This window comes from Mauremys mutica, chromosome 7 (genome assembly GCF_020497125.1).
Source record: "Mauremys mutica isolate MM-2020 ecotype Southern chromosome 7, ASM2049712v1, whole genome shotgun sequence".
Taxonomy (NCBI): Eukaryota; Metazoa; Chordata; order Testudines; family Geoemydidae; genus Mauremys; species Mauremys mutica.
Genome location: NC_059078.1, coordinates 57,202,471 through 57,273,518, shown reverse-complemented (window position 1 = coordinate 57,273,518; position 71,048 = coordinate 57,202,471). Strand labels below are relative to the sequence as shown.

The window sequence follows — 71,048 nt, the reverse complement described above, 5'->3', positions numbered from 1 at the left end:
TAAATCCATGGTACGCCCACATCTTGAATAATGTGTGCAGAAGTGGTCGCCCCATCTCAAAAAAGATATATTGGAATTGGAAATGGTTCAGAAGGGCAACAAAAATGATTAGGGGTATAGAACGGCTTCCGTATGAGGAGAGATTAATGAGACTGGGACTTTTCAGATTGGAAAAGAGATGACTAAGGGGGGATATGATAGAGGGCTATAAAATCTTGACTGGTGTGGAGAAAGTAAATATGGAAGTGTTTTTTACTCATTCTCATAACACAAGAACTAAGGGTCATCAAATGAAATTAATAGGCAGCAGGTTTAAAACAAACAAAAGGAAGTATTTCTTCACACAACTGACAATCCACCTGTGGAACTCTTTGCCAGAGGATGTTGTGAAGGCCAAGACTATAACAGGGTTCAAAAAAGAACTAGATAAGTTAATGGAGGATAGGTCCATCGATGGCTATTAGCCAGGATGGGTAGGGATGGTGTCCCTAGCCTGTGTTTGCCAGAAGCTGGCAATGAGTGACAGGGCATGGATCACTGGATGATTCCCTGTTCTGTTCCAGGGCCGCCCAGAGGATTCCGGGGCCCTGGGGTCTTTGGCGGCGGGGGGGCCCCACTTCGGCGGTAATTCGGAGGCAGGGGGTCCTTCCACTCCGGGACCCGCTGCCGAAGTGCCCCGAAGACCCACGGCGGGGGCCCCCCGCCGCCGAATTACCGCCAAAGCGGGACCCGCCGCCAAAGTGCAGCCGGGTCCTCAGCGGTAATTCGGCGGCGGGGGACCCCCGCAGTGAGTCTTCGGGGCACTTCGGCAGCGGGTCCTGGAACGGAAGGACTCCCCGCTGCTGAATTACCGCCGAAGACCCGGCTGCACTTTGGCGGCGGGTCCTGCTTCGGTGGTAATTCGGCGGTGGGGGGGGGGGGTCCTTCCGCCCCGGAGCGGAAGGACCCCCCGCCGGCGAAGACCGGGAGCAGAAGAAGCTCCGGGGGCCCAGGCTCCATGAGAGTTTTCCGTGGCCCCCGGAGTGAGCGAAGGACCCCACTCCAGGGCCCCCGAAAAACTCTTGTGGGGGCCGCTGCGGGCCCCGGGGCCTGGGGCAAATTGCCCCACTTGCCCCCCCCCGGGCGGCCCCGTTCTGTTCATTCCCTCTGGGGCACCCAGCATTGGCCACTGTCGGAAGATAGGATGCTGGGCTAGATGGACCTTTGGTCTGACCCAGCATGGCCATTTTTGTGTTCTTACGTTATGTTCAGTCTTCATGGACCAGTCAATCCACCCAGTTGCAATGGTGGTTTCTGTGATGTGGATACTTACCCACTAAGACAGGAGTGGGCAAACTATGGCCCAGGAGCGGCATCCAGCCCTTCAGATGTTTTAATCCGGCCCTTGAGCTCCAGCCGGGGAGCAGGGTCTTGCTCCGCTCCATGCGTGCCATGGCTCCACATGGCTCCCGGAAGCAGCGGCATGTCGCCTCTCCAGCTCCTACATGTAAGGGCACGGGGCTCCGCACACTTCCCCCGCCCCAAGTGCAGATCCCACAGCTCCCATTGGCCGGGAACTGTGGCCAAAAGGAGCTGCAGGGGCGGCACCTGTGGACAGGGCAGCACTCAGAGCCATCTGGCCGAGCCTCTGCATAGGAGCCAGAGAGGGGACATGCTGCTGTTTACGGGAGCTGCTTTAGGTAAGTGCTGCCCAGAGCCTGCACCTCTGACCCCTTCCTGCACCCCAACCTCCTGCCCTACCCCTGATCCCCCTCCTGCCCTCTGAACCCATTAGTCTCAGCTCAGAGCACCTTCCTGCACTCCCAACTCCTCAGCTCCACCCCAGAGCCCGCATCCCCGGCCAGAGCCCTCACCCCACACCTGCACCCGAACTCTGTTCCCCAGCCCAGAGCCCCCTCCCACACCCTGAACTCCTCATTTCTGGCCCCACCCCAGAGCCCACACTCCCAGCCGGAGCTCTCATCCCCTCCCACACCTCAACCCCCAATTTCATGAGCATTCATGGCCCCCCATACAATTTCCATACCCACATGTGGCCCTTGGGCCAAAAAGTTTGCCCACCCCCTGCACTAAGAGATGTGCCGCGACCCACTGAATCATTTTACCCAACCCTCCAAACAGCCGTCCTACAGCATCTATCTATCCTGGGTACATCCTGCCATCGCCACAGCATCTGAATGCCCCTTGGGTCCAGCATTCTGATCACATACCAGCAGTTTAGAGTTTATTGGCTATGTGGTTTTCAAAAGGGTTGATTTCTTTGCAAAGTTCCCCACTGCATACAGCCTATTCCTGTTGCCTCTTTTCACAGGTGAGGAAACTGAGGCACGGATCGGTGAAGTGATTTGCCTGAGGCTGCACAGTGAGTCAGTGGCAGAACTGGCCTCAGGCCCCAGAAGTTCCTGGCTCCCTGTCTGATGTTTCATGCACTACTCAATACTGTCACTCAATAAACTGTCCATTCCACGAGCAATAGATACCTATGCACACACCATGAATGTATCTCCATGGACATGGATGCACATCCACTAGTATGGCCAACCCACCCATTCACACATCATGAGCCAGGTCCCACAAAATCATGAGCTTATTAAACACAATACAATGCTGGGGCTTTTCATGGGCTTTCTGGGTTTTGAGTCTTTGAGGTGGACTCGGGTCCCATTTTCCAGATTTTATCTGCAGCCACAAGGGCTAGAAACTGGCTTTTTAATGAGAGATGAGATTCTCTGGGATCTCCTGACTCCAGGGGCTGGGGCTTTAAGAGAAACACCAAATATCATGAGATTTCCTATCAAATCGCAGGAGTTGGCAACACGGCTCCTGCCGCGCTCTCCCATACCACGTGTGCTTCCCCACTAGACAGAACAAACAGCTGCCCTGTTAATTCCCTGGGTCCCATAGATCCACTGGGCTCCCATGAGCCAGCATCTCTCTGGCAGGGTGGCTGCACTGCAGTTGTGTTACCAGGGCTTCCCCCGCAGACGCCGTCCCCGGGGACCACCCTTAACGGAAGCTCCCTGAACAGAGGCTGCCTGTGAGGGGCTTTGCAGGGCTGGGGCAGGGGCAGGAGCTGGTTCCCGTCTCCCCCAGCCTGCCCACTCCTCTGCAGGATCCCAAGGCCACAGACTGGCTTGGGATGCAGCCCAAGGCTCTACAGTTCGCTGGCGGAGAGCTGCCAGGTTTGCAGCTAGATAAGAGATGACTTAGAGCGGATGAAATCATCGGTCTCGCATTGCAGGGTCCTGGGGGAGTAGCTCTGACCCAGGTGCCAGGCTGTCCCTAGCCAATGTGCCCGATGTGGTGAAAGTCCCCATGATCCACCCTGTTATCTTATCAGCACCTATAATGTGCAGCACTAACAGATGGGTTATCAGAAAGGACCTTTATCTCTCTGCTTTCCCCTGGCTCATTCCAGTCCCTGCTGCCTGACTCACTTCCAAGCCTCCCGCCCCCACTGGCCCTGCTCCCAGCCCCGTTCTGGGAGCAGAAATAACCCAGCCATGGTGGACAAGCACAGCTCTACAATGGGTGGCATTGTTGACACTGCATTTCTGCTCTCATTAAGGATGACCTCACAACCCACCCTTGGCCGCTTCGCCCAGCCCCGCTGTCTTTTGACTTGGGCACATGAATCCAAGGGGGAACAGTGCGCTCATTGTAGAGCCTGGCTCTGTCCCTCTGCCCGGTGTCTTTCTACCCCCAGCACACACATCAGGATGCTGCCAAGGGCCCAGCGTGCTGGGCAACCACCAGCAGCCGCCTTTGGCCTTCGCTGGGAACCAGCATTGCATTGACTGCTCTAGGGCAGGGTCCTGGAGCTCTGTGAAGATGTTCATGGGGTGGAGATCAGCCCCCCCAGCTGGTGGCCAGGCAGGGCAGGGAGCAGCCCAACACACACTCAGACTATCTCTTAGGGAGGGGTCTGCCCCTGCTGTCTGGCTGAGCAGCACATCCCTCCACGTGGGCCCATAGATTTCAAGGGGGCTAAACACAACTCCAGGAAGGGATAGGCAGAAGGGGGCTCCAAGTGACTAGGAGCACAGGAGCTCCCTGGGTGGATCGGAGCCAGGGTCCAGCTCATGCAGTGTCCTGCCACCACGAGTGACCAGTGCCAGCTGCCCCTGTAGAGCCCGGTTATGGGGCAATCTGCTCCCAGGGATGGTGCCTGAGCACATTTCCACCAGCCCCATCCCAGCCCCCGGTTCTCTCTCCGCTCTGAGATCCGAGCGGCCTTTCCCCTGACAGCCCGGTGATGGTGCGCAGAGCTGTGGGGGAGCATTGGCTGAAGCCCCTTGGGGTGGGTTGGGTCTCACGGGGGGTCAACTTGCAAAGGCGATTTTGGCCACTGTTGCATTTGCACCTGCAGCACCAGCACATCCTCCCCGCAGTGAGTCACAGTCCCCAGGACATCTGGATTCCGGCTAACTGCCAGGGCGGTGCCCATGAAGCTGCCTCCTGCCCCAGTTGGGCACAGGAGAGGAGAGCATGAAATTAATCTGACAGATCTATTTCACAGGTTATGCTCTTATGCAATTGTACTCGGATTCTCTTTTCCACTCTGGTAAAGCAATAACCTACACCCGTCCCAGCTGGAGTCGGGGGGAGAGGCAGAAATGAGGGGAAGAGAGAAAGAGACTGGTAGAGAAGAAGAGAGAGGGGCCTTCCCCAGCCCAAGAGATGCTCCACTGAGCTCACTGTAGCAGCAGTCCTGGCTGACACCAAGCCACACAACCTGCTATGCCATCCCAAGGCTGCAGGGCCGACATGGGGGAATTGAGGTGTTTCTAACTCCAGCCTGACCAGACGTGTTCTAAGTGGGATCCTGCTCAGTGTCAGGCATCCACACCTCCCTCCAGCACCCTTGAGAGGAGCTCCCTGGGAGAACAAGTCCCAGCACAGCATGGGTGGCAAGTGGGCAGGGAACCTGCCCTCACACATAGTGGGAGCTGTTGAGTGTTGTATGTGACAGGCTCACCTGCCTGCACTCCCTGCAGGGATCGTGTGTCATGGATTCATCAGCATCTGTGCTACGCCTCAGCCTCTAAACAGTCTCCTGGGTGTAGCCTTTAGTGCACCAGACAGACACACAAGGGGCCATGCTGCTCCACGAGGGGAGGCCACGCAGCCTCAGTGTCTCTGAGACTGGGCCTTCAGCCTGCCACACACCTGTGTCACACCCTGAGCTCTGAGCAGCGAGTCGGAGACTGACCCTGCCTTGCAGGTGCATATGTGCAGGGACCCCAGGCAGCCCTTACAAGACAGAAGATTTCAATAGGCCCCAGGGCTACAGTGCTGGAAGCCCCAGGGTAGTACAGGGAAGGGTTCAGACTGGCGGTAGCTGGGGTGCCACCAGCCACACTGCTGTTGGAGCCACCTCGCCTTTCTCTCTCTGTCCCTGAGTGAGATCTCGTGTGTCTGTGAGCCCTGCTCTGCTCCCAGGCCCCGGACCCCTCTGGTCTATGGGCACATCTACACTGCAGACCCCACCCGTGGCAGCGAGTCGCAAAGCCTGGCTCAGCTATCTCCGGCTCACAGTACAGGGCTAAAACTAGCAGTATAAGACATCTGGGCTTGGGCTGGGACCCTGGCTTCCAGCACCATCCCCTCACCGGGGTTCAGTGCCCGGGCTCCCAGACCCCCCCCTCACCGGGGTTCAGTGCCCAGGCTCCCAGACCCCCCCTTCACTGGGGTTCAGCACATGGGCTCCCAGAGCCCCCCCTTCACTGGGGTTCAGTGCCCGGGCTCCCAACCCCCCACCCCTTCGCTGGGGTTCAGCACCCTGGCTTCAGTCCCTCCCGCCTCGCCGGGGTTCAGCACCCTGGCTTCAGTCCCTCCCCCCTCGCCGGGGTTCAGCACCCTGGCTTCAGTCCCTCCCCCCTCGCCGGGGTTCAGCACCCTGGCTTCAGTCCCTCCCCCTTCGCCGGGGTTCAGCACCAGGGCCGGCTCTAGACCCCAGCGTGCCAAGCGCGCGCATGAGGCGGCATTTTCCCGGGAGGGCGGCAGGCGGGTCCGGCGGACCTTCCACAGCCTGCGGGAGGTCCACCGGAGCCACAGGACAGCAGACCTCCCGCAGGCATGACTGCGGAGGGTCCGTTGGTCCCACGGCTCGGGTGCACCTCCCGCAGGCATGCCTGCAGAAGCTCCACCAGAGCCGCGGACCAGCTGCAAGAGGTCCCGCGGAGGCGCGGGACCGGCGCCCGGCAGCGCGCCCCCTGCAGCATGCTGCCCTGCTTGGGGCGGCCGAATTCGTAGAGCCGCCCCTGTTCAGCACCCTGGCTTAAGTCCCTCCCCCCTCGCCGGGGTTCAGCACCCTGGCTTCAGCCCAAGCCCCAACCTCTACACTGCGATTTTTTAGCCCCGTAGCGTGAGCCCAAGTCAGCTGACACAGGCTCTGAGACTTGCTGCCAGGGGGGTTCTGCAGTGGAGACATACCCTGGGCTCTGCAGACACAGCCCTGCTGCGTTCACAGGTTCAGCCTGTCTGAGCTCCTGCTGGGAAGCAGTGCAATTCGGGTGCGGGGATTCCCATTGTGTTTGCCAGATCCTTCCCTGCCAGGCCTTCATTCCATTGCATCCCTAGCACCCCGGGACCCAAATGCCTCCTGCTCTGGCCAGGAGAAGCATTTGAACCCTGCTCCATCCAGCAGGTAACAACACTCAGGCCTGTCTACACTACCACTTATGTCAGCAAACCTTATGTCACTCCAGGGTGTGAACAAAACACATGGGTGATAGTGTGCACAGTGCTATGTCAGTGGCCAAGCTTCTCCCACCGACATAGCTACCATTGCTCGTTGGGATGGTTTAATTAGGCCAATGGGAGAGCTCTCTTCCGTCGGCACAGAGCGTCTACACGAGAGATCTTACAGTGGCGCAGCTGCATCGGTACAGCTGTGCCCGCTGTAAGCTTGGTAGAGTTGACATGGCCTAAGGTGAGGGGGAGGGACCAGCTTCTGGAGGAGCCGTGAAACCAAGTCACTCACCACTTGTGATCGTTACAGATCCCTGGGCAGACCCATGAGAGAAGGGATGTGTGGCCAAACCCTAACTTCCCAGTGTAGAAATTCCCCCTTCGCTATCAGGAGGACACGCTCTTCCTTTTCACATCCTACCCCAAGCTGTTACAGCGTGTTGCTGTGTGTTACTAAACAGCTGCCATGTTCCTCCCCAGGACTGGCTGCAGGATGGTGGGCTCAGGCCTGCTTGCTGGTGGCTGCAAACGGAGCATCAGGCTTTTGGACACGGGCTCTGGAACTGGCACACACAGGCCATTCCACTCCTGCTGTGGTGCACACAGGCCAAGCCAGCAGCTCCTGGCCCCCACCGCATGGAGGAAAGCAGGCAGGATGGGAGATGGGGATCAAGCCGATCAGCAGCTTAGACTCTTGATTTAAGTAGATAACGAACCTTTAGAGCTGCTCACCTCCTTGTAACCCTTACGATTCCCTAGTCTGCCCGCTTGCCAACTGAGCTAATGTAGCAGGCAGACCATGTCCAGCCTCCCTGGTGCCCTGCCTGGGAATATGTGAGGGCCACACACCAGGGATTGGACAGGAAGCCCCAGAGCTAGCAGCATGACCTGCTACAGCATGAGCTAAGCTATGTAGCTGGGGCAGTGACAGACCCTCGCCTACGTGGATCCGCAGAGGAGCCCTGTAACATGCCCACCAGGGGGTCACAAGTTCACAGCCAGAGGGACCGTGGTTGGCTGTGCCTCAGTTCCCTGGGTGGCATCACCCAGCACCACCTGCCAGGGAGGAGAGAAGGGACGTCTCTGAGAGGACTGGGAAGCAGCTAAAGGCGTGAACCCTCAGTCAGGGAGTGGGCAGCTCCCACACTGCAGAGCCCCCCAGCACCGGAGAAGGGACTGGCCCCTGGTGACACGGAGCTGATTAGGGTGACCAGATGTCCCGATTTTATAGGCACAGTCCCGATATTTGGGTCTTTTTCTTATATAGGCATCGATTACCCCCCTCGCCCTGTTCACATTTGCCATCTGGTCACCCTAGAGCTGATGAAAGCAAGATTCGGTATTAATGAGGCTCACAGCCAAAAATGTTACTGCTCACATCTGCACAACATGGATCCAGCCCTGACTCTGTTCCCATAGTCCTGTCCCAGCATGCACTGCGCTCATCTGCCATGACCCCTCCCTGGTTGTTCCAAAGTCCTGGGGGCGGGGTGGCCCCACAGCGCTGCACCCTCATTGGCAACTCACCAGGAAGGTCAAGGAGTGACTGAACCATGAACTATAGAATCATAGGACTGGAAGGGACCTGGAGAGGTCATCTAGTCCAGTCCCCTGCACTCATGGCAAGACTAAGTATTATCTTGACCATCCCGGACAGGTGTTTGTCCAACCTGCTCTTAAAAATCCCCAATGATGGAGATTCCACAACCTCCCTAGGCAATTTAGTCCAGTGCTTAACCACCCTGACAGTTAGGAAGTTTTTCCTAATGTCCAACCTAAACCGCCCTTGCTGCAATTTAAGCCCATTGCTTCTTGTCCTGTCCTCAGAGGTTAAGAACAATTTTTCTCCCTCCTCCTTGTAACAACCTTTTATGTACTTGAAAACTATTATGTTCCCCTCAGTCTTCTCTTTTCCAGACTAAACAAACCCAGTGTTTTCAATCTTCCCTCATAGGTCATGTTTTCTAGACCTTTGATCATTTTTGTTGCTCTTCTCTGGATTTTCTCCAATTTGTCCACATCTTTGCTGATATGTGATGCCCAGAACTGGACACAATACTCCAGTTGAGGCCCAATCAGCACAGAGAAGAGGGGAAGAATTACTTCTTGTGTCTTGCTTACAACACTCCTGCTAATACATCCCAGAATGATGTTCACTTTTTTGCAATAGTGTTCCACTGTTGACTCATATTTAGCTTGTGATCCACTATGACCCCCAGATCTCTTTCTGCAGTACTCCTTCCTAGACAGTCATTTCCCATTTTGTATGTGTACAATTGATTGGTCCTTCCTAAGTGGAGCCCTTTGCATTTGTCCTTATTGAATTTTGTCTATTTACTTCAGACCATTTCTTCAGTTTGTCCAGATCATTTTGAATTTTAATCCTATCCTCCAAAGCACTTGCAACCCCTCCCGGCTTGGCATTGTCCAAAAACTTTATAAGTGTACTCTCTCTGCCATTATCTAAATCACTGATGAAGATATTGAACAGAACCAGACCCAGAACCGATCCCTGTGGGACCCCACTCGTTATGCCCTTCCAGTATGACTGTGAACCACTGACAATTACTCCCTGGGATTGGTTTTTCAACCAGTTTTGCACCCACCTTATAGTACCTACATCTAGATTGCATTTCCCTAGTTTGTTTATAGAAGGTCATGTGAGACAGTACCAAAAGCTTTACTAAAGTCAAGATCTACCATGTCTACTGCTTCCCCCCATCCACAAGGCTTGTTACCTCTTCAAAGAAAGCTATCAGGTTGGTTTGATGTGATTTGTTCTTGACAAATCCATGCTGCCTGTTACTTATCACCTTATTATCTTCTAGGTGTTTGCAAACTGATTGCTTAATTATTTGCTCCAATATCTGTCTGGGCAGAGAAGTTAAGCTGACTGGTCTGTAATTCCCTGAGTTGCCCTTGTTTCCCTTTTAATCGATTGGCACTATATTTACCCTTTTCCAGTATTCTGGAATCTCTCCTGTTATCTAGGACTTTTCAAAGACAATCGCTAATGGCTCAGATATCTCCTCAGTCAGCTCCTTGAGTAGTCTAGGGCCTGGTCTACACTAGGCGTTTAAATCGGTTTTAGGAGCGTAAAACCGATTTAACGCCACAACCGTCCACACTAGGAGGCACCTTATATCGATTTTAATGGCTCTTTAAATCGGTTTCTGTACTCCTCCCCGACGAGAGGAGTAGCGCTAATATCGGGATTAACATATCGGAATAGGGTTAGTGTGGCCGCAAATCGACGGTATTGGCCTCCGGGAGCTATCCCACAGTGCACCACTGACCGCTCTGGACAGCATTCTGAACTCGGATGCACTGGCCAGGTAGACAGGAAAAGCCCCGCGAACTTTTGAAATTCATTTCCTGCTTCCCCAGCGTGGAGAGCTCATCATCACAGGTGACCACGCACAGCTCATCAGCACAGTTAACAATGCAGTCTCCTGAGAATCGAAAAAGAGCCCCAGCATGGACTGCACGGGAGGTACTGGATCTGATCGCTATATGGAGAGAGGATTCAGTGCTAACAGAACTGCGTTCCAAAAGACGAAATGAAAAAGTATTTGAAAGAATTTCTAAGGCTATGACGGATAAAGGCCACAGCAGGGACTCAGTGCAGTGCAGAGTGAAAGTTAAGGAGCTCAGACAAGCCTACCAGAAAACCAAAGAAGCAAACGGAAGGTCCGGGGCAGGTCGAAAAACATGCCGCTTCTATGCTGAGCTGCATGCAATTTTAGGGGGCTGCGCCACAAGTACCCCACCCCTGACCGTGGATTCTGAGGTGGGGGTTGTAATCTCTGCCATGTCTGAGGATTATGCAGACGGGGAAGATGAAGATGAAGACGAGGAGGACGACCTAGCAGAGAGCACACAGCACTCCGTGAGCCCCAACAGCCAGGAGCTTTTTATCACCCTGACGGAATCACCCTCCTCCCAGCGCTCACAAGCAACTATCCCAGACAATGACGCCATGGAAGGGAGCTCTGGTGAGTGTACCTTTGCAAATAGCAAACATTGGTTTTTAAGCAAGCGTTTTTTAATGATTGATTTGCCCTGAGGACTTGGGATGCATTCGCAGACAGTATAGTTACTTAGAAAAGTTTGTTAACATGTCCTGGGATTGAGAGGAAATCCTCCAGGGACATCTCAATGAAGCGCTCCTGTAGGTACTCCAGAAGCCTTTGCAGAAGGTTTCTGGGCAAGGCAGCCTTGTTCCGCCCACCATGGTAGGACACTTTACCACGCCATGCATGTAGCAAGTAATCAGGTATCATTGAGTGGCAAAGCATAGCAGCGTATGGTCCCAGTGACTGCTGGCATTCAAGAAGCATCCGTTCTTTATCTTGTTGTGTTATCCTCAGCAAAGTGATATCGTTCAGGATAACCTGGTTAAAAATCAGGAATTTAAGTAAGGGGGGTGGCCATTTTTCTAATGGGTTCGTGGACTGCAGCAGCTTAAAAAAAAACCTTTCCTGCACGTAGTGAAGCGGGGGGAGGGGAGGAGTGAAATGCCGAGGATCTTTTTTGTGTTTGGTCACCGGCGATCTTCCCCAAGCTACCAGCCACGCAGTGGGTGGGGGGGTGGGAAGGTTGTTGATTAGCAGGGAGCTAGCGTGGTATTAGCCATGCGTTGGGGGGGAGGGGTAAATCACTACAGAAGCCGAAAGACAGTGGCTTACCATGGCCGCATGCAAGCTGAATTCTGATGCCTGGACCTGTGTCTGTGAGATCTGTAACTCCAGAGCTGCAAGCACTCACTATTAAGATGAAAAATGTGACCTTGTAGGGAAATCACATGTGCTAGGTGAATAGTGCTGTTCACTGTGAGAGAGTATAACCATTGTTCTGTAAAATGTATCTTTCTAAATATTTATCTTCCTCATGCAGCTGCAAATTTTTCAACCATCCCTCCTCCATCCCAAAGGCTAGCACAGATAAGGCGGAGGAAAAAGAAGACGCGAGATGAGATGTTCTCGGATATTATGGAAGTTACACGCAATGAAAGAGCTCATCTGAATGAGTGGAAGGACGTGGTATCAAATTACAGGAAAGAGGCCAGTGAACGTGAGGACAGGAGGGATGAACGTGAGGACAGGAGGGATGAACGTGAGGACAGGAGGGACAACCGAGATGAGAAGTGGCGGCAGGAAGATCAGCGGTGGCGGGATGCAACTCTGGGGCTGCTGCGTGATCAAACTGACGTGCTCCGGCGTCTGGTGGAGCTTCAGGAACGGCAGCAGGATCACAGAGTGCCGCTGCAGCCCCTGTGTAACCACCCTCAACCTTCACCATGTTCCATATCCTCCTCACCCAGACGTGTAAGAACGCGTGGGGGGAGGCTCCGTGCACCCGCCCACTCCACCCTCGTGGACAGCCCAACAAGAAGGCTGTCGTTAATGTGAAATTTTTTTAATGGCCTTCTCCATCCTTCCTATCCTCCTCCCAAACCACACCCTTACTTCTCTCCCTCTTTTTATAATGAATTAATAAAGAATTCATGATTTTTAAACGAGAGTGACTTTATTTGAATAAGTAAGCTGTACTCGAAGGGGGAGGGTGAGTTGCTTACAGGGAATGAGTCAATCAAGGGGGTTGGGTGTTCCTCAACAAACACAGCAGTCACACTGTACCCTGGCCATTGATGAAGCTCCTTTTCAAAGCTTCTCCGATGAGCACCACTTCCTGGTGTGCTCTTCTAATCTCCCTGGTGTCTGGCTGCGCGTAATCAGCGGCCAGGTGATTTGCCTCAGCCTCCCACCCCGCCATAAAGGTCTCCCCCTTACTCTCACAGAGATTGTGGAGAATACAGCAAGCAGCAATAACATAGGGGACATTGGTTTGGCTGAGGTCTGAGCGAGTCAGTAATGTGCGCCAGCGCGCCTTTAAACGGCCAAATGCACATTCCACCACCATTCTGCACTTGCTCAGCCTGTAATTGAACAGATCCTGACCACTGTCCAGGCTGCCTGTGTATGGCTTCATGAGCCATGGCATCAAGGGGTAGGCTGGGTCCCCCAGGATAACGACAGGCATTTCAACATCCCCAACTGTTATTTTCTGGTCTGGGAAGTAATTCCCTTGCTGCAGCCGTTTAAACAGAGTAGTGCTTCTGAATACGCGAGCGTCATGAACCCTCCCTGGCCATCCCACGTGGATGTTTGTGAAACGTCCCTTGTGATCCACCAGTGCTTGCAGCACCATTGAAAAGTACCCCTTCCGGTTTACGTACTGGGTGCCCTGGTGCTGCGGTGCCAAGATAGGGATATGGGTTCCATCTATCGCCCCCCCCACAGTTAGGGAATCCCAGTGCAGCAAAGCCATCCACTATGGCCTGCACGTTTCCCAGAGTCACAACCTTTCGTAGCAGCAGCTTTGTGATTGCTTTGGCTACTTGCATCACAGCAGCCCCCACAGTAGATTTTCCAACTCCAAATTGATTCCCGACTGACCGGTAGCTGTCTGGCGTTGCAAGCTTCCACAGGGCTATCGCCACTCGCTTCTCTACTGTGAGGGCTGCTCTCATCTTGGTATTATGGCGTTTCAGGGCAGGGGCAAGCAAGTCACAAAGTTCCATGAAAGTGCCCTTACGCATGCGAAAGTTTCGCAGCCACTGGGAATCATCCCACACCTGCAACACAATGCGGTCCCACCAGTCAGTGCTTGTTTCCTGGGCCCAAAATCGGCGTTCAATGGATAGAATCTGCCCCATTACCATCAGGATCTCCAAAGCGCCGGGGCCCACGGTTTGAGAGAATTCTGTGTCTACGTCCTCATCACTGTCATCGCCGCGCTGCCGTATCCGCCTCCTCCTCGACTCGGTTCGAAGGTCCTGGTTCACCATATACTGCACGAGAGTGTGCGAGGTGTTTAAAACATCCACGATTGCGGTATTGAGCTGAGCAGGGTCCATGCTTGCTGTGCTATGGCGTCTGCACAGTTCACCAAGCAAAAAAGGCGCGAAACGCTTGTCTGCTGCTTTCAGGGGGGGAGGGGTGAGGCTGTGCCCAGAACCACCCGCGACAATGATTTTTGCCCCATCAGGCACTGGGATCTCAACCCGGAAATGCCAAGGGGCGGGGGAAGCTGCGGGAACTATGGGATAGCTACGGGATAGCTACCCACAGTGCAACGCTCCAGAAATCGACGCTAGCCTCGGACCGCGGACGCACACCACCAAATTAATGTGCTTAGTGTGGCCGCGCGCACTCGATTTTATAAAATCTGTTTTACAAAACCGGTTTATGCAAATTCGGAATAGTCCCGTAGTGTAGACGTACCCTAAGATGCATTTCATCAGGCCCCGGTGACTTGAAGCCATATAACCTGTCTAAGTAATTTTTAATTTGTACTTTCCCTATTTTAGCCTCTTCTGATCCTACCTCATTTTCACTGACATTCACTATGTTAGATGTCCAATCACCACCAACCTTCTTGGTGAAAACCAAAACAAAGAAGTCATTAAGCACCTCCACCATTTCCACATTTTCCGTTATTGTTTCCCACCCCCCACATTGAGTATTAGGCCTACCCTGTCTTTGGTCTTCCTCTTGCTTCTAATGTATTTGTAGAATGTTTTCTTGTTATCCTTTGTCTCTAACTAGTTTGATCTTGTTTTGTTCCTTGGCCTTTCTACTTTTGTCCCTACATACTTGTGTTATTTTTTTATATTCATCTTTTGTAATTTGACCCAGTTTCCACTTTTTGTAGGACTCTTTTTGAGTTCCAGATCACTGAAGATCTCCTGGTTAAGCCAGGGTGGTCTCTTGCCATACTTCATATGTCCCTTTGAAAAACTGCCCAACTGTCTTCAACTGTTTTTCCCCTTAAACTTGCTTCCCATGGAATTTACCTACCAGCTCCCTGAGTTTGCTAAAGTCTGCCTCCTTCTGAAAACAGACCCCACGGTGATGGGTACGGGTGGAGAACTAGAGCAAACCACTGGCCCCAACAGGCCCCTTCTAAGCCAGGGCTGAGGCATGCTGGAAGCTCCTCCTGGCACTGCCTGCACTGTACTGTGTCTGTGCGGAGAGACCTTTGGGCACTGGGGCTGCCAGGCCAGCGACATGTCCTTACTCCCCAGCAGCAGGGCCCCCTACAGTGCTTGAACTCAGAACAGACAAACACAGGACAATGGGACCCAGCCCCGAAGGCTTTACAGCCTCACGTGACAAAGAGGTGTAATCTGCCCCGGTCAGCACAGGGAATGTGTGGGCATTAGGGTGCCCTGGCCTGGGGGGTCTAGCACTTCCCTTTCATCAGGAATCTCTAGTACAGTCTATGGCCTGGTCTACACTAAAAAGGGGGTTCGAATTAGGGTACGCAAATTCAGCTACGTGAATAGCGTAGCTGAATTCGAAGTACCCTAATTCGAACTACTCACCCGTCCAGACGCGGCGGGGTCGAACTCCGCGGCTCCCCCGTCGACTCCACCACCGCCGTTTGCAGTGGTGGAGTACCGGAGTCGACCGCGGCGCTTCCGGGGTTCGAACTATCGCGTCTAGATCAGACGCGATAGTTCGAACTCCGAGAAGTCGAACTCACCGCGTCGACCCGGACGGTAAGTGTAGACTAGCCCTATGAATGAGGGGTTTGGAAAGGACAGAGGAAAGGCTTCTGGTAAGGGTTGCTAGGAAGGGTGTCCCAAGCTTGGAAGTGCCATGGAAAGAAACACGGGGCCAGGGGGATAGAGAGTTGGGCAGACACTGGGAAGAACTGAGCTCAGATGGAATGGCACGGCTTAGCAAATACAGAGTGTAATTTATAGAGGGTCACCAGCTGGAGCTGTTCCAGATGTGTTTACAAATTGTGCTGGACTGAGTGTGTAGGCAGTTAGATCTTGGAGGAATGCTGGGTTCACTGTAGCTCTTTAGAGAAGCAGTTCTGTAGACAGCAGTAAAAGTTTGTTCACTGCCTGAGGCTCTGTGACTGGATCATTACATAGCTAGAAAGCTGTTGGCTACCAAACACAATCCCATGGTGTCAGCAGCATCCTGCCCAGTGTTTTATAGCACTCCAAACATTCCCTTATGAATCATCCCATGCACCCGGGAGTGGGCTCAGGATTATCCTCCCCAATTTGTGCAGGGGGCAAATGAGGCAGAGAGCAGCAAAGTGACTTGCCCAGGGCTCTAGAAGAAGTCAGAATCACAGCCATGATTACACCACAGGAGTTTCTGGCTTCCAGACCTTGCCCTCAGTTAAAGGGAAGCTTGACCTGACGGAGAGAGCGGGGGAACAGCCAGTGCCCTGGGCGTTGGCAATGGATGGACTGACGACAAGAGTAACTCACGCATATGTGGCATCCTTCAGCCAGCATCCACCCCAGACCTTCACAAACCACACCCTACCTGTGTGAGAATAAGAATTAACAGATGGGCATATGGAGGGTAAGACCCAACTTTTCACAAGTGGCTCCTGATTTTGAGTTCCTGGCCTCGGCCACCCTCTGCTGGATTTTCAGAGGTGACAATGTTTGTGAGAGCTGCAGGAGCCAAGAAATTCTTCCAAGAAATATACCAAATATACTATTCACAATAAAACTGGCTGCTAGCTTACTTCAAATGACATTTAGGCTAAACATTTTTTCCTCATAATTTTCCTCATCTTTGCTGAAAAATACCTATGCAAGATGTGTGTAGAAATTATGAAAACATGCAGCATATGTACAAACTGAAAAGTTTAAAAAATTAGCTTCATATACATGTAAATCTACTTGGATATATTGGAAATTAAATATAAAATTTTCACTTTCTAAAACAAGGGTTTTCAGAAAATCTAAGACAACTACGTAAAGTTGTACAAAGATTTCCATCAGGACGTCTTATTCAATAACTATTAATTCATTTTGTCACATAATTCATTTTCAGACTGTCAATCTTAATCAGCAACATCACCCTTAAAACTGTTCTGTTTTTCAGAAATTAGATTTATACTAAAATCCAAAATTTCACAAAAACATTGGCTTCTTGTGTTTCTGGATCCCTTCAAAAGATTTATCAACTCACTTTCGAACTGTAAAAAAAAAACTATTTACAGTATTTCATTTTAAATACTTTTCATAATTTCTAAATTCAGCTTTTATGTTACAAGAAATTCATCAGAGCTCATGGCTTAAGTCCTTGGCAGCACTTCCTGCAAACCAGGCTCCAAGAGTCTCCTCTCAAGCCCACAGAATTAGAAGCTACTTGTGAAAATGTGAGCCTGATTGATATACTAGCAGGTGAGTGCACAACTGGTTGAAACACCATATCCAAAGACTGTGAATGGCTTGCCAACTACAGAACCAGTTTCTCCTCCCTTGGTTTTCACACCTCAACTGCTAGAACAGAGCCTCATCCTCCCTGATTGAACAAACCTCGTTATTACTAGGTTGCTTCTTGCTTGCATATATATACCTGCTCCTGGAAATTTCCACTACTTGCATCTGACGAAGTGGGTATTCACCCACGAAAGCTCATGCTCCAAAACGTCTGTTAGTCTATAAGTGCCACAGGATTCTTTGCTGCTTTTACATATCCAAAGAGTAATTATCAAACTGGGAGAGCATGTCTAGTGGGGTCCTGCAGGGGTCAGTCCTGGGTCTGGGACTATTCAACATTTTCATTAATGACATGGATAACACAGTGGAAAGTCTGTTTATAAAATCTGCAGATGACCCCAAACTAGGAGGGGTTGCAGCACACTGAAGGCCAGGATTAGAATTCAAAACAACCTGCAGCACTTCAGAGGACAGGATTAAAATTCAAAACAACCTTGACAAATTGGAAACTTGGTTTGAAATCAACAAGATGAAATTCAATAAAGACAAGTGCAAAGTACTTCACTGAGAAGGAAAAATCGAATGCACAGCTACAAAAAGGGAAATAACTGGCTAAGTGGTCATACTGCTGCAAAGCTGATCAACAGCTGAATATGAGCCAACCATGGGCTGCAGCTGCAGAAAAGGCTCATATCATTCTGGGGTGTACTAACAGGAGTGTCGTATGTCAGACACGGGAGATAATTGGCCTGCTCTGCTGGGCACTGGTGAGGCCCCAGCTGGAGTCCTGGGTCCAAGTCTGAGCACCACGCTTTAGGAAAGATGTGGACAAGTTGGAGAGGGTCCAGGAGATAGCAACAAAAACGATAAACAGATTTAGAAAACCTGACTTCTGAGGAAAGATTAAAGAAAATGGGCATGTTTAGACTTGAGAAAAGAAGGCTGAGACTATCTGAAGGGCTGTTATACAGAGGATGGTGATCAATTGTTCTCCATGTCCACTGAAGGCAGGACAAGAAGTAATGGGCTTCATCTGCAGCAAGAGAGATTTAGGTTAGACATTAGGAAAAGCTTTCTAGCTATACTGATAGTTAAGTAGTGGAATAGGTTACCAAAGGAGGTTCTGGAATCCCCATCCTTGGGGGATTTTAAAAACAGGTTGGACAAACATATATCAGGGACAGTCTTGGTATGTTTGGTCCTGCCTCAGCGTGGGGACGGGGGAGAATGGACTAGATGACCTCTCGAGGTCCCTTCCAGCCTTACAAGTCTATGATTTTGCAAGCCAGTGGGAGATCCAGTAAGAGAACCCAGGAGTCCTGGCTTCCAAGCCTCTGTTCTAACCACTAGGCAACATACCTAAGGAAACAAACAACAAACCCAAATGACTATTTTGAAACTCTGGGCACAGTTTATTCCTGGTGTAACTCCTTGGGGCTTCACCAAGGATGGATTTAGCTTTGCGTATTACTGCAACAACTAAACTACAGGGAGTGGTGAGGAAAGTAAGGACTATTTCCCTGTTTCCAAGTATCTTTCACAATACCTGACACCTCTCACAAGCTGCTCTTTAACTTTTATCACACATTGTAAATCCATGAATCTCCCGGCAAGCAAGTGAGTGACTTTCATTAACCCCAAGACTAAGGCCTGGGCTACACTACGGGGGGGGGGGGGGGTGTCGAACAAAGGTACGCGACTTCAGCTACGCAAATAGCGTAGCTGAAGTCGAACTACCTTAGTTCGAATTTCCTATCTGTCCAGACGCCGCGGGATCAAACTCCGCAGCTCCCCCGTCGACTCCGCCACCGCCGTTCGCGGTGGTGGAGTTCCGGAGTCGACGGGAGTGCGTTCAGAGTTCGAACTATCGCGTCTAGATTAGACGCGATAGTTCGAACTCCGAGAAGTTGAACTCTCCGCGTCGACCCGGCGGGTAAGTATGGACCTACCCAAAGTCATTTGCTCAAGGCCATGGAGGGGGCGTGACAGTGCCCGGGCCCCTGGCTCCCAGGCCCGTGCTCAGATCCCTAAGGCACTGCTGCCAAATTCCCAGCACTGGGGAGTGTGAACTGCAAACCGCCGAGCAGCCGGAGAACACGAGTGGCTAGGGATGAGCGGAGCATGGCACTGAGGGGTTGAAAGGCAGCCAGGGAAAGATCGCAGCAGCAAAGGAGTGCCACTGTGTGCCCTAAGCACTGGTCATTCCCCAGTTCCCTGCAAGCGGATGGGTGTCTTGTCTCTGCTCTCTTGTAATCCCATGTCTGGCAGCCTGTGGAAGAGATTCTGCAGCATGTTGGGGCAGCTGACTGATTGGACGCTCTGTGGGGCACTATGGGTCTGCACAGCACCTACCACAGTGGGGTCCTGATCTTGGCTGGGGCTTGTCATAGGGTGGCACCTGGCCCTTTAAGAGGCCAGTGCACCTGTGACCTGTCAGCTGATCCCCCCAGTTGGGGTTAAGGGAGGGCAGCTGCCCCTGTTAGGCTGGAGTCAGCAGAATTATCTGAGGGAAGAAGCCAAAGGAGAGCAGCAAGTGGGCGCTGTGGGGGAGAACTGACCCAAGCTGGGGAGCCCTGATGAGTGCAAGGTTCAGGCAGTGACCCCTAGGGGCGGGGGTGAACCAGCTGGGTCAGGGGCTAGAGGGTTGTTTTGGGAGGGTGGACCCCCATGAGCGGAGGCTGGGAGAGCAGGACCCTGGCTCCAGGGCCAGGGGATCTGGGATCGCAGTGCTGCTATTGACTCTTGGGTGGTGTCTTGGGGGTGGGGGGGAGGGTGTCCCTGGAGAGGGGAATAGGAAAAACCTGCTGTTACTCTCGGTGTGTATTGTAGGAATGGGAGAGGTGCTTTACCACAAGGCTTTTGGGGCAGCACAGAATAAATTATGCCCAGAGATGGGCTTTGTATCAGACACTTCCTTTCGTGGGTGGAAGAGAGGGGAAACTGAGGCAGGCACACCTGGGTTCTTCTAGAGGCTGCCTAGGGTGGTGGCTTGTCACGGGCCTCATTGGAAAGGCTGCATCCCTCCGCTGGTGGCGGATCCAACCGTAGAACTGGCTTTGGTTTCATCTCCTCACACAGAGAGAAGCTCACACCCCTTCCCTGAAACAGGACTTTCAGTTGCGGGTTTGGGGAGAAGGGCAGTAACCCCATGGGGAGAGCGCAGGGTGTGCATCACCTGTAGCAGCTCTGAGCACCCAATGGCTGCTGCCCACATGCTCAGACCTTTAAAGGGAGGAGCCCAGAAAGGAATAAAAGGCCCCACTGGCCAGGAGAAAACTGCTGACTGGTGCAGTTGTTATGGGATGAAGGAGCCGGTGACATTTCTCTTGGCAATGGCCAGACCTGGAGTCAGGAAGGGATGTCCCTCTAGAGCACGTGGGCAGGGACTGCGAGGGGCTGGCCTCCCATGTCTCTCTCCACTGTGGGGGATGATCCACCCCCCAATCCACCCATACTGTCTCTTAGGGCTGAGCTGAACCTCCCTCCATATGGGCCCATAGATTTCAAGGGGGCTAAACACAACTCCAGGAAGGGGTAGGCAGAAGGGGGCTCCAAGCAACTGGGAGCACAGGAGCTGCCCGACTGGATCAGAGCCGGGGTCCAGCTCGTCCAGTGTCCTGCCACCACCAGTGACCAGTGCCAGCTGCTCTAGAGGAAGGGGCAAGACCCCCTGTAGAGCCCGGTTATGGGGCAATCTGCTCCCAGGGATGGTGCCTGAGCACATTTCCACCAGCCCCATCCCAGCCCCCGGTTCTCTCTCTGCTCTGAGATCCGAGCGGCCTTTCCCCTGACCGCAGGGCTGTGGGGAACATTGGCTGAAGCCCCTTGGGGTGGGTTGGGTCTCACAGGGGGTCAACTTGCAAAGGCGCTTTTGGCCACTGTTGCATTTGCACCTGCAGTACCAGCACATCCTCCCCGCAGTGAGTCACAGTCCCTATCTGTTAGGCTCCTGTGTGGGTAACCCCCCCCCAATCAATGCCTGCAGTGGGGCTGCGGGGGGCACAGAGAGGCTGGCAGGGGGCTGGCAGGGTGGGAGGGCCTGCTGGATAATCTGTTCTTTCTCTCTTTACATGTCCTTTGGTCTGTATTCATAGCTGGGGACACATGTGGCTTGTGCAGACCAAGGAATGCCCCTGCCAACCACTGCCAGCCTTGCCTGCTTCTGTATCCGCGTGGCAGGGACTCACTCAGGGTCAGGGTATCCCCTGGGGACCTTTGTTCCTCAGTTGCACTTTGGGCAATGATGACGGCAGTGCAGAGCTGCCCTTGTACTTCCACCAGGGCTGGCCTGCCACTCCCCTTCACCTCTTTTTTCATCCCACTGCAAACACCAGCTGAGGAGCTTCCAGGGAAGGCATCCACAGGGCATGAGTTTAACTGGTGCTGCTGCTAAGCTCAGGGACTCTGCCACGCAGGCTTGAGCACCATCTCCTGGCATGTTATCTATGAACTGACTGTTTACATATCTTCAGCCTCTCTGGTAGCAGGAATCAGGTCACATGGCAGATGAGATGGTTTGTATCAGCCATGCAGAGTCTGTCTGATTCATTGCACTGTAGAACCTAGCCAGAGCTGGCCCACTCCTGGCCCTGGCCAAAGAAGATGGGTATGCAGCTCTCTGGCCCCTGGACGTACTGTGGCTGCTTTGCTGCATGGAGTGGTGGGTCGCCATGCTATGCAAACTGAGCAGCAAGCTGCACTATCACCATAACCCCGCTATGCCCCTGTGAGCCAGGGCCCCAAATCTTTGCGTTTCAGGGGGTGCCTGTCTGAGCCTGTGTAAGGTCCCACCCCCTGCTCCACTACCCTCACCACTCGTGAACAGCCCTCCACTACGCAGGCCCAGGTTTCCACCCTGTAGCTCATGTCTCCTGCTAAACATAGCAAAAGGACCAGCCCGTAGCCGGGGCCATCTCAGCCAAAGCAGCTAATCACCCAAGGCCCCAAAACTAAATCCAAGCGAGAAATCATCATCACCTCCTGGTCAGCCCTGCACCCTCCTGGCCAGTGCAGCAAACAGTCTGATCCCAGCCCACAATATGCTCAGCAGTCTAGGCCAGCACCTACAACAGTGATATATGTGTCACTGGGAGGAACAGATCCCAACCAACACCACTCCAGAGAACCCTGCACAGAGAGCCCAGTTCTGTTGTGCACTGGGTTGGGACTCAGGAGACCTGGGTTCTGGAGCTAGCTCTGCCACTGGCCTGCTGGGTAACCTTGGGCAAGTCACATTGCTACTCTGTGCCTCAGTTTCCTCCCTGACATCCTTTGTAAAGTGCGTGGCGCACAGCAGCTGAAAGGGGCTCAGTATTATTCTCACACTAGCACATAGCCTCACCACAGCGATGTCCACAGCTAAGGCAGAATCAACGGCCCTAGGCACAAAGCACAGTCCACCCCCGAGGGGAGTGACTGTGTGATCCCGGGGATGTGGGGAGACAGAAGCCTTTTCTACGCCAGTGACTGAAATGCTGGGGAGTGCAGGGAGGAGGCTGCCTCGGCTGATCAGTCTTTCCATGGGGGGGCGGGGATGGTCCCAGCCTATTTGTCACACACACCTCCCACTTTCCAAACTCTGGGCTGGTGGCTCCTCACGCTGCCTCCTCCACCTCTTCTGCTTCTGGGTTCATGCTGCACTTGCCAGGAGACCTGGGCTTCCTGGGCCTCCCCACTTAGGAACTGCTGGATGCACCCCTGCCTGACTCAGGGGGAAGGAGAGAAATAGCCCCGATGGCATCATGTTCTAGTCTCCGAGAGTCACAGACTCATAGGTCAGAAGGGACCATTGTGATCATCTAGTCCGACCTCCTGCCCTTCGCAGGCCACAGAACCTCATCCACGCTTCTGTAACAGACCCTTAACTCTGGCTGAGTTACTGACGTCCTCACATCATGGGTTAAAGATTTCAAGTTACAGAGAATCCACCATTTACACTAGTTTAAACCTGCAAGTGACCCATGCCCCACGCTGCAGAGGAAGGTGAAAACCCCACAGGGTCTCTGCCAATCTAACCTGAGGGAAAATTCTTTCCCGACCCCAAATATGGCCATCAGTTAGACTCAGCATGTGGGTGAGACCCACCAGGAAGACACCTCAGGAAGAATTCTCTGTAGTAACTCAGAGCCCCCCTCCCCATCCAGTGTCCCATCCACTGGCTATGGATTAGTCACCTGTCACCAGGCAGGAGAGGACGTTGCTGAGACGGGAGTCCTCGCCGAGCACAGTGTGCGAACCGTGCTGGGTGGGTCATCCCTGCCTCTGTTGCACACCTGGGGGCTCAGTCCCATTTTTACAGCCCCCACACCTACGTTGCTGTGCTAATAAAGGCCTAGGAACTGACTAGAACCGGGCTCTGCCTGGAGGTATCAGACTGTTGCTCTTTGCTGCCACTGTGAGGCTAGAGTGGGGACAGCGGCGTGGGTGCAGAGTAGTAAGGCAAGAAAGGACTTGACTGCCACCTGCTGGGGAACACTCTCATGTTGTTTTTAGCAAGGAAGCGCTGACCATCAGCTGCGTCTCAGGGAATACGGACACTACAATGCTATGGCAAAACGGCAGCACTGCGTCACTCTGGAGTAGACACACACTTGCTACAGCAATGGAAGAGGTTTTCCAATCAATGTAGTTAACCCACATCTTCAAGAGGTGGTAGCTAGATCACTGGAAGAATTCTTCCCTCGACCGAGGGCTGTCTACGCTGGGGCTTAGGTCAGCTTAGCGACCTCTCACAGGGTTGTGAATGTTTCACACCCCGAGCAATGTAGCTAACTCAACTTAAGTTTTAGGTGCAGACCAGACCATAGTAACTTATTGGGATAAGAGAGAAAAATTCAAAGTTAAGGCTACCTGGAAAAGCCCAAGCAAACCTCCATTGTCAACTGGTGATGCAGTGCTAATGCTCCCCAGATAACCTTAATGCTTACCTCTTCACCCTGGCGGAAAGAGCAGAGGGGACAGGCAGCATCTCTCTGCAGTGTAACAGATTTTGAGGACTCCTGTGAGAAATTCACTGACTGTAGGTGTAGCTGAGCACAGAGTCGGGCCTATGAACTCCAGCGACCGTGCACAAGTACAGCTTACAGCAGAGTCAGAAGGATCTGATCTTGAAGAATTCCAAGAGCCTGCAGCTGCCGGGTTGACCCTGGGGCGAGGAGATATTTAAAGGTACGGCTGCTCTGCAGCTGGAGGTGGAATTCCCAGCTTGGGTGAAGGTACAAGCGCTAGTCTGATCAAGTTAGTGTGCTAGAAAGATCAGTGTAGCCCCAGCAACATGGGCAGAAAGACAGGCTAGGCCTACATACCTAGAGTATCCGAGGGGTTTGTATGTGTGGGAGTAGCCCGAGCTGCCCCAGCACTGCTGCAGCTTCGCTGCTATTTCTAATACACTAGGTCAATCGGAGCTGGTGCGTGTATGTCTATCTGAGCTGGCCATTACCCCTGCAGCTGCAGTGTGGCCCTACCCTAAGATACACGGGACCCAAACCGTAATGGGCTTTGTAGCTCATTGGGCCCTGGAGCCTTGTGATGCTCTCAGAAACCAACAGGAAGCGAGAGCAACCCATGGAGCTCCATGTGTGAAACCCCACAGAGCCAGGCAGCATGGAGAGGTCAAGGCCTAGTCTCTGGAGGCTCCTCAGACTAGTGCACAGCAGTTATCTAAGCCAAGGAGTGTGAGGCCTATTTCCCCATTTCCATGTGACATTCACAATTCCCCACCCCTCTCACAAGCTGCTCTTTAAACTTTATCACACATTGTAAATCCATGAATCTCCTGGCAGGCAGGTGAGTGACTTTCATTTCCCGGAAACCCAATAGATACACCCAAATAAATTAACCCCAAGACTAAGTCATTTGCTCAAGGCCATGGAGGGGGCGTGACAGTGCCCAGGCCCCTGGCTCCCAGGCCCGTGCTCAGATCCCTAAGGCACTGCTGCCAAATTCCCAGCACTGGAGAGTGTGAACTGCAAACCGCCGAGCAGCCGGAGAACACGAGTGGCTAGGGATGAGCGGAGCATGGCACTGAGGGGTTGAAAGGCAGCCAGGGAAAGATCGCAGCAGCAAAGGAGTGCCACTGTGTGCCCTAAGCGCTGGTCATTCCCCAGTTCCCTGCAAACGGGTGGGCATCCTGTCTCTGCTCTCCTGTAATCCCATGTCTGGCAGCCTGTGGAAGAGATTCTGCAGCATGTTGAGGCAGCTGATTGATTGGAAGCTCTGTGGGGCACTATGGGTCTGCACAGCACCTACCACAGTGGGGCCCTGATCTTGGCTGGGGCTTGTCACAAGGTGGCACCTGGCCCTTTAAGAGGGAAGAGGCTAGTGTCCCTGTGACTAAATTTGTTGACCCCCCAATTGGGGTTAAGAGAGGGCAGCTGGGTGAGAACTGCCTGAGATTAGAGGAGATGGGGAACAGCTGGAGACGAGGAGTAGCAGAAAGCTGGTGAGACGTGCTTGGCAGAGACACTAGGGTAGTACAGGGAACCTGGGAGAGAAAGTGGGGACCTGGTGGGAGCTGGAAGAGATTGGTTGGCTGGAACTGACCAAAGCTGGGCCCTCCTGAGGAGCAGATGGCTTGGGAGAAGGTTCTGTGAAAAGGGGAAGATCCAGCTTGGACTAGGGAGGCTGGGACAGATACCAGATGCAAGAGGGTTGTGGCTGGAGGGTAGATCCCCTGATGCAGGCAGAGAGGGCTGGGGACTGGAATGCAGACCTGACTTGGGGCTGTGGGAGAAGAGCCCTGAGACCTGTCTCCCTTGGCTGGACGGGGGGATAGTGGTGCCCTGGGACAGGGTCAAATGGAGTGCTGGTAGGCGCTCACATGGTTGACCTGGAAGTGACCCCCCCATTCCCAGCATGGGAAACTGCTGTGGTTCAGGTTACTGTGGGAATTGGAGACTGGTTTTACTACAAGGGCTTGGGGGAACTACTGTGCTGGTGGAGATGAATAAGTTGTGCCCAAAGGTGGGAGGTTGTACTAGATGCTGTGAGACTTTGCTCCTTTCATGGGTGAATGGAGGGAAAACTGAGGCAGACACACCTGTTCTGCTGTAGCCTGCCACAGGAGGGCACGGAAAGAGGAGCCACCGATGGCAGGGCCTCTAATCTACTGTAACACAGCTAATAACTTTGGCCTGGGTCTCTAGCAGACCATTAAATAGCAGTCTTGTCTTTTTAGCCTCCTGCACAGCTGCATAGAATGAAAGCTACCTGCAGATCTCACACGCATGCTTCCTGACTGTAGGTAGCACAGATGATTAGCTAGACAAGGGCTTGTGGCTCAGGGGAGGGATCCAGTCACGCAGTTGCTTAAAAACAAACCAACATTTCTCTTCAAGGGTAAAAAAAAAAAAAAGATGCATTAGGGGAAAGAAATGGCTGGCTCCTCCCATCAAACCTCAGTGGTCCTGCTGGCATTATACAGTCAGCAATCCTCCTGTGCCAGCCAGATAGCTGGGCTGGGGAAAAAAGCCCCAATTGCTGACTCGCTCTTTGTATTGTTAGGGGGAGCTGCCAGATGTTTGCAGTTGATACGCCAGGGTCTGGTGTACATATACAATGGGCATCACAGCCCTTCCGGCTACGATAAAGCCTGTGTGAAAGGAACGGCAGCACGGTGTGTGGGCAGAGGGCTGGGGTGCAGATCAGTCACTGGACAGGGGTCTGGCCTAGTGACACTGCTGAACTGAGCACTTCTTTGGAAGCAGCTCCAAGATTTTCCAGTACCTGTTTGCTAACAGCATGGCAAAACCCTGCCCTGGAGGTGGGGCTGCCCTGGGGTGAATCACAGGATTACCTACCAGAGCCATCCTGCTAGCAGAGGGCAGGAGGGCTCCAGATGGGCACTGGGCAGGGGCATGTTGCTGCCCTAAGACAGCAGCAGAGGCATGTGCTGGCTGGAGGGGATGGCAGACCATGCTCCTTGAGGCATGGTGGTCCAGCCAGCTTGGTGCCCAACCCTAGAGCGTCTTGAGCACTCAGCTGGATTCCTGCTTTGCTGGAGCAGAGGACAGGAGGGACAGAGTCTCTCTCCCCACCAACTCATTGAGGCAGGGTTGGCACAGATCCAAAAGGCAGGGCAGTGGTTCACTGGGGCTGATTCCTGCTCTACCAGGGTAAATCAGGACTAAATGCACCAAAGTCTATGGGTTACACTTCAGTGGGAGCGAGAGGACAGCCAGGCCTGGGTTTAGACAGGAAGTGGGTTTGGGGGGAAGACCCATGGAAAACAAACTCCTCTGTGTGGTGCTGAAGTCACAGAAGTGCTCAGTGCTGGCCTCACTCTACTCCCACTGAAGTCAATGGTAAAACTCCCCTTGCTGTCCATGGCAGCCATGCTAGACAAATGCTGAGGACCCCACCCTATTGTTAAACCAGAGCCATCTCTCCTGCTCATGGGGCCCGGTCCAGCCCTGCCTCCCCACCCCCTGGGAACTGGGAGAGCCTGCAGAAGTTGTGAAAGTTTGTGGCTCCCAGGGAAGGGGCACCTCTTATGCGCTGATGAGCTCAGCTCCCTTGAGACTCCCTGCACCTCAGGGCATGGGACTGGGAGGGGCACAGCTGGTGGCTCTATGCCAATGCACACCACTGCAAAATCCCTGCAGGGCCAGTCTTACACTGACTAGCTAGTTCCACCCTCCACTGTGGAGCTAGTGGGATCTCTGGAGACATGAAATGTGTTAACCCTTTGGAGCCTGGACACGCAACAAAGCACTGACTTGCCTGGAAACCCCAGGTGTTTCTATGGTTGTGGGCAGTGTTGTAACCATGTCAGCCCCAGGATATTAGAGAGACAAGGTGGGGGAGGTAATATCTTTTCTTGGACCAACTTCTGTTAGTGAGAAAGACAAGCTTTCGAGCTAAACAAAGCTCTTCCTGAGGAATCATTTTGACTTTCTCATTTCATTTCAATAAGCTAAAATTGTTTTGACTTTATCCCTTTGTTTAATTTCATTTTGACTCTTGTATGATAGTAATTGTAATACGTTATGCTGCTTATATTCAGTATTTTATACTGGAATATTTGTTTTAATGCTATCTTTATATCGTATGTTGAAGTGTAAATATAACCTGTAGATGGTATCAAAACAAAATGATTCAATGTTATTTAAACAAAATGGTTCTGAATTATCCAAATTAAACTTTTCAGTGTTTCTGAATCAAATTTTTTTGGGGGGGAATTCTGTCTTGTGAAAACTTTCCAAACTTTGACTTTTTGTTCCAATTCATAATGAAAACAAATGTTGGCATTTCCTGCAGATGGAAGTTCTGGTTTTCGGCCAGCTCTACTAAGCGTGTTATTCTGGGGGATTGACCAAATTCCTGTCAAAACCAATTCCATGATCATTCCATCAGTCACGGGAATCATTCCCTGGCCTATGTGCTCAGGGCCTTGCGCAGGGGACATGCAGTTGGAATAGGAGCATGTGTCCATGGAGCCGGACAGCTGATTGCATGGGGGACTGGTCCATCCCTGGATCCCCAAATGGGTTAGTGCAAGTGCTTGGAAGGTTACACCGGGGAGCAGCTAAACAGTGGCCTGTGTTGGGGGAAATGCTCCCTGCCAACTTCAGCTCTGCGCTTGACCGGCTCTGTCAGAAATAAATAATGAAAGGGGAAGTAACGAGTCAGGAATCAGACTGTGCTCAATACGGAGAATCCCTTGATCAAAACGTCCAGGTTGCTTTGTCAGCAGTTCCGCCATTGCAGCGAGAGAGGATGCCTTGTGGCATCGCGTTGCTGTGCATGAGGAGGCAGATTTGCTTTTATGTCTCTAACATCACAAGCTAATGGCCCATCAGTGTTTCACAGCCTGTCCAATAAATCAATTCCTGCACTTTTAGGCACTCTTTGAGCAACTTTAGTCTTGGGGAGGGTCTGGGGCTATTTGCCTTATTAAACAGGAGACTCCTGCAATGTGTCTGACACCAGATCATTTGTTTGCTTGTGTGGATATTACCTGCAGGTAGCAGATTTGCACCTAAGGAATGATTCAGCCAGGACTTTTACACTAGAAAGCTGTGCTACTAGATAATATAACCCCTTACATGGCACAGTAATATCAGTATAAAGGTGTTTCATACTGGTAAAGCTATTCCAGTATATGTCACTCTATACCAATATGACTGCTTCCCCATTAGGACTTTTACCAGTATAACTATTTCAGTAAAAAAAACAAATCACATTAGTAACTGATATATCTATGCCAATAAAACTTTCAAATGTAGATTAGGCCTTAGGTAGTGAATATATTTTTACTGGTGCTATGCACAGTTTCTAAGAAGAATTGTACTACAACTGGCAACAAGCATTTCTCCAAGATCTAGCTGTCTATGCATTCTGTTAAATAGAATTCGTAAGACTACCTGGGATAGCACTATCTGGTGACTCTCAGTAATGATATACCTCTGCCTCAAGGGGCTTTGTGTTGGCTGTGCACCCATTACAGAGAGCATTCATGCTCTACTTTGTCTCAGTCACCCAAATTTGACAGCTCATTGAACATTTGAAACTTCATGGCTCTCCAAAGTAATTGTTCTCTGCCTTGTTCCATGGAGCTACCCAGCCCTCTGTGGCCTTCCTTCTGCAAAATGTATCCCTCATTCCTGGTCCCTGTCTCCCATGGAGTCCCACATACAAAGTCTAAACTCCCTGCTGCACTCTAAAGCCTAGCCCTTAACACTTGGGCAAGCACCAGGTGCTAGTCTCAGCTGCCTGCAGCCTTAGGTGTCCTATTAACTCCCTATCCCCTCCCTCCCGTCAACTCCGGCAGTGAGAGTCAGTCTCCTAGCAGCCTCCTCTCCCCACTGTGGCATTCAGAGCTGTTATCTGTGCCGGGAGGCAGAGAGCATCCCCTGGACTGTAGCTGTGCTCCCAGAAGAATAGCATTTACAGCCATTCCCAACAATGGGCTGTGCCACCCTCTGAGCCATGTCACCAGATGAGCTAGTATAAAAGAGAGAGAGACTGAGCCTACATGCATCCAGTGCTCAGCCACTCTGGACTCCCCTGGCAAAGGGACTCCCTGACTCTGACAAGTTCCCTTCAAGTTACTCGTCTTCTCCAGCTTCGAATTTCTGTCGCCAGGCAGTTTGCACCAGTGAGTGAATTAAAAGCACATCGCTCCCTGGTGAACCGCCATGAGCTCCTCCCGGCTAAACAACAGATCTGAGAGCCACTTTCGAGCCCAGGAGGAGCACGAGCTAGAAACCCTGGGGAAGAAAGCGTGGGACAATCCTGTTTACAATGGCTCCCCCTCTGCCTCTCTGAAGATCCGAGCCATCTACAACCCCAAGGCCATTCTGGAGAACCCCTACGAGAACATTGAGAAGCTGGGGGACTCCCTTCCCTACCAAGAAGAGAGGAAAAAGGCGGAGGATGTGAAGAAGAAACCCTTGCCCAAGTGCTGCTTCTGTTTCTTCAAAGGCATCCGAGGTAAAACTTTTGGGTCTGGTTAGAATGTGTTTATAAACCATGTGAAGAGCAGCCCTGGGAGCCAAGAGCCATAGAGCAGCTGTGTGACATGGAAAGCTGCACATAGACATAGTGAGCACTCCTCTAATGTGTTCTGTCTGAGGTCACGCAACGAATCTGTGGCAGCTCCAGGGACAGAACCCAGGAGTCCTGATCCCACACTCCCTGCCTTATCTCTGAGGTGTAGCCATTGTTCCCATTTTACAGATGGGGACAGCAAGGTGCAGAAAAGCTAAGGGGCTTGCTCGAGGTCACAGCCTAGAATAGAACCTAGGCATCCTGATTCCAAACCCCTACTGTAGGAATTAGACAATAAGCCTTCCCTAGATGTTTTTTATTCTAGAGGGGATAATAGTGACCCCTATATCAACACTTCCTATATATACATATGTATATAAAACTGGAAGATGAAAAGCCACCACACTATTGGGCTGTGGGGATTAATCTATAGGGAATCAAGTATCAGAGGGGTAGCCGTGTTAGTCTGGTTCTGTAGAAGCAGCAAAGAATCCTGTGGCACCTTATAGACTAACAGACGTTTTGCAGCATGAGCTTTCGTGGGTGAATACCCACTTCTTCGGATCCGAAGTGGGTGAATACCCACTTCTTCTTGCATCCGAAGAAGTGGGTATTCACACACGAAAGCTCATGCTGCAAAACGTCTGTTAGTCTATAAGGTGCCACAGGATTCTTTGCTGCTTCTATAGGGAATGAGCATAAGAGCTATATGTACATGGCTTTGCTAAAAGATAACTGGGGGGTGACACGTAGGGAGAGGGGAATTGTTTAGGCTGGCACAAGGGGCTAGATGGAACAGTAAGGGGGCTAAAAGCTAGAAACACAAAGTTAGGCTGCATCTTGGGGCAGCTCCCGGCAGTGGGATCTAGTCGATTTCAGAGTATCTCCCAGCAGAAGGGGTGAAGCCCCATGGCTTGAGAAATTAAACACCAGGCTGGAGAATGCATTAAACTGTAGGGGAAAACCTTGTACTGGTGGCCAATGAATTGGCAACATAACCTAGTAGTTTTTCCCCCCCAACTGTAAATTCTGTGGTGTTCTAATCACGGTTTCTAATACAACCCTTGTGCAAATGTACCCACTGTAACGTGTGTGTAAATCATGGATATGCAGGGCTGGAAGAGACCCCAAGAGGCAGGGGCGGCTCCAGGCACCAGCACGCCAAGTGCATGCCTGGGGCGGCAAGCCAGGGGGGGCGCTCTGCCGGTCACCGCGAGGGTGGCAGGCATGTTGCCTTCAGCGGCATGCCTGCGGAGGGTCCGCTGGTCCCATGGCTTCGGCAGACCTCCCGCAGGCATGCCGCCGAATCCACGGGACCGGGGACCTCGCACAGGCAAGCCGCCAAAGGCAGCCTGCCTGCCGTTCTTGGGGCGGCAAAATACCTAGAGCCGCCCCTGCCAAGAGGTCATCTAGTCCATTCCCTGCACCGAGGTAGTATTGAGTACATCTAGAGCATCCCTGACAGGTGTTTGTCTAACCCATTCTTGTCTAGACCAGCTGTATGATGTCTATAGTTTATATGATCAAAGATTTCTGGCTGCCATTTAGAGCGAGATCCAACACACATTGAGTGTTCCCGCTGATTTTGATAGGAGTTGGATTGGGTCTCTAGAGCAATTGATGGCATCCCTCAATAGTGCTGAGATGTAGATCTCCCCTGGCCCAGTAGCACAACTGGAAACAGAGGCTGAGAGAGGAGGAATGTGCCTACAGGGGATGGTAGGCTAATGCATTATTTACTTTGTTTTATTCTGAGGTCTGCAGTCCCCACAGGACTCCTCCTTTGCTCGGGGTGCTGTGACATAATTACAGTGTGATGCTTGAAAACGGAGAGATCAATAATTCAAAAACGAAAATCCCTTTGCAGATACGATCTCTGTGTAATGCTGATGTCCAAGAAATGAGAGTGAAAACCCCTATGGTACCATCATGTCCTCTCCTCCCTCCCTGACTAATCCACTACTGCACCCTGTAGGCAAAGATTACCCATGTATAGAGCAGTGCCATCAGGATCTGATCCAAAGCCAGAGGAAGTCAGTAGAAAACCTCCCATTGATTTAATGGGCTTTTGCTCAGCCCTTAATGTATAGTCTAGTAATTACACTTGACCTGCAGCAAGCCCATTGCATCCTCACGGCACTTGGAGATACTAATTAATTAATTCTCAGTGCACCTTATACGGGGAGAAACTGCTTATAATGCAGGGCTCGCCTGGTCTTGAGCCTCCTTCCATCCTGTCCCCCTGGAGGATGCTGATGGTGTGGAGAACAATTTAAATTTTTTTATTAAAGCTAATGTTTAAAAATATATATATAATACATAGGTTGGGGAAAGAGTGTCTGTACATCTGGGTATAGTGCTTAGATTATCCACAAATATAAAGTTAGTTTTTAAAAGTCATATGATACATAGAGTACATAATCAACAATAACCCAAATTTAGGTGACTAGATTTAACAATGCAGTTTAGATATTAGAATCCGAATACTTGAGTACATCACTCATGAAAAGTTGTACAGGGATTTGGTTGTGGAAGGCAAAATATATCCGTGAGTGGAGATTGTCGTTCAGCAATTGAGAATTAGGTGGGTTGTCTATTTAGAAACTACAGTACTCGGGAAAACAAAGTCCTGATAGAACTCAGTTCCTGACACAGCCATCTTGGCAGCTTTCCAGTCGGCAGAAGGGTTCGGAGGAGATCCAGGCAGTGGGACAGGCCAGGTGGTGGGTGACTTTCCTGCATATGGGGAAAGGCATGTTTTCTAAGCCATAGGTTAAAGTCAGGGCTTGGCTTTGGTGGCTTTAAAACTTGGGGCGAGGCCGTGTCATTGAAGAAGCTGTCACCATCAGTGCAAACATCATGTGGGCAGGAGTTCTGCTATGAGGGCTTGTTCCAGAGAGGGAGGATGGGCCAGTGGTTTGGGGGCCAACCTGGGACTTTTGAGATCCAGTTTCAATTCCAGGCTCCACGACATACTTCCTGGGTGACTTGGGCAAGCCACATAGCCTCTCCAGGCCTTAGCTCCCCATCTGCAACATCAGGAGGGTGGCCCTGCCCACTAGGGATGGGGAGGAGTGTGAGGTGCTTAGACGCTGTGCTAATGGGAGCCTTGGGTAGGTAGATCCCTGGGGATAGGAGCTGAGCCAATCTCCAAATCCTAGCTCTGATTGCATGGGAGATTGCGCTCATCTTTGTCTTGACATTTCTTTTTCTGGGCCATATCCTTAGCTGGTGTAAATCAGTTTTGTTGCAATGACTTCAGTACCGATTGAACCCTGCTGAGGAGCTTGTCCTCTTTATCTCCCCACCTCTGCCACTCTTTCCTTGATACTCCTCTGTCTCATCTCCCTTGTTCCCCACTGCCCCAAGAATCGGCAGACTCCTGCAGGATCTCTTAGTTGATAAATGGACACAGTGTTATTGACCTTCCCCACCCAAACACGCACCAGAACGTACGCCATCCTGCCTGGGAGTTAGCTCAGCTTTTCCCCATTGAGGGCCCCCGGCGTGCGTCCTCATTGCAGCTGCCATGTCCAGTGCACCTGGAGCCCAGTGTTGGTTTGGTTGGTGGTGGTGGTGTCTGCAGATGTATTGTGTTGCTGAAAGGGGAGCTTTAGCAGAAGAATTACTGAGCAGTGATGCAGGGGAGACAAGATCCCCAGCTGGACTGAATCAAGATAGCTCCACTGAAGTCAATGGAGAGGTTCCAGTTTACATCAGCTGAGGATCTGGCCCACTGACTGACTGGGTTTTGGGGGGAGAGGTGAGTAGCAGGCTTTTGGGATCCTTTCTCTTCTACCCTGTTCTGAAGCCCCATGGCCGGGCCCCAGCCTGCATTCGAAGCCATGGCCCTTCAGGACAGATGTGATCATTGGCTAGGGTCTGGTCTCTTGAGAGCAGTGCAAAGTGCTTCCATTCCCTGTTCTCCAGGGATGAAGCAGCCCGCTGGCTTCTCTGGAACGCTCACGCTGGGACAGATCCATTTTCCATCACACCATCCCTTTCTACGGAACCATAGAGGTTTTGCCAAAATTTCATTCTGGGAGGGGAAAAGGGAGTGGGGTGGGAGAGTTTGGACAGTGTTGAAATGTCACGTTTTGATGCTTTCAGAGTGAAACATTTTGATTTTTCAGTTTGCAGAGACCTTTTGCTTCAATTTTTGTAACGGGTGCCTTGTAGCCTACATTACAATGTAACAATTTTTAAAAGGCGTCGTCAAACCAGAACATTTTGATCAGCTCGAAACGATGTTTTTTCTAGGCATTTGTGGGTTTGTTCCTAATTGCAACAAAGATAAATGTCAAAATCTCATTCCTTTGGGAAACAGGGTATTCATGTCCTCGCAGCTCTGCTTGCTCCTGTTAGTAACATTACCTGCAGCAATTCTTTCACCTCTGGCATCCAAAGATTTCAAAGCAATTGATAATCACTGTAGCCCACAAAAGCTTATGCTCAAATAAATTTATTAGTCTCTAAGGTGCCACAAGGACTCCTGTTCTTATTTATGATTAGGTATCACTTCCCTGTGAAGCAGCTAAGGGAGATATAGAGATATATATAAGGACTGACACTTGGGACGCGATCCAGAGCCTAGCAGGCAACTCAGGAGCTGTCTCAGAGGAAAGACCAATCCTATAGCCCTTATTTCAGTCCACACTGGTTTGGGGGAGTGTGTTGCAAACCCCATGTCCTGTGCACAGGAACCTGTGGTGGGTTACTAGAGCAGATTGAAATGCACATTGGCCCTGGCTGACCCTATTGTACCTCTTCACATGTGCACAGAACATTAGGACAGCAAGCAAGGGGCTGGTGGTGAGATGAGGCCCCATCTCCATGGTGGCGATCCAGCTCTTTAACGCTTTACTGCCTGGTGGTGGTTGTTGATTGTTACAGTAGGGCTTAGTGACCTCACTATGCCAGGTGCTGCACAAACACAGAAGATATCCCAGCTCGAGGAGACATACCCATGCTTGCGCAGTGAAAAGAGCGTGGCGCCACTGCAGTCCCAGGGGCTAGCTGCCCCGAGTACATGCCTATGGTCTCCGATGGGATTGTACTCGGAGTAGCTAGCTTGCCCCATCACTCATGCCGCTGTAGCTACACCCTGCTTTTAGGGCACTAGTTCCAGCAGAGCTAGCACAGGGAAATTCCAGCTTGAGGCAACGTACTGAGCCACAGAATGACTTGGCCAAGGTCACACAAAGAGTTTAGGGCACAGCCAGGAATTGAACCCCAATCCCTTGAATCCCTCTCCAGTGCCTTAAGTGCATAACCTCCTTGAGGCTGAGCTGCTCCTCACATCCAGAGTTTTGTTTGACCTGGTAGAGCTGTGAAATTTTGCTCCAGATCTAGATTTGGCTTCCACTCCCTGCTTCACCCCCATAGCTCAGGGGCGTTTGCATGCAGGGTTTTGATGTGAAACCCATCTCTGGTTTGAAGACACCTCAAGCCAATGTTTGCCTCACTGAGTCGCTCACACGCATAGTAATTCAGCTGGTCTCAAAGTGCATGTGACCCAAAGGGGCAAACTGCAAACTGTCTGGGCTGCTGCTTGTGCCGATGCAGAGCAGAATGCTCTCTGCTCAGCTGCCGTGGGACAGCAGGGAGGGAGTGCACACCACTGCACCATGTTGGCACACTCCAGAGCGAATGCCCATCCTCTTTCTGTCAGAGAGCACTCAGGGTGTTCAGGCTTTGATCAGGCGGAGCTGTGCCCATCTCTCTGCCCCAGGTGTGTACAAGGGCTGGGCCCATATGAAAGGAGAGAGAACCATTGTGATTACTGATGTGGATTAAGCCGCTCAGCTTTCAAGTGGAAGTTTAGACATGTGTGGGTGAAAGTTTGAGTGATCACACAAAGGAGCCATTAGAGAGAGAACGAGCAAGCGCTTTAATGGACTCAGGCAGTTCATTAGCTGCTTGCTGTCAGGGTCTTTGGAGGAAAAAGCTCCATTCTGCCTGATCAAGCATTAGGCGATGCTCAATGAGCTGCTTCTACCAGGGGCTCAAGATACAGAATTAGCTCCTTGGAGCCTGCCCCTCCGGGGTGTAAATTGCATTGAAGTAAATTGAGCCACATCAACTGACACCCGTGGAGGAGCTGGGGCTCAATTTCCTGCAACCCCAGGGTTTGGGGTCAAAGTGTTTGATTCAGGATCATCTCCTCCAGGGGCTCCTCAGGGTTTGTGCATCGCGCAGTCCCAGAGATTTTGGGTGTCATTGGAGAGACACAGTAAGGCCCATGCTGACCCTGGAGCACCCGGCCTGGATGCAGCTCAGCTAGGGAAGTCCTGCCTGGATGGCCAATGTCATCGCATGGACATGTGAGGCTGCCTGTCAGGTGCTGTCTTCCCACCCTGCCAGGCACTTGCTCTTCCACATACAGAGACCTGGCAGGGCCAGCGTCCCACTGAGCTGCCGCCACTCTGATGGGGCCTGATCTGCCTCCTGCCAACCCCCCACCTGTGTGCTGGCCGTCACACAGGGAGAATGTTCTCCTGCGGCCTCTGCCGAGCCCTGATGGGAAGGGCGGAGGACAGAGAAGGAGGCTAGAGGCAGGAGGGAGGGACTGACAGGGCCTGATGGAGACAGGCAGAGGGGGAGGGGAGAGGCACTGAGGGGCTCAGTTGAGAGGGCAGGGGAGTGGTGTTGTGCAGATGGATGGTGCAGATGGGGATGCGATTACCAGCAGGGAAGAGAGGATGATTGACTAGACATATCCTGCCGGATCAGGGCTGAGGCGCGCTGTCAGCATGGGATGGACAAGCTTGTCAGATGGCCCCACTTGGACTGTCAACAAGTAGGGCCTCAACCAGGCCCCTTCAGCATGAAAAGCATGAGTCTCCACCACTTGAGCTAAAGGAACAACCCCCTTCAGCTGGCACTTCAGTAGAGTCTTATCCTCTTATGTGGACCAGCTACTAGCTGAGCACAAAGACCCATGCTCTGCTGGGATGAGTGACACTTTCACCGCCCTGCCTGTGCTGCATCACTTTAGTCAGTGGGTCTGCGATGCCAACAGTTTCCAAGGGCCTTTCTATGGGCATTGAGCAGCTAACTCCTCTGACAATCTCACCCTAAATTCACCTGGGGCTGCTTTATGCTTAACAGGCCTCTGGGGGACAACTCTGACTGAGAACACTGCTGAAGACCGAGAGCTGTATGTAAAGACCACGCTGCGAGAGCTGCTGGTTTATGTCATCTTCTTGGTGGATATCTGCCTACGTGAGTAGCTGCCCAGATGGCTCAAGGGTGGGTCTGTGTCCATGTGTGTAACTCTGTTTCGGAGGGTTTATGGTTTGGACATCTTGGCTCTAATTTACGGCGTGTTTAATATCTCATATGTGCACCCAGAGCTCTGGAGGGCACATTCTTAACTAAGCCAGTAAAATATGGACATCATGTAACGGTAGAGGGGAAAATAAACTAATTTATTACGCAGCTGGTCAATGCCAGATCATGGCAATCTTTAGAACAGCTTGGAATGTTTTCATTAAAATGGTCAGCATACACATTTTCTTGTGAGTTGACCTTCTCCGGGTTTTTTTTTGTTGGGCGGGGGCAGGGGAGAGAAACATTTTTGGCTTTCAAAAAAATGTTCAATTTTTGAAAAAAATCCTCACAGTTTGAGGGTTTCACAATTCAGTTTTTCACTGACAAAAAGGTTCATAGGAAATTTTAGGGGGGAAATGAAGAAAAATGTTCAAAATTTACCCAGGGGAGAGGAAAGGGCATTTTTGATTAGCTCTAGTGGTAATTCTCTACGCTCCCATGGCACCGTCCATCCAGCGTTCCCAATGGCCTCTGCAGACAATTACCTGACGCTCACCAAGCTCCCTGCAAGGGAGTTAAGTACCACCAGACCCAATTCATAGGCATCAGTAAGTAGTTAAGGGGTCTGAGTTTCAGAAGGGCTGAGACCCATAGCTCCAGTTGGCTTCTGCAGGAGCAGCAGTTGCTCAGGACCTCTGAAAATGACAGCCTAAGTGTCGTGTCTGAGTTCAGACAGCAAATTGAGGGCAGAGAGCCCAGGAATCCTGGTGGCCACTGCTCTACTCTAACAACTCCAGTGCATTCACTGATGCATCTTTCTGGGATTGTCAGAGAAGCAAACCCCACCAGCTGGCTCCTGAGAGAAGAACACATCATGGAGGAGTCCTGCAGAAGAGTATTTCTTCACTTCAGAGTTGCCCAGGTTCTTACCCAGGTGTCTCCCCTAACTCCCATCCACATGCAAAACCCTTGCACCCGACTTTGGTGGTGCTTTCACTAACTGCCCTAGCCAGGGCTATTGGCTAAAACCTGAGTGAGGCTTTCATGTGGGGTGGTAACCCACCCACTTTGCAGTGTGGACACAGGCTAAACCATTGCAATGCTGATAGTCCTTCCTTCAGCACCTTCCCACAATTCCCTCTATCTAGTCAGAAGGACTAACAAGTTCTCCCACAATTCACTGGGAAAGAATCAGAGCAGCTCAGATAACTGCAGCACAAGAAACTACGGGATGTGCTCACAAATGTGCCAATGACACACCCAGGGGAGCACAACTCCCATGAGGACATAGACTCTCGGGTATGGCTTTGCAGAGTGACTGCTCACACCCAGGTGCCACTCGCCCAAAAAGACATCCTGAGTGAAGGGGGCACTCAGCATCTGAGACATCAGCACAAGGCCTCTGCACTAGGTGACTTGGCATCTGCTGCTTTTAAGCCATGCTTCCCAGACCTCAGCGCAAGCTCTGGCCATTAACCTCTATCAAGCCACTGCAGATTTGCACAAGAGCCCCTCCTCAGATTTGCACCAGGAAGCTCTGTAAGGGCAAAGGACAAATGCAAACAGCCAGGTCTCGAAGATTCCTGGAATCTGAGCCACATTGTTCAAACACACGCAGGGAGCTGACGTTTCCCCTTTAAATCTCGATGGGCCATGCGGGAAGGGTGGTTAGGATGATAACGGGGATGGCAGCTCACATTGTCCTCGGGGGTGGATTTAATGCAGCTCTGTACCGAATAGTAATGTACTTTGTGTGGGCAGAACAATTGCTGTTTGCTTTGGGAAGGTTCATTGTTATCTCAAAGGAGCACCTGTGGCATTGCATGGTGCAGTGGATTATATTTCATGCACCCCGTGGCAGAACAGATACACAAAGGTACCAAACGGGGTGGTTATCGCTCAGGCGCAGGGGGATGGCATCCCAATCAGTCTTCCAGTGTGACTTAGACACACACCTATTCTGAGTCATGCAGAAGTCAGGTTTTGAACATTGGTTGCTTTTTCAGGAAGCCCTTTCATTGAGGGACAGGTCTTAGAATTTGCAGTGTTTGATTCTTTGCCAGGGAGAGAAGTGTGTGTGTTATTTGTGTTAGATCCCACTCGTCGGTCTGGATCCTTGTTGAGTGAAAACTAATCTAAAGCTTCCCACCAAGGGAAGTCCCTTGAAGTCTTCAAATCCAGGCTGGATCCCTCTCTAGCCAAGCACATGTTGTCGGGCTCAATACCGGGGTAACGGGGTGAAATTCTCTGACCTGGGATATGCAGGTCAGACTAGATGATCGAACGGCCTTGGAATCTATGCACTTATGAATCCTAGGACTTGAACAATGGCTATGCATGGCAAAATGCCTGTGTAAGACAGTGGATGAGTAAGCAGAAAGAAACAGAGCTGTAATCGGCAAGGTTTCTTCATCAACGTATAACCACCATCAGTTTAGTCATCACCTGGGATTAAAACCTGGCTCCTCAAAAAGCTTAGACCATGAGCCTCTGCAGCCGGTGCTAAATGTTTATCTATGCCCCGGCCCTGGTGCAGAAAAGCACTTGGGTGCATGTGTAACCCTAAGGAGGTAAGGAGTCCCATTGACTTCCTGGGTCAGAGGGTGGAGCAGGTCCCTGGAGCAAGGTGGGGGGACCTGGAAAGGAATAATGACTGTCCCCCATTTCCTTTCCTGGGCTGCTTTGTGACAGGCTGCCCCTTATTCAAGGTGAGTGTAAAGTCCCAGCCCTGCTCACACAGCAGATAGGTTGGCTGCTGCTGTTTTTAAGCATTGTCACCCTTTAAGAGCTCAGTTTAGGTGCTTCTCTATGGTAAAACGGAGACCCTTTCAAAACTGTCCAGCTGGGCTGCTTGCATACAACCTGCTGCTCTGGAGAAGGCCAGCAAGCCAGGCCACTGCAGCTCTGAAATAGATTTCATCCCCAGTGAGAGAGGCCCCTCTGAATTCAGAAATACATTTGCTGAGGACTTTGGGGAGTCCCTGAGCATCAAATTCCTCTCTTCCTTCTGCATTCTCTCTACTTTCCTCCCAGACTCATCTCTACTAAGGTAGAGCTGATATTAATGTTAGTCTCTAATATTCATGTGCAAGGGGAACCATCCCCCGCTCTCCTGTTTTCTCCTAGTGACTTATGGAATGACCAGTACAAATGCCTATTACTACACCAAAGTGATGTCCAACCTCTTCCTGCAAACCCCTTCGGACAGCGGGGTGTCCTTCCAGTCCATCGGGAGCATGGCTGAGTTCTGGGGGGTGAGTACAACCAAGTACAGCTGGGAAATGGAAATCTGCCCACACGGATGCCATCTAATCCATCCCTGTGCTGGCCCATGTCCCTCTGGGCAGTGTGTGGTTGCTCCATTTGCTTCTGCCTGTTGACTGACTTCTGTGACAGTCAGTTTTAGTTCCCTTCCTGCGTGAACAGTAGAAATTTCACTGTCATTTGCACACGTAAAATTCACCAGCCATATCTAGCTATTTGAGCACAGGAATTATTTCCATTACTGTGTTGCCTAGAGGCCCTGAGATCCCTCTAGGCGCTGTACAGACACACGGTGAGACAGTCCCTGCCCCAGAGAACTTGCCACCAAAATAGACAAGACAGACAAAAGATGGGAGAAAGGAAGTGCTATTATCCCCATTTTACAGATGGGGAACTGAGACGCAGAGAAGCTAAGTGATTTGTCCAAGGCCCCACAGGAAGTCTGTGGCAGAGCTGGGAATTGGACCTAGAGCTTCTGCATCTTTCTCCAGTGCTTTAACAAGAAGCACGTTCTGATTTATGTGTGATAACTGCATGCCTAACTGGTGTGAAAATCAGGCCCTGGCTCTCAGCCTACATAGACTCCTGAGGGAATTTGATTGTAAGTCCCTGCAGCTTTCATTAGAGTAATGAATAACGATGGAACAGGTGCATAGGATCCATCGGATTTCTTCTAAAGAACAAGCTGAGAAATGATATGGCACAAGCAGCGTGAATGCTGGCGAGACACCACAACCTCTTGTGCTGATCAGACAGCTAGAAATAGCTTGTAACGAGTGCCCTTTGTCTGTCTCTACCATGAGCCTTTCCCCCACTGCACCTGGGTATTGGTTCACCATTTTCCATCCCATCCTCCCCTTTTCTAAAGGCATCCCCCTTCCATCTAGCCACGATACAGCTGATACCACCCCACTATTTAGCAATGGCAAGGGTGTCATGACAAGCTGACACCTGGTTGTGACAAGTCCCTGGAGCTTTCAGGGGCATCCCATTGGGTAGTTGTCTTGAGCCAGATGCCTGATTCCTCTTCTTTTGCAGTATACCCAAGGCCCATTGCTGGATAGCTTGTACTGGACCAAATGGTACAACAATGAGTCACTAGCTCACAACACCCAGTCCTACATCTACTATGAGAATCTGCTGCTCGGTGTCCCACGTCTGCGCCAGCTGAAGGTGAAGAACAACTCGTGTGTGGTGCACGACAACTTTAAGGAGGACATTTCAGGCTGCTATGATGTGTATTCTGAGGACAAGGAGGAAAGAGTTCCCTTCGGGCTCATCAATGGAACTGCGTAAGTGTGCCCCTCTGACCAAACTCCTTTGCACTGGAAAATCTTTGATTGACTTTTGCCAGAACTTTGGCCAACTTTTGCTAAAATACCATGCGAAAGGCTAGTCCCATGGGTAACAGGATGTTGGGGGTGAGAATCCAGTGTAGGCCTGCAGAGTGCTTTCCCTCTGACTCCCACTGGCAGCCAGACCAGGTGGGTCCTATTGGCTCCAGACCAAGGATATTAAAAAAGCTTCAGTGTCTCTCTGAGGCTGGAGCAGAAGAGGTTCCTGCTGGGGAAAACCCTAGGAACTGCCATGCTCAGGAGAAAGCTTAGGTTGAGACTCTTGTATTTGTAGTTAAGTTGATGAAGACACAGTCCTGGGACAGAATATTTTTGGACCAGATGCAGTGAGGGCACGAAACCCCCTACTTCCCCTATAATATCTGTGACCCATGAAAAAGAACCAAGTCCAATCGGTCTTGATAGCCTGTTCTCAGCCCAACCCCAGATGTTAGGATCATTCAGTTAAGAACTGGGACTTCTGGATGCTTATCTGAACTGAACCAAACTTGCAAAACATTTTGAAGTTCACCTGCTATTAGACTGTCTGATTTTCTCACCCTTGGTTCATATTAGGATATTTGTTGTGGAGTTACCATGTTATAGTCCTAGAATACTTAGATGTGATCATTTTGATTAACACTGTATGTGACTAGGTCAGTATGGTGAACTTGCTGTATACTGGGGTTATGAGACTTGCCTGTCTGAAAGCATTGTTCTATCTTAAGACTGTGGGAGAAACAAGCAGAGAAGCCACTCAATGGACCCTGGTAAGCAACCTCTGAGTAAACACTCGCAGGGCAATTACAAGACAAAGGGGGAAATGATTAGTTTTGGGGAGTCTATATCCTGTCTCCAGCAAGTTGCAAGGCTTGTTCTGCCAGTGCTGGGATTAGCAAGTCAGTGAGCCAGACACAGTTAAAAAGTAACTTGGTCTTTGGGAAGAAGAGTGATCAAAAGGACATGACAGATTTTAAAGAAATCTCTCCCTGAAGAGAAGGGGTAGGGGGGAGAACTGGTTTGTGAGTGACAGGAAGAGACTGTCACACACACCTGAACAGTCTTGTGCGTCTGTTCATTGTTTTCAAGTCTGTTCTCTCTATAATGTTGTAGTTCTACCTAAATCATACTTTGCTTTAAAGAAGGCTGTCTGATCACTGGGCAGCACCACTGTCATTGCTGCTGGAGGGACTAGAATGGCAGGCGCTGAAGATAAATCAGACCTGCTGCCTAATCGAGGGTGATCACAGGGGACTGCGGCCAGGGCCCAGTCTGAGCGTGGGAGAATCACATGATTCCACCCTGAGAAAGGCGACAGGTAAAGGCTAGCAGGGGTCAGCGGCGTGGCTAGGCCTGTGACGGCCAATGCCTTGTAGCAGTGGTTGTGACTGGGGGCTCCTGTTGTGCTAGGCGCCAGATAGCGACACAACGCGAGACAGCCCCAGCCCTGAAGAGCTTATAGTCTAAATACTCCAGTGTGGCAAAGGACAGGAGGAGAAGTGGTTTGCCCCAAGCCACCCAGTGGGACAGCTGGTCCCCTGAGTCCTAACTCTGTGCCCTAGCGTGGGTCCCGTTGCCCCTCAAGGGTGGCTTATGGATTTCCCTGTGCAGGTGGAGGTACCATTCTGAGGAAGAACTGGGCGGCTCGTCCCACTGGGGCCGACTAACCAGCTATAGCGGGGGAGGATATTACATAGACCTCAAGCTGACCCGGGAGGAGAGTGCGGAAGCCCTGCGAGTCCTGAAGGAGAAGTTGTGGCTGGACCGGGGCACCCGGGTGATCTTCATTGACTTCTCTGTGTATAACGCAAACATCAACCTGTTCTGTGTGCTGAGGTAGGTGGAGAGCGGTGGAGACCCTTTCGTCCTCAATCCCACCGCGTAGCACTGAAAACAGGACGTTCACACCCTGCCCTGCCTTGATACCTTTAATCCAAGGCTCTCCAACCACTTTACTACATTAATGAATTCAGCCCCTGTGCCCCACTGTGGGGTAGGCCCTTATTGTCCTCTGAGCCTGCAGCAGAGACATTAAGTAACTTTCCTTAGGTCATATAATGAGCTAAAGGCTGGGTTGGGGAGAGAACCCAGGAGTCCTGGCTCCCAGTCCTCTCTAACCAGAAGGGATGGAGGAGACATGAGTTCTGACTTTTGAGGAGGGGGTGACATCTCCTTCCCTGAGCCCCGTCGCCTTTGATGCTAGCTACTGCCATGATTTCAAGCACCATAAAGACCCACAATAGATGAACCAAGCTAAATCTCTTCCTGGTGGCTGTGGCCAGGGCAGGCAGAATTATGGGTCCCTAATGTAACTATTGCCTAAGGAGAAGTATCACGTAGCTGGTAGTAAAGCACTGCTAGGGAAGTGCTCCCTGGCCAGCAATCAGTAAACAGTCCATTATTCACATGAAAATTGGACAGAATCCAAATAAACTGTTACGTTCTCATCCAGTCTCCCCAGGAGATCCTTCACCTGCCCAGATCCCACTCCCTCCAACAGGCCAGCAGCTCCTTGTTTTATCAGTTTGGGGCCCCATTGTGCTAGGTGCTGTACGTATCCCTCTTGAGAGGCAGTCCCTGGGAGCTGCTGCGTGTGGAGCCATTTTGAAAGTCTGACCCCACCCAGGCTAGGGACTCAGGCCCAGGTCTTCACAGGTGTTTAGAGACTGGATGCCCATTGAGGATCTGAGCGTCAGTATTATTGGTAGCTGCCGCATGGTAAATAAGGAGCCTTTATCTAACCACCGGCATTTCACTGGTCCCTGGTTCCCTTCTCCATGCGCCGTGAGGCAGCGGAGATGATTGAAAAAGCCATATATATGTGCCTGACTCTCCCAGAAGGAGGGGATGAGCCCAGTGCATCTCAAGAACATACAACAGTCTCATGGTCATTCTGGGTTTCCTTCTCCCCTTCCAGGTTAGTAGTTGAATTTCCAGCCACCGGTGGTGCAATCCCTTCCTGGCAAATCCGCACGGTGAAGCTCATCCGATATGTCAGCACCTGGGACTTCTTCATTGTGGCCTGTGAGATCATTTTCTGCGTCTTCATCTTCTACTACGTGGTGGAGGAGATTCTGGAGCTGCGTATCCACAGGCTCCAGTACTTCACCAGTGTCTGGAACATCCTGGATGTGGTGGTCATACTGGTGAGTGGGGGTGGAGGTGGGGCAAAGATGGAAAAGCAAAAGGGAAGATAAGAGCAGGGGAACTGGCCCAGACCTTTCCCTAATCTCACACTGAACTGCTAGAAGGAGACAATCGCATGCACTAAGGCTGTGACTTTCAATAGCAGTTCGGTGTCTTTGCAGATCTCCCCCTGGAGCACGTGGTTGGCTGGATGAGGGGCTAAGCCAATGTGTTCCTACCCCCCCCTCCAGTGGAATAGCCCCATGGACCGATACCAAGGAGTTCTGAAGTTTTTAGCCCCAGTGAAGCTGGAGGCCCAGCAGTAACACAGGCCGTTTCCTCCTTTCAGCTGTCCATCGTTGCCATTGTGTTCCACATCTTTCGCACCATCGAGGTGAACAGGCTGATGGGAGAGCTGTTGAGGCATCCTGACATCTATGCAGACTTTGAGTTCCTGGCTTTCTGGCAGACCCAGTACAACAACATGAACGCAGTCAACCTGTTCTTCGCCTGGATTAAGGTACCGCATGGGCTCCCGTGAGAGACTCCGCCATCTGAACAGCCGGTGGGGAAAGAACCCAGCAGGCCACAGTTCAGGGGCTCTAATCTCCCCTCCCCTGATGTGGACAGAGAGGAGCAAATGCAGGTGGTAATGGGGCAGACTAATGGAGAGGAATATCTCTGCCTCGGGTCCTGCTCTCCGCATGGAAGCCCTGCACACCACGGGGTCTGTGCTCCGGAGAGATGGGGTGAGTTGGGAGTTGTGGCATAGGAAATGGGACATTATGGTGTTGAGCACCACGTAATTTTATCCCAACAACTACAGAAAAAAATCCCCCAAAGTGGAAATGTTTAATTCCAATTGTTTTGCAACAAAAGGTTTCGCTTCTCGATTCAAAATGACTTTTGCTTTTGAATTTTCCTTCCATTTTATTTTTGTAAAAAATAAAATGTTAAGACTCCCCCTACCCTACCCCCGCAAAAAATCCCAACTCAAAATCTGCCCATTAGAAAAGCCATTTCCCACGGAGAAATCGGAGCCCCGCCTTCTGCGCGCAGTGCTCCTGGAAAGCTCCGTATCCACAGCCCTGGAGAGACGTCATCTTATCCGCACAGCAGACAAGCCGCACAGCACAGAAAGTTTCCCCAAACAGCCCAAGCCTGCCCTGCTAGGACCCCCTCTAGGACAAAAGGGAAGGCCAGTTTCCAGACCCACTTGATCTTGGCACCTCTGCCAACGTTGTCAAGAAGGATGATAATTGGAGCCGATTTTTGTGGTGATTTTTCTGACATGGACACACTAGGAGCTGGGCTGAGACAACCAGCTCCTTTCATATCGGTGCCCCAACAGCCAGCAGCTGGTAACGACCATTGGTCAGTGCTGACCTTGCTGAATGACCATTGCAGACTCAGGCAGCGACATGCCTTTGGTACAAAGCCAACAGGTTGTACTCTGTATTCTATGCTTATCTGGCCCTCGTCGCCTCAGTCTGTAATGCATTTATCCTCACAACACCCCTGGGAGGTAGGGCAGGGCTACTGTCCCCATTGCACAGATGGGGAAAACTGAGGCATGGGGAGATTAAGTGAGTTGCCTAAGGTCACACAGGAAGTCTTTGGCAGGAATTGTACCCAGTCTCCCTCCTGGACACCCTAACCATTGGACCATCCTTCCTCTCTACCTTCTCTTCTGCCCTGCTGCATTGTTTCTTGTAGCGATACTATTAACTCGGTGTATGCATGTATATGAGAGATGTCCACATCTTACCTTACCCCTGTCTTTTTCCCCCCTAGATATTCAAGTACATTAGCTTTAACAAAACAATGACCCAGCTTTCCTCCACGCTGGCTCGCTGTGCCAAGGACATCCTGGGTTTTGCCATCATGTTCTTCATTGTGTTCTTTGCCTACGCCCAGTTGGGCTACCTTCTCTTTGGGACGCAAGTGGAAAACTTTAGCACCTTTATTAAATGCATGTAAGTGTGTTTCTCTCTCCTTTTCCCTTCCCCACTCACCGTTTCCTGCCTCCCTTTCATTCTCTGGCATCGAGTGCAGTCCTTCTCTGGGCAGACACAAGTGGGCAGTATCTTCTCAGCAGATTCGTCCCTGGGTGGGTTCAGAGTCACAGCTGCTCGTTTTAGTGAGACCCCTCTGTTGTCACTGCATGTCAGTCCCTGCAGAGCCAATGCAGCTCTCGGAGAGGGAGCTGGCTCCTATTCCTTCTCATTTGTTGTTAACAGAATTGTCAGCTGCATTCCCTTTAATGGAAATGAAACTTTTTTTTTACCTTCTTGAAGGAGGCATTTTGGTGGCCCTGAACTGAAGTTGTTTGCAATTTTCAGTCTTTGGGAAATTTCATGATTTCAACTTTTCAGGGCAGAACGAAAACAGATTTAGAGATAGCAGCAAAGGTGGGACCTTATAGACTAACAGACTTATTGGAGCATGAGCTTTCGTGGGTGAATACCCACTTCGTCAGATGTAGGATTTAGAGATGCAGGATGCAGGATTTAGAGATTTAGAGATGTTAGACTTCCCCATGGAACGGAAATTCCATTTTCCAACCAGCTCTGGCTCTCCTCAGCCCTGCTGGCCCCAGTACACCCAAGCATGGTGGGTAAATTCCTCTCTAGATCCATACTGAGCAACTCCACTCCAGCTCCAGGTGGTGTGCACTGAGCATCTTGGCTGTGTGGGTTTTGCTGCAGGTGGGTCGTTGCTTGCCTCTTGGCTACGTCAGTTGGGGAAAGACTCAGGGCCTGATCCAACATCCATAGAAGTCAGTGGAAAGACTCTCGTTGACTTCAAAGGGTTATGGATGAGACCATTAATGATCTAACTGCACTAATTCAAATGAGAGACCTCTTTCCTGTCCCACCAGCAGGATGATCTGTGCTGCACACGACATGCACAAGGGCAAATTCAGCTCAGTTACACCCATACAGCCATACTGCAGTCATGAGGCCAGGAAGGTGCAAGTGACAGCAGCCTGCAGCTCAGTGTGTGGGTGATCACCACTAGGATTAGGCAGGGAACTTGGCTTGGGAACTTGTTTGTGCGGCAGGGAGAGAAAGAGACCCAGTGATCACAGAGCAAATCCACTCCTCACAACACCTAAATAAAAGGGGGAGGAGAAATCGCTGATCCACGCTACAGCTGGAAATCCAGGGGGTTACTCTCATTACAATTACTCAGGAAATGAGGGAGGAAGTGGGATATTTCACTTATATTAGGAAAAACTAACCCCTCCCAATGGATTCCTTTGCATCCACCTTTTCTACGTCCCCTCTTGCTGCGGCTCGAAGACTCCAACTCCCTGGCTTCTAGATTAAAGCAAAAGTCACAGCTTTCACCTCCAGGGCTCCACTCCAAATCCAGTCCAGGCAGCGGCCTCTGTCAGCTGCGTCCATCTCACTAGACAGCTGCTCAGCCTGTGTGAAATGCGTTTGAGGGCCTCAGTTCCACGTGGCCAAACGTCCACAGGAGAAGATCCCCCAACCAGACTTGCACTGGGCCCCTGCCAGCTCCGGGGTGGGCTTGGCTAGCACGGGCGGTTGAGTTGGACCATGACCTCAGTCCTGTTAATTCACATGATGTTTGCAGTCAGTGTAGATGGAGATGTGTCTAGCATCGTAGCAGCTGCTCACGGTTAGCTCCGGTTCCAGTCGGACACGATGCTAGACAGGATGGAATTGTAGGTGAGTCATGTTACTTCACTTGACTCTTCAAGGTCATATTCTAACCCAGGGGTTCTCAAACTGGGGGTCTGGACCCCTCAGGGGGTCACAAGGTTATTACATGGGGGGCCGCGAGCTGTCAGCCTCCATCTCAAACCCCACTTTGCCTCCAGCATTTATAATGGTGTTAAATATATTTAAAGTGTTTTTAATCTATAAGGCGCGTCGCACTCAGAGGCTTGCTGTGTGAAATGGGTCACCAATATAAAAGTTTGAGAACCACTGTTTAACACTAGTGTCAAGTGAAAAGCTTCCCCAGGGTTGAAATTGTAGATAGGTTTTTTACACAGAGCCATGCCATGCTAGCCAAACACTGCTATGGACTCCCCCTTCAAGGGCGCAGAGCAGAGTTTTATTCCACAGACCTCAAGGGAGGGGAAAATGTTGTCTGTAACTGTCAGGGACCCAGGGCTGCCTGGTTGTGGCTAGTAAAACTTCATCTGCATGTTGGATGGGACCTCACTTGGCCTCTTGTCAGTTGCTTCAATAAGCCCAGCTGTAGGAGACTGATCTGGATTGTCTTTTGGCTCACACATCATCCACAGCATTGCTAATCACACTCCTGTTGCAAAATCTCTGAGCCACAGTCTACAGCTCAGTTGCACCTTAATTGCTGTCTGTGGTAGGGCAAAGACTCACCAGAACGGCACCTCCTGCTGGTCGTCCAGGGAATTAGCGCTTTCCAGCCCTGAGCGCCCTCTGCAGGCCTGTGTCTCACCTGCCGCTGGTCCCCGTGTCCCTCTCGGACCTGGGTGCCCTTCTATGTCAGTGTTCTGGCCCCGCAGTAACCCACAATCTGGGTCTCCCCACGCAGGGGAAATCCCAACCCTCTAGCCCCACCTTGCCTCAGTGGCTACTGCCAGTCATCATCTAGCCTCCGCTCCCTGGGGCAGAGTGCAGTCTGTAAACCACTTATCACTGGCATGAGGGGGTTGGACCAGCTGCCTCTGCCTATCTGTGGGCTGCCCCTCTGCAGCCCCAGTACCCTTTGTGGGCCCTTAACTCAGCCTGCAGCTTAGCTAGGCTGGAGCTCCCCAGCTCCCTCTGCCCTTCCCCAGCACTGCTCCACCCTAGGTACCCTTCTCTGCTTCCAGGCAGCCAGGTCCTTCTCCCTCTGAAGCTAGAGAGAGTGTGTCTGTCAGTCTCTGGCCCTCAGCCCTCTTATAGGGCCAGCTGTGGCCTGATTGGGGCGTGGCCTCACCTGTGGGTGCTTCCTCCAATCAGCCTAGCTTTTCCCCCACCCCAGCCCTCTCCCAGGGCTGCTTTAACCCCCTCAGGGCAGGAGCGGGGTGATCACCCCGCTACACTGTCACCTACACCCTTCTAATCCCATAATATTGTTCCTAGAGGCATGAGAACCATACATGATCACCATGGTTGAACTTTTCAAGGGCAATGCAGTGGGAGGCAGTGTTGCTGGTGGAAGAGGCACTGGACTGGGGCTTGGGAGACCTGGGTTCTATTCCTAGCTCTGCTACTAGCCTGCTGGGTGACATTAAGCAGGTCATGTTCCTGCCTTGTGCTTCGGTTTCCCCAAATGTAAAATGGGGGTACCAACCTCCTTTGTAAATCACTTTGAGATCTTGTGCTTTTCAGTTGGAGCTCAGAGCTATTATTATATGTATGTAAATCCATCAGACAGCTTTGACAATCTCAGGCCAATCGTAGCACTCCATTCTCCATGCTGATCACCACAGCGTGGGCGCCTCCTGCAGAGCGAGGCTAAACTCAACCACTAACGTGCTGGCAGAACGAATGGTATGTTCAGCTCTAGCAAGCACAGTAGACCTATCTCATGCAGAAATCGAAAGGCAGGAAATGCATGGACAGCCAGGTGTGCAGGTTGGTACGTTTCAAGGGCTCAGCCCTGTGAAACGGCCAGCGAATCGTCTTGAAGTGTCTGACTCTCTAATACGTGTCAAGCTGTGTCGTCGATACACTGTAGGCGCGGTGCTGACCTTGGATCTTTCTGTTCCTAGCTTCACCCAATTTCGGATCATACTTGGCGACTTTGACTACAATGCCATCGACAATGCCAACAGGGTGCTGGGGCCCATTTACTTCGTCACCTACGTCTTCTTCGTTTTCTTTGTGCTGCTGGTAAGCGAAAGGGGCTATTCTGCCTAGAATGAAGATTATTGTTCCGTGTGTTGCAGCAGCACAGACCAGACTGAGATCAGGGCCATGTGCTGGACAGACACCCAGAGGGAGACAGACAAGAGCACATTATTAACTTGCCCATTTTGCACATGGGGAACTGGAGCCCAGGGAGATTCAGGCCCAGATCCACAAAGGGACTTGGGTATTGCCAAGGTGACTTGGCAATCACTGGAATCCATGAACCCTGGGCTGGGTGCCTAGGCTCCCTATGCAAGGCCAGGGGGAGAGATCCCTTCTCCTCAGCAGGTAGAGGGGGAATTGAACCAGGGTCTCTCACGTGCCCTAACCACTGAGCGAAAGGTGCTAGGGGAGGCTGCCACCTCCTTGTCTCCCCAGACCTTCTGTGTGGCATTAGGCATGTTCAGGGCACACCTATCAGATTGGGCCCCACAGGTGAGATCGGCAGGAGCGCACCTATCTTCACCTGGCCTGAGGCTCACGCTGGGACCTGGTTGTAAGAATGGCACCCAGGCACCTACCTGAACCAGCAGTGTGCACACCCAGAGGTAGAAACACAGGCACCAGCAAGGTCGGGTGGCAGCTAAGTTGGGGCTTTGTGCATCGCAGGGCTGAGGTGCCTATGTCTTTGTGGATTTGGGCCCAAGGCCACACAGAGAATCCTGCAGAGCCTGGAATTGAATCTGGGTGTCCTGGGTCCTGATCCAGTGCCATAAGCATGAGCCCCCTTCCTCTCTAGGGAGCACTGTGCTGGTCTCTGGTCATCGTCCCCTCGCCCCGGGCCCTGTGTTTTCAGTGGGAGCATCACCGGGTGGGAACGGCTTCCTGTTTGTCTGATCCCTGCTGACAGATACTGTGCTGTGAGGCAGTGTTGCTGTCTGACCACAGAAAGTCACTTACAAATTGCTCCTTCCGTCCTCCCCTTCCTGAAATGCAGCCACCGCCCTGGGGCTGTAAGGGAGAAAAAGAACTGGCGCGGGCAGGCCAGATGGCTCAGTCTGCTTCAGCTAGTTTCTCCTTTCACTAGAACATGTTCCTGGCCATCATCAACGACACCTACTCAGAAGTCAAGGAGGAGCTTTCAAACCAGAAGAACGAGCTGCAGCTCTCAGACATCCTGAAGCAGGTTGTATAGAGCCCCATCACCCCCAGCTTGCGTTGTCCTAACACACCAGAGAGTGAATGCGGCACCACAGGTCCCAAATTCACATGAAATGTACTAGAGAGGGGCCTCCGCCAAGCCTCCAGATCCATCCCGGAGCGCAGGAGGAGTTCCACATCTGGATCCAAACATGGCTGGCCCTGTTGGCCAAACTCCCGACAGCCCTGAACTTTTGGGGTCTTTGAGAGCTGGGTCTGCATTTTGTGGCTTGAGCCTCTCTCTCCCTCCAGACTCCCAAATTCCCAAGCAATAGCTGCCACCAGTGCTGATCTCTCTGCTCTGCAGCATGCTTATGGCCATGTCCTGAAATCCACAGCATGTTTGTTTCATTCCAAAGGAAAGGTGGTTTTCTTCCACCTAAGTGAAAGAGAAGCTTGGAAGTGGAAACAGGGACCGTAGAAAGGGGCCAAGGGAAACTTATTCCTCAGACAAAGGCAGGCAGGCACGCTCCCTCCAGAGCCCAACTGCAGTCAAAATGCTTCCAGATAGCCTTGAGGTGATGCCCTCTGATTGGAGCCAGGGGAAGGGGCAGACTCCAGACAGCTGATGTGAGCGGGGTTCTCCCCTGGGGGCAAATCCTGAGGTCTTATTCAGATTCCACCTGGGCAGAACCATCCTCCCCGCCACTGGAATCAACGAAGTGGTGCCCCTTTCTGCCTATGCAGTGTCTGCACTGGGCGGGCACCCTGTGAGTGATCGCAGTCAAGACCCTGACTTGGATGACTGCCCATCAGCAGCTGCAGCTCTCCCAGCCGAAGCAGACGGAAGCCTCCCCTAGCTGAGGCCGTAGGAGGTGTGGGGAGTCTGCCCCCGCTAAAGTTCTGTGTTAGGGCAATGATGCTTCTGGCTTGGGAAGGAAGGTGGCTCAGTCAGTGAAGAAAGTCTTGCATACACACAAGACTAACATATCCCAGTGTTACCTGTATCATCTGGCACCTGTGCAGTGTTTTACAGCTATCTCGGCTTTGCTTCTGTCTGCCCTGCATCTTCATTAAACCTCCATGGGCATCTCTGACCCCAGGGCTACCACAAGACGCTGATGAGGCTGAAGTTGAAGAAAGAGCGGATTTCGGACGTTCAGAAGGCTCTCCAGAACGGGACAAAGGAGCTAGAGTTTGAGGATTTTAAGAACAGTTTGAAAGAGTAAGTTGGTCAGTTACAGGGCCCCGATTTCCCAGAACGGCTCTGCTTCACTCTTTGCGAGCTTCCCCTAACGTTCGTTACATTTCTGCTGCAATGCTCAGACGTGCCCTTCCTTTGGTCTTTCTAAACCCTAGTCATTTATGGGCCAGATCCCTGTCCAGTGTAAATCAACGTAGTTCCATTGCCGTCACTGGAGCTGCACTGATTCAGACTGGCTGCGGATCCAGCCCTAAATACCAGGCAATGCAGAGTGATGGCTCCAGAAGCTAGCAGGGCTGTGCTGTGGTGCATGGTCCAGCTCTGTATCTGAGAGATGATTGGGTTCTGTCTGTGTCCTGTGCCTTTCCAAGCAGAGGAGTATCCCTGCCTGCTGGGGAGTGGGGTGAGGTGGTGGAAGGCAGCTGCCGCATTGTGTGTCAGTTCAGATGCAGAACGTTATAAAGCATGGCACAGTCTCTTTCTCATGGGCTCTTTACATTTGTTCTTTCTTTGTTGTTTTCCTTAATGTGCAGTAAATCTAGGCAGAGAGCTACCTATTGCATCTTTTATGTACAGGAAACATAACAGCTTTCACATGAGCCCATATCCACTACCACCTTCCCTTGCTCCTCAGCCAGCATGGAGGCTAATTCCAGCTTGCCATGCTGGTTTTCAGTGTCATCCATGTGGACCATCTCAACCTGATCTGCCCAACCTTCTAGCCACCTCTTCCCCCACCCACTCACCTGGCTTCTCCAGCCTCGGCTTCCCCTGACTCTCCACATTGCCTTGATCTGTCCCCTCTATCTGGAACTCACTCTGCTACCCCCATTAATTATTACCTCGCTACCACCCTTTAATTAACCTGATGAATTTAGACTCTAAGCTCTTCAGCCTTCTCCCCATGAAGCAGTTAGCTCACTTCCGGGCACTGGAAAAGTCCAGCATTAAATTCTCACCGGCAAACTCTTCCTCTCCTCCTCTGTTTAAAGCTGCATAATAAATGGGATTTTGCTGCCATTCTCATTCCTGTTTCGCTGACATTGGGCTGTGGCTCTCGTTTGAGCTGTGCAAATAATGGATTTTTCAGCTCACGGGCAGTACTGAAAAACTGGGGCAGGTGGTTATTTTGGGTTGACCCAAAACTTCAAATTTTTGAGCAAATCAGAAGGTTGAAGAAAATTTGGCTTGGATTTCACATTTTTACATTTTAAAAAAACCCTATAAAATGTGAAGATTTCCAAACAGTCATTTTGACCCCCCAAAATCAAAAAGTTTCATCTGGAAAATGTCAAAACAAAACACTGCAACTTTTTCAGATTTTTTTTCCCCACCACAATTTGGCAAAACAGACACAACTTCTTGAAACGTTTTGGGTGTTGTCAAATCTGCGTTTTTTTTGCCAAATAAAAAAAAGTTCCTGACATAAAATGTCACCCAGCTCTGGTTCTTCTAACCTGCATTTACCCACAATGCACTGCTCTTATCCCAAGGCAGGTACCCCAGTGACACTCCCTGGTTAGAATCTAACAACATACTGAACTGCTCTGCCTTGTGTCTTCTTGGGTCCATTCTCTTTGCATCCTGTCTTAGGCTGGGTCATGCCGAGCATGAGATCACAGCAGCCTTTTCCAGATTTGACAAAGACGGTAACCAGGTCCTTGATGAAGAGGAACAGAAGCGAATGAGGCATGACCTAGAGGAGAAAAGGGTAAAGGATGGGGGTGTGGGCTGAGAAGGGAACCCTTTTTTGACACCGTTCAATCTCCAAAATTCCTTGAGTCCTGATCCTGGGGCAGGCATGTCAAATAAGTGGGTGCCATGTCTGCATCTCTGCATACACCGGAAGGGAAGATTAGTTTTTGACAGCCGGTGTTATTATGTATTAAATATTCCTTGGTAAGTCTGGCCAGAACTACAACCAGCTTTCCATGTGTGTATGTCTCTCTCTCTCTGTCTTCTAGGTTGCTTTGAATGCAGAGATTGAAAACTTGGGAAAATCCTACGGTGATAACAACCTGGATGAGAATCTGACCCTTGCGGATGCAAAGAACAATCACGCCAATAAGTCCACCTGGGTGTCTGAGGAAGAATTCCAAATGTGGGTCACTGCTGATGCTAGTCCAGCATCTGAAAGCAAAGGGCTTGATTTCCTGCTGCTCTGCCCCGTCATGGAGCCACATCCACCTGTGCCTCACGGGTGTGAAACCTTTCCAACATGACCTGGTCATGTTGTTCCCCCACCACGCACAGAAAGGCCAGGCCACATCCAGCCCCTTTTGTAATTTCCTGGCATGTGTCTGGAATAATCTCTCCATCTGCTGCTGCAAGGGTAAGGGGTCATGCTACAGACCCAGGTCAGAGGGTGGAATGGGCACCCTCAGCCAGTGGAGCCAGAAGGATTTGTGTAGGAATGACCCTGATTTACACCAGTTGAGGATCTGGCCCTTATTCTCCAGGTGTGAGGATGTAGGCAGGGCAGGACTATTTCTCCCAAAAAGGGAGCACAGTCTAGGGCTTAACGCATAGCACGGGGAGTCCGGAGATCCTGGTTCTGCCACAGCAGGCAGGATCAGGGGGAGGGATAGCTCAGTGGTTTGAGCATTGGCCTGCTAAACCCAGGGGTGTGAGTTCAATCCTTGAGGAGGCCATTTAGGAATCTAGGGCAAAAATCTGTTTGGGAATGGTCCTGCTTTGAGCAGGGGGTTGGACTAGATGACCTCCTGAGGTCCCTTCCAACCCTGGTATTCTATGATCCTGGGCCAGGCATGTAAGGCCATACTGAGACAGAGGTTGGAGCAGGAGGCTCACCTAACCATGTGGGGAAATAGCTTGGCCCCATCCACATTACCTGGCCAGAGGTTAATCTGCTTGGGACATAATTTGTCTTAAGCATGATCATTAACCACAGCTGAAAGCATAGCCGCAGGCTCAGAGCCTCAGCTGGTATCAATCAGCAGAGCTTCATTGACTGGGCTGAAGCTCTGCCAGCTGATACCCATGGGGGATCTGGCCAGGCTCTGTATGTTCTCTGCTGCTGACCCTGTCCTGTGTCATAGGAGAAGGTTTACAAGGGCTCGTGCTCTCTTCTGCAGCCTCCTGCGACGGGTCCTGCAGCTGGAGCACTCGATCGGCAGCATCGTGTCCAAGATCGACTCAGTGGTGAGCAAGCTGGAGGTGCTGGAGAGAAACAAACTGCAGAGGAAAGACCTGGTGGGCAAGCTGCTCGACAACATCAGCAAGGTCAGTTGTCCTCAGACAGACACCCTGGCAAGCAGGCCATGTCCCCATGCGACTGGCCTGGGGGGTCTCTCCCTGCCTGAATGCATTGGGTCAGTTAGCGGCTTGTCTTCCAGGCCCTGCTCCTATAGTAGTGCTCAGCACTTTGAAAGAACAAGCCCTTTGCCTTAAGGGTCGATGTGACACCAAACCTCTTGCCTGCAGGGTTCCAACCCTAATGCCCAGACCACATCCACTAGTGGCATCTGGCCCATTAATTATCACCTGTACACAGACCTCTCTCCACTGCGGAGCACTTTCAGAACTACTGCCAAACCCACAAAGGACTCTCAGCATGGCCATGTGAGCACAGCTGCTGGGAATGCTCCAGTGAGTAGACATTTGCCTGAGCATTCCCTTGGAAATGTGCATTTGCGCAACATTCTTGCAAGCAGCATTTTGCAGTAAGGAATTGCACACCTTTAAAAAAGACTCCGATGAGGCTAAACTGCAAGCCCTTGGTGGCCCATGGAAGGTATATGGGGCTTGGAGAGGAGACCCCAATAAAAGCGCGCAGCCAACCCAGTGCATGGCCCAGGTTCCCTCCAACTGTGGCGATGGAGCCTTTGGTGGTGGTCTTGGTAAATTGTTGACAGTGCAAACGTCCATTTCTTCCCCTCTGTAACAGGAGGAACAGCCCAGGCAGGAAGAACTGCTCCAGCGGAACCTAGACCCGCTGGTGAAGGAAAACCAAGAAGGCTGGGAGACAAAGCACATGCTGGGAAGCAACCTTAGTGGGAGCTCTCCCCAAAATGGTAACAGCATCTACCCCAACCTGCCCAAGTCGGGGTTACCGGGCTCTCAGGTGCCCAAGAACACCCGGCCTCAGTCTAACGTGCACTTCTGACACCCATCGGAATGCTCCCATCCCACCTTGGATCCCAAGGTACTAAGTCAGTCTCAGCTGATTCCCTGTTAGACTAGCCACGAAAAAGACACACTATAACAGAGATGTCTGTCTCAGCTGATCCCGTGCAGAATCATGGATGTTATTGTTTTTTATTTGCCAAGTTGTGTAACACCATAGATCTAGAACTCCAGGTTCAAACACCTCTGGGCTTCAAGGAAGTGTTCAGACCTGGATCCAGACTGTGCTGCTGGCTCCTATATCTCTAAATGGGTTGAACTTGTCCTGTCCCCAACCTCCATCTCCCCAAGATCTGAACACCCCAGAGCACTGAGGAAAATTTGGATCCAGAGTGGATCTTTGCAAAGAGAAACGTGCTAATTAACCTCAGGCCCACCAACAGCAATCCCAGGCCCCAGAGCAGAACAGTCATTGGGCCCCCTAGAAAGGTCCACCTGACATTTGGGCGGTGCTGTGCCTGCACTGGCTGTTGCCCAGCGAGCTGCTGGGCACACTCTTCTGGCACGGCCAGGGCTTCTACATGTCTGCCTGGCTGCCTTCGCTGCCGCCGGTACCACCCCACACGTGCCTAGGAGCCCTGTGGCCGCCTGGGCAATTTTAAAGGGGCCCAGGGCTCCTGGCCATGGCTATTGCAGTAGTGGCGGCGGTCAGGGGCCTCAGTGCCCTTTTAAATTGCCCGGGGCCCTGGGCAGTTGCCGCCTTTGCTTCTCCCGTCCCCTTCCCCCCCCCCATCTGTGGGCCTTGTTAACCTTGCTCATCACTTCTACTTTTCCTCTGTACCTCACGGTGATAGCCATGCCTTCACCCCCTCACTCAGCAGGCACAGAGCTGAGCTGAGAGGTGTCTGGCTGAAGTAAGGAGGAGCTCTGAGCATAGGAGGACATTGGTTGTGTTTCTGAAGGCAGCGCTGAAAGTGGGCATGGTGGGAGGATTGCAGGGGTTGCACACAGTCAAGCAGGGTCGCTGAGGGGCACCTTTACGCAATTTCTTACCAAAGCTGCTGTTCCCAGAATCTGACAACTCCCCCCTGTTTTTTTCAGATCACTTTAAGCACCAGCTGAAAGAGACCTATGGCTGGGCCATTAGCATGGTTTCCAACTCCCCTGTTAACGCTAGAATTCCCACCGTTTCCCAAAATTGCAGATTGTGAAATTTCAGGGCACCAGCCATCTAGCTGTGAAATGATGACATTTCCCCTGGGTTTTGCCATGGAAACAGTTTTGCTTGAAGTTGGGCTGAGAATGGCCATGCAGTGGAAATGTGGCGATGACAGACCCATTGACAGCATCTGGGTGCAGTGTGAAAATGCTCCTAGTCTGAGCATTTTACACATGTCTTGAGACTATTTTACACCCTTTCCCCTCACATCCCTTCGGAGCTGATGCCACCAACTATTGATGCTGGGCCAGATTCTCAGCTGGTGTGAAGTGGCAGTGAACTCAATGGGGATATGCTCATTTACACCAATTGAGAATCCAGCTGTTCCTACATTTCAGATTATCCATTTCATTATTTTGTATGTTTCTGGTCACAGCAGTAAACTCTGACACCAGCAATTAAATAGCTTTGATAAGTAACATTGCAGGAGATTGTTCAATGAAATTAGCCAGTATGAGATTTTAGATTTCAGTTATGTTAACTTACATTTTATATAGTAACTTTCATCCCAAAGTTCCCTACTGATTTGTTTACCTATATGCAGTATAAAGAAATCACTTCACCCACCACTGAAATGCACCTCTAGTGTGGAAGATGGCAGTTGCTTAGTAGCAGTACTATACAAAAGTTCAGTACAGGAATAAAGGGATTTTAAATATGATAATCACAAACGCACCACAAAGGGGTAAACTGTATTAAACTCAAATGTCCTCTTCAATCTGTGTGTAAAAATGGTCTCTGATGTATTTGGGTGTTGTTAGACCATGGTTACCCATTCACTGCAGGCTGTAATATTTATCACATTCTGAAGTTATTCTTCACTTATTAAAATGCAAAGGGCCCATGTCAGGGAATTAGAACTTCCCAGGATGAGAAATGTAACAGAGATCCTCTGTAAACTCTAATCACACAATGATACACGTGCCTCTTTCAAACAGCAGCTCTAATAACAAAAGCAGCATCCGAAATGTTTGAGAACAAGAACACAGAGCTTTGGCAAGCCCACAGAGGTCCAGCTGGAGTGATGTGTGCACAGCAGCAGATCCTGCTGACTTTTGTAAATACATGTTTTACAGCTGTGTTTCATTGCGTGAAGGCTTAATTGTAACAAAAATGGTTCTATTTTTTAAAAGATCTTTTTCGGCTGCCTGTCATCTCTTGAGTTTAGCCCCTGAACTGATTTTCCTACATGCAATTCAAGTATGTGTGGGGCAGCATTTGCTGCCAGAGCTGGGGAGATATCCCAAACACCTGAAGTCAAGCAGTCCATTTTGAGGCCCTGATCTTGCCCCAATGAGAGTTATGTCATCGGCTTCTGTGAGAGCAGGACTCGGCCCCAAGCAGGGGAAATGGAGGATCCTGAACTCAGCTCTTGCAGGAACGTGAGGGAAGAACAGATTTTCCAAGGTCTTTTTCTGTAAAGTTGTTTGTTTCTCATTCTGGGTTTATACATTTCTTGTTCTCCTTGGTGTGTGTTTGAATGCTTTTCCATTCACCTTCCAGGACGGTTTAATTCAGATGCATTAGGATGGGAATTCATTGCAGGGGAAATTCACCCAGCAGGGATGGAGAAGACCTCTCAGTGCAGCAAAGCAGCCATGGCTCCACTGCACTGGGGGGGTTGGGGAGAGGGACTCTACACTCACCCCGTGGTAGAGCTGGCTCCACATCAGCTGCCACAGAGTGAGGGGTTGGGAGCAGGATCATGGCATGGCCAGCGGATCCAAAATTTCACAGGTCACTGGTCCCAAATCCCAGGCTCAGGATGTGTGTGGGAATCCTGGCTCCTATTTCAACCCAGGAGTGGAGGCATGACCCCAGCGGAGCTGCAAGGGTTCCCAGTGTCCCACCTGTAGACTGGAAGGTGGATTCCTTTTTCCCTTCACCCCTGTGTAACTCGTAGCAGAAAGGCTGCTTCTCTGGCCTTGAGCTGTGGTTCTGGGTGTGTGAATTTCACCCACGATGTAAAGCAATTCCTGTAGCTAGTGTGTCTGCACCAATGCTTTATCTGTTCCCTGTATGACTCCATGCAATCGTCTCTTGTATGTGCCTTTGCTGAACATGTAATCATGTATGTGACACGTATGATAAACATCTCTCAAAGATGATCGTGTCCTAGGCTATTGCGCATCCCCTGAACTCCAGTGTCCTTCCCAGCACCTGTTTGTGTTTGATGTGTAGACTGTATCTGCTGACCAGCTAAGAAATAACATAAATTAACTGCACTGACTGGCAGAATCATTCCTGCTGTATTTTCAAATGTGGTATTTTTTGGCCTTCTGTCATAGCAGGAGGTGACAACACTGCCTGTGTGACAGAGGCAGCATGGAGCGAAGGGTTTTCCCGCACAGGCTGTGCATGGCCTTATATCTCAGAATCTACAGAGCTGGCTTCCTGGCTGCAGCACATGGTTTGTTGTCCCTAATGATTAAGGAGATGGCCATGCATCAAGCCTGTGAAAATCACCAGTTAGGAGGTTCAAAGAAGGGTTTAAATAAAGGCTGCTCTGATGAGATGTCCTTATGCAGAATCTCTCTCCTTCCTTCAGAGACAGTACGGGCTGTCTCTGGATCAGCGCTTTGCAGGTCTCCCACACTAGGGACTGTGCAAGACCCTAGGAGGAAAGTCACCAGAGTCCAAAGTAGCATGACACACATTTTTCAGTGTTGTTGTAGCTATGTTGATCTCAGGCTAGTAGAGAGACAAGGTGCGTGAGGTAATATCTCTTATTAGACTAATGGGGGGCAGGAATCAGCATTCACATGGCATTCCCCATAAGTACCCAGCCCCAGGCTAGGGAAGCTAATGATCCAAACAGCAGCCCAAATTCGGCGATGAATCCTGGTCACACACCACCTGAGGCACCTTGTGAATATGCTAAGAAGAAGATTGGACCAACTTCTGTTTGTGAGAGAGAGAAGCTTTCAAGAGCTCGTCTTCAGGTTTGGAAAACTAACTCAAAGTAGCCCTGCTAAATGTAAGGTTTGAACAGATTGTTTAGCATAAGTGAAATTTTTCATTGGAAACTTTTTTCAGCAAAAAATGCAGATTGAGGTCAATGAGGTGAACATTTTGTGAAATTGTGTCAAATTTGCCAAATTGTTTGGGCCAAAACCAAACCAAAAAAAATCCCAATGTTTCATTCTGACATTTTTTAAAGGAAATATTTGGATTTTTCCATTCAAGATTACATATGAATTTTACTTAAATTTTATTTTAAAAGGTTAAACTCAAATATGAATCAAAATGTTTAATTCGCACCAAAACAATTCCCACCCCCTGCCAATTTTTCAGTTCAGCCAGGGAACAGAATAATCACTTACCTTTACAGCTCTACTGCTGAGTGACCTTGAACAAGTCACTTCCCCGCCCACTGCCTCAGTTTACCCATCGGTAAAGTGGGGCCAGTGATACTAACCTGTTGAGCAGGGCTGGCGCAACCCATTAGGCGACCTAGGTGGTCGTGTAGGGCACTAACGTTTGGGGGGCGGCGACCGCGGCGGCCGGATGTTCGGCCACCTCGATCATCGGTGGTATTTTGGGGGCAGGACCTTCTGCCACCTAGGGCACCAAAAGGGCTGCCGGCGCTCCTGCTGTTGAGGATCTACTGGTAAAAAATGCTAGATAAGAGGTAGGAAATATTGTAATTGTGTGTAGTGTTGGGGTATGTACTGGTGACACCTAGTGGTTAGTAGGAGAAATGATTGATAGAATAAGGAAGGAGGACTCCAAAATGACAAGGTGGGTGAGGTAATACCTTTTATTGGACTGCCTTCAGTTGGTGAGAGACACAAGCTTTTTGAGCTACACAGAGCTCTTCTCCAAGTCCGGGAAACTAAGGCTTTGTCTACACTAGCACTTTTGTTGCTAAAACTTTTGTTGATCAGGGGTGTGAAAAAAACACCCTCTTCACTGACGTAAGCAGGAGAGCTCTCTCCTGCCAGCAAAGAACAGCTACACGGGAGACTGTAGTGGTACAGTTGTGCTGCTGTAAGGGCTGTAGTGTAGACATAGCCTTAATAGGTTACAGATTGTTGTAATAAGCCATGAACCTAGTGTGTCTATTCAGGGCAGGTCTACACTACAAATTTCCATGGCGCAGCTGTGCTGCTGTAGTGTGTCCGGTGAAGCCACTCTAAGCTGATGGGCAATAGTTCTCCCATTGGCTTAATAACAGCACCTCTGCAAGAGGCAGCAGCTATGTTGGTGGGAGAAGCTTTCCCACCGACCTAGTGCTGTCTAAACGGGGTAGGGTGACCAAATGTCCTGTTATTCAGGGCTTTGTCTTCTATAGGTGCCTATTACCCTCCACCTCTGTCCCGATTTTTCATACTTACTATGTGGTCAGTCTAAAATGGTGGGTTAAGGTCAGTATAACTGTGTCGCTCAGGGAGTGAAAAATCCAAGCCTGAGTGCATGATTTTTAGTGCCTAGCAGAGTTAGGAGGTTAAGCTTCCAGAAGCATCTTTTGAAAGTGTTGTGCAAGTTTCCTTTGAGGATGAGAACTGATCAGTCAGCTATGGAGTGAGCGCTTTGTGAAAAGCGTTCGCCCCCAGGTTGGGGGGGGGGGTGGTTTGGTGTTTCATTTTTCTGTGCGAGTTTATTCGAGAGCCTAGTGATTGTCTGGTTTCACCCGAATAGCTGTTGTTGGGCCATATCGTGCACTGGAGGATGTACATCATACGTTGTGATAGGCAAGTGTAACCCTTCTGCCAGGTGGAGCCAGCAGCAACAAGGGCTGGGTTCAGTATCTAGGAGTTCCTTTTCAACAATACAACACAAAACCGGCTCGAGCCCCCACCCAGTGACCTGAGACAATTGCACACCACTCCCTGAGTGACTCTAAGAGGCAATACTTCCCCTCTCGCAAGCACAGAGTCTGAGTGTAGCAAAACCTTTTAATAAAAGGAGGGAATTAACTCAGCATTAATTTGGTAAAACACCGCAACTAGGGACCATAAACACAAACCATGAACAAAAGACCCACCCCCAAGTAAGTTCGGCAGTGTCCTTTTCCCCTCAGGGTCTTAAGTCCAGCAACCCAAAAGTCCCTTTAATGTGCCCATCTCTGCTCTGTACCCCACTCGGAGTTGCTGTACTTGGCCAGTGCAGCGCCAGAGTTCAGAGGTTCATTCGCAGAGTTCACCTCCCACCCTGTGTGGAAAGGAGGGTAAGGAGGCACCTTACATGCTCCACTTGCTCGTCGCCCCAATGGCCGATTGCCATGCCTCTGCTGGGCTCTGCTCTGGCCCTCTCCACCAGCCTCCCTGCTGGCCACTTGCTGTGCCTCTCCACCAGCTGTCCAGCTGGCCACTTTCCAAGACACCTTCAGGGCCCCACACTTAACACAGCTCTCAGTGATTTTAGCTGTTAGTGTGGGGAGCCTCACTGCTGGTGCACACTGGGCATCACATGCAATAGAGACACTGTCCCAAAGTAGGTCTAATATGTAGGGTCAATGCTCTGGAACTACTCCCTACGAAGCCAGTCAGGACTCTGGGGGGGCCTCCTCTCTCTGTGCATACTGTCTCCAGGGAAAGAAGCTTACACAGCTTTGACATTCCTAGGTCTGACCTTGGAGCATTCAGCATCCCCTTCCACACCGTGCATTTCCCGCAGCAAGTCCGCCCGGGCAGGGCTCCTGGGGAAGCCAGAGGGCCCTGTATCCCAACTCTGCAGTCAGACATGACTCTCAGCCAGCCAGTAAAAAAGGTTTATTAGTCAACAGGAACACAGCATAGGGCAGAACTTGTTAGCACAGAAATCAGTGACTTTCAGCCAAGTCCATCTTGGGGGGAAGGGAGCCCAGAGCCAGGGCTGTGGTCCTCCCCTTGAGCCCCAAGCCAGCTGAGACTGACTTGCTTCCAGCTGCCTGGTCCCTGCCCTGCCCATTGCTCCTTCTCTGGCCTTTGTCTTGCTTCACAGGCCAGGAGTCACCAGGTTGCATCCCCTTCCTGGGTCTCAGGTTACAAAGGGACAGCCATAGCATCTGTACAGGCAGTTGGAGCAACCCCCCCAAGTCACATACATTTATTCTCACCACCTAAACATTGATGCAATATATAGGGAAACTGAGTCACACAGCATTGATGCAAAGTAGTAAGACTCACATACAACATAACAAGGGGAAATCCCCACTTTCTCACACTACATATCAGTGATTTCAGGTCTGTACCATGTAACAAGACTCTCAATTGAATCTAAAGTAGCTCTTTTATTATACCATGATGGGTCAACTGGTGCCTAAGATCCTTGGACACAGCCCCTCTCAACTCATTAGGCTTTGGAACCCATGTCCCCTGCCTAGCGAGTGCCATTCAGTTGAGGTGAGTCCCTCCATTGGGGTATGCCAGGTACAGTTCTGCTGCCCTCGATTCACACAACAAGGATAACAACCCTTTATTACTCCTGCTCCAATAACAAGGAGACTGGGGATCCAACACCAGCCACAAGTGATCATTTGGCCAAGCAATCCCTTCATGCTGAGCACCTAGGCAAGGTGGGTGTGTCCATGCAAATGAAATCAGCTTCTGAAGTCTTTTTCCACAGCTCACCACTAGATGTAAGGGGAGAGCTCATTCAGACCCTACTTACATCCTCCCCCAGCCAAGAATATGTCCTCTGACAAATCACATTCCATATTATACCAACTCCATTTGTTTCCCACAAAGGGCCTCAGGAAACCCACTATGGCTTCCACAAGCCTGTGAACTAAGTGTATTGGTTCTTCACTAGCCACCTCAGGTGCATTATAAATTAACCGGCTTACCAGCCTTATAACTCTGTCCTGCCTATTGAGAGTGTGCATTTCGGGGGGGGAGGGGGGGGGGAGAGACATCTTCTTGGGCAAGGGATGGTGAGGGTTCCTTTGAGGATCCCTCGGCTATGGGCACAGGCCCCTGCATCTCTGATTCTAATAGGGAAGGTCCAAGACATCCAGGACACCTTCCACCTGTATGTCTCCACTGTCCAATAACCTAGATGTGTCATCGCAGGGCAGTCTCATTGGTGGCACAGGTGTGCCAGCAAGGGGCCTAAATACCCATAGGCTTCCAACCGATCTAGAACTTTAAGAAGTCTTTCTTCATGCTCCTTCAAGGTTCTTCCAAACACGATCAGGTCATCCAAATAAATGCACTAAATTAATGTCTCCCACAACTTTCTCCATAAGACTCTGAAATGTAGCAAGTGCTCCAGAAATCCCTTGGGGCATGCGCTCAAATTGATAAAACCCAAAAGACAAATGAAGGCCATCTTCCCCGTATCATCTTCTCCTAGAGGGATCTGGTAGTATCCACTTCGAAGATCCAACACAGAGAACCACTGGTGCCCCAACAAACAGTCCAAGGCATCTTATACCCAAGGCATGGTGTATTGGTCAACTACAGTGCGCCTGTTAAGAGCGCATCCGGATTTTCCCACTCTTCTTACTGACCACCACAATGGGAGAGGCATATGGGCTATGGGACTCTGTAATGATACCATTTGCAATCAGCGCTTGAAGATGATGCCGCACGTCTTCCATCTCAAAGAGAGCAATCTTTCTAGATCTCTCCCTGAAGGGTCTGGGGTCTTGTAGCTGGATGTGGTGTTCCACTCTTGCACATCCTGGACAAGCCCCCAAAATGTAACCCTTCTGTCAGGTGGATCCAGCAGCAACAAGGGCTGGGTTCAGTATCAAGGGATTCTTTTTCAACATAAAACTGGCTCAAGCTGTGAAGAGCTCATTCAGACCCTTCTTACACAAGTGTAGGACCCATGGATCTTGAAAGGCACGTGTGACAGGTTGGATCACAGAAACCTCCTAGGGGCTGCCAACTTATGTGCCAAGACTACTTCTGCCCCTGCTTTCCCTGCCAGTTTAGGACTCCAGCACCCTGTCTTGCTGAGCCAGACACACCCGTCTGCTCCAACACAAACCCAGGGTCTGAACCACATGCCCCAAAGGGGTTTCTGTGATCCAACCCATCGCAGTGGCGAAGTTGGCAGGATCTAAGTGGTTTCAAGTAGTGACAGACAGAACAAAGTGAATTACCAAGCAAAATAAAATAAAACACGCAAGTCTATGTCTAAGAAAACTGAATACAGATAAAAACCTCACCCAGTAGGCTTCCTTTTACAGACTAATCTCCTTCTAGCCTGGGTCCAGCAATCACTCACCCCCTGAAGTTACTGTCCTTTGTTACAGTTTCTTTCAGGTATCCTTAGGGGTGGAGAGACTCTCTCTTTAGCCAGCTGAAGACAAAATGGAGGGGTCTCCCACAGGTTTAAATAGACTTTCTCTTCTGGGTGGAGACCCCCTCCGCTCTCTTATGCAAAGTCCAGCTCCATAATGGAGTTTTGGAGTCACATGGGCAAGTCACATATCCATGCATGACTCAGATTTCACAGGCAGCAGCCATGGCTTACCTGCTACCTTGAACTCATGTAGACTTCTTATGCAGATTGGAGCCTCCGAAGATCCATTGTCCCTTAAGTTCTTCTTGATTGGACACTTAATTTGCACATTCCTTTCTCAAGAAGCTGACCAAATGCTTTACAAAGGCTACTTAAAAATCAAGCCAGTGCCCAGCCAATATTCATAACTTCGAATACAAAAATGATACACGTATACAAATAGGATTAATATATTCAGTAGATCATAACCTTTACAGAGATATGTTACATGGCATATGTAGCATAAATCATATTCCAGTTATATTACATATACATTCATAAGCATATTCCCATGAAGCCTTATGGGATACACCATCACAGCACTTTGTGGAGGGTATTGATCATTGTAGCAGTGGAGATATGTCTGCAGGTTTTAAATATGTTGTTCTGGCAGGGTCTGGTGCTGCTTTGAATTGGTGGGTCCTGGTCTGTGGGGAGCCTGCTTCTGATGATGAGCTTGGAGAAGTTGTGGGATTGTTTGTAGGCCAGGAGAGGGGGTTTTCACAAAGCAATCACTCTATATCTGACCTCTCAGTCCTCATCCTCAAAGGAAACCTGAACAACACTTTCAAAAGACGAGCCTGGGAGCTTAAATTCATAACTCTGCTGGACCCAAACAATCATGGACTGAACAGACACACCCTGGATTCTTAGTGTCTAGCAAAGTTATGAATTCCAGGTGTCATTCCTGACCCTCTCCCCCAGACCTCTCTTCCCCTTGTTATGTTTAGTAATAGTAACAGACAGGTCAGGACCCCAGTGAATTTTTGTTTATTGCCTGTGACCAGTCTGTGACTTTTACTAAAAATAACCCTGACAAAATCTCAACCTTCACTATGAGTAAGGAAATCAGTGAGGCACATGCTTCACTTTAGGGGGTGACCCACGCTGCATGGACACATGCAGAGAGGAAGGGAGGGCATGAGCAGACAGGAACGACACTGGATGCAGTTCTCCTAGTCTCCACCCTGAGCCGTGACATGAGGGTAATTAAAGAAACACATCCTCTGTTGGACCAGATCCTCGGCTAGTGCAGATCAATACAGCTCCAGTTGAAGTCAATGCAGATTTACATCACTCTGATGCACAGGTGTTGCTGGCATCAGTCCAGTGGTAGCAGATACCCAGAGCTGCTAGTAGCAAAACCAGCACTGTATCTTCAGTGAGCAGATGCCTCAGGCTGTGGTAGGTAACATCAGAACAATGTAGGCACTGTCCTGGAAGGGGTGTGGGGCGCACCCATTAGGGCTGAGCCCTTGTATAAGAGCCTGGCAGGAGAAAGATATTTAATGAAGCTGCTAGGGGAGTGCATTGGTTTGGTGACAGGCATTAGACACGAGGTCAAAGAACAAAGCCACTGGTCACCTTGACATGCTATAATTACACAAGGACACATCAGCTCATCCACCCATAAGGCCTGCCTGCTACAGCTGGGCCTGCGGGGAGCTACAAGGGCAGAATGCAGGGAAACCTAAAACTGTCTGAAATTGAGGAAAGGCCTAACTAAAGAACAGGAGGCAATCGGAATATTCAGGTAACATAACCCCCTGCCATTGCCATGAGGCTAACAATCAGGGCTCAGCCAGGGGCTAAGAGAAGCCATAGCCCGGAGCCGACAGCCTCATGTCAGAGCCCTGTGCCAGGCTGGAGTGGTTGCACCACTCTGCAGGGGTTCAGCTGGATAGTGAAGGCAGGCAAGTGGCATGCTTGTGAGGCAGTGTTGCCTAAAGGATAGAGCACTATTCTGGGACTCAGCAGATCTGGATTCTGTTCCCAACTCCACCACTGACTTTCTGGGTAACCTTGGGCCCATGCCTCAGTTTCCCCTTCTGTAAACTGGAGATAATGATACTGATCCCCTTGATAATGAGCTTTGAAATCTACTGATGAAAAGTGCTGTATAAGAGCTAGACCTTGGCATTAATAAGGGTGGCTGGTTCTGTTTGCCAGGAGACAAGAGATCTGGGAGAAAAGGCCTAGGAGGGGGTATGGGAGTCCCCCCTTACTCTAGGGTGGCTTATTAAAAGTTGGTTCTGGAGATTTGTCTCACTAAGACATCACAGAAGATGCTGGGAATTCAGGAGCATACAGGATACATGGGTAAGGGTACTTGGTGCCAACCAGCCCTACAGAGCATCGCTTGGTTGAGCCATAGTGCAACACATGCTGCCAATAGAACCAGCGATGTAGGTATTGTGATCAGCAGACCATGCTTGCATCTCACAAGGGCAGACTCAATGATATTGCCTCAGTCACAACAGCTAGCTAGATACAAGGAGAGTTTAATATGTAAAGGGGATTCTCACCGGATGCTGAGTGCAGGCTGCTGTGTTAAAGACAATGCCATTCCAAGCTGTGCTCTGACCAGCTCTGCTGAGCTGACCAGGACCCTGTCACTAATCAATGGAAGAACCCAAAGGAAACCCACATGCTGTAGGAAATGATACAAATGACTCAGTTACCTGCCCTCCAAATCAGAAGTGACACAATGCCCCAATATGGAGTTTGGGGGTGCTCCACTGTTGGCTTGCACATGAGACATCTGGCTGAGGTCCAGGACCCTGGTGGTTATTAAAGATCCACTGTCAGTTTTTTGTCTGAACTCAGGCAGCGTGGCCAAATCCCAGCATGGGCTATTATATTCTCCCTCCCCAGGGTAGCTTCAGCAGGGTGTTTCTGTTCTGAATAGATGCAATGGCCTGTCAGACAAATGCCCGCTCCCCGCCTCAAAGGGGCTGCATTGCAGGGTGGGTGCCAGGGTATATGTATCTTCCCATGCAAGCTCAGCCCAGCCCTAAGCATGGTTCAGCAATGTGATTCCGCTTTATCTTTTAAAAAAGGTATGACCTTTTCCCTCCTGACTCATGCAGAGTACAGGCACAAGAGTCACTGGCCTTGAGTAACAGGGACAAGGCCTGCATGAGGATAATATAACCAAAGCCATAAAAGTGTGAAAGACCGGCTGTAACTTGGTCTGTCCTAAAAATAACCCATCCTCTTTGTGGCAGTGACCTTGGCCAGCGACTCCATGTGATGCTTTAGTCCAGGTAGCTGTTCTTTGTTTACCCTGGAGTCCCCTCTCCTGATTGCTCAAGGCCTCCCACCCACTAGTTTCTTTTCTATATTTTTAAACACAATTTCACAATGGTGGAAATTGCCTGATTCACAGCCCTGTACAGTGGTTTCCCCAGGAATTGAAATTAGGGGGGGTGTTCGAATTTACAGGGGGGGTGTCAGGACCAATGAGATATAAAAGAGATATGAATAAAGTAAATGTTTTGTTAGGATTATGCAAATTTAACATAAGAATAATGCAAGTTACACCAAAACACATAACAGGTCTAGATTTCTAAAAAATATATACATTTAAAAAAAAAGTATTTAATTTAAATTGACTTTTGAAAAGTAAGCCATCATGGGGTAAGAGGGAAGATCCTCTCATGGATCAGTAACTGGTTAAAAGATGGGAAACAAAGGGTAGGAATAAATTATCAGTTTTCAGAATGGAGAGAGATAAATAGTGGTATCCTTGAGGGGTCAGTACTGGGACCAGTCCTATTCAACATATTCATCTGGAAAAATGGGTAAACAGTGAGGTGGCAAAATTTGCAGATGATACAAAACTATTCAAGATAGTTAAGTCCCAGGCAGACTGCGAAGATCTACAAAGGGATCTCACAAAACTGGGTGACTGGGCAACAAAATGGCAAACTAAATTCAATGC

The 71,048-nt window shown here is 50.6% G+C and overlaps 1 protein-coding gene across 3 annotated transcripts; it reads left to right on the top strand.

Annotated features, from left to right (window-relative positions):
* Window positions 1-25,306: 25,306 nt before the first annotated feature.
* PKD2L1 (polycystin 2 like 1, transient receptor potential cation channel) lies at window positions 25,307-61,103 on the top strand. 3 transcript variants are annotated; one of them, XM_045022780.1, is made up of 16 exons: window positions 30,097-30,391; window positions 37,559-37,672; window positions 40,847-40,974; window positions 42,023-42,276; window positions 43,930-44,154; window positions 45,236-45,464; window positions 45,794-45,964; window positions 47,239-47,420; window positions 51,161-51,281; window positions 52,327-52,425; window positions 53,483-53,604; window positions 55,177-55,294; window positions 55,548-55,684; window positions 56,679-56,826; window positions 57,491-57,748; window positions 60,022-61,103. In XM_045022780.1, exons 1-15 carry the CDS (start codon window positions 30,097-30,099, stop codon window positions 57,707-57,709), a joined length of 2,562 nt encoding a protein of 853 aa, XP_044878715.1. In that variant the 3' UTR covers window positions 57,710-57,748; window positions 60,022-61,103. The 3 variants fall into 3 exon arrangements, with proteins under 3 accessions (XP_044878716.1, XP_044878715.1, XP_044878714.1); XM_045022781.1 differs by lacking the exon at window positions 30,097-30,391 and adding an exon at window positions 25,307-25,400 and having other exon boundaries at window positions 57,491-61,103; XM_045022779.1 differs by having other exon boundaries at window positions 57,491-61,103.
* Window positions 61,104-71,048: the final 9,945 nt, after the last annotated feature.

Bases quoted from the DNA above. Each gene is read 5' to 3' on its own strand.
- PKD2L1 (XM_045022780.1), top strand. From the start codon at position 30,097: ATGAGCTCCTCCCGGCTAAACAACAGATCTGAGAGCCACTTTCGAGCC. The intron at 55,685-56,678 runs GTGGGTCACTGC...TCTCTTCTGCAG, and splicing joins TCTGAGGAAGAATTCCAAAT to CCTCCTGCGACGGGTCCTGC. The intron at 56,827-57,490 runs GTCAGTTGTCCT...CCTCTGTAACAG, and splicing joins TGCTCGACAACATCAGCAAG to GAGGAACAGCCCAGGCAGGA.